The sequence below is a fragment of the Lithobates pipiens genome, unplaced genomic scaffold (genome assembly GCF_037356315.1).
Source record: "Lithobates pipiens isolate NorthernLeopardFrog02 unplaced genomic scaffold, aLitPip1_a1.2 Scaffold_1, whole genome shotgun sequence".
Taxonomy (NCBI): domain Eukaryota; kingdom Metazoa; phylum Chordata; class Amphibia; order Anura; family Ranidae; genus Lithobates; species Lithobates pipiens.
In genome coordinates this window covers 239,897,209-239,969,297 of record NW_027507685.1, presented here as the reverse complement: position 1 = coordinate 239,969,297, position 72,089 = coordinate 239,897,209, and the positions used below count along the sequence as shown (strand labels likewise).

The 72,089-nt window shown below is 44.0% G+C and overlaps 1 protein-coding gene across 1 annotated transcript; it reads left to right on the top strand.

The window, feature by feature from the left end:
• Nucleotides 1–25,268: 25,268 nt before the first annotated feature.
• On the top strand, nt 25,269–68,955 carry LOC143987837 (olfactory receptor 2AP1-like). The gene is made up of 4 exons (XM_077486927.1): nt 25,269–25,296; nt 37,626–37,712; nt 48,425–48,569; nt 68,142–68,955. Exons 1-4 carry the CDS (start codon nt 25,269–25,271, stop codon nt 68,953–68,955), a joined length of 1,074 nt encoding a protein of 357 aa, XP_077343053.1.
• The last annotated feature ends 3,134 nt before the right edge of the window (nt 68,956–72,089 follow it).

The window sequence follows — 72,089 nt, the reverse complement described above, 5'->3', positions numbered from 1 at the left end:
CCCCCCATGCCTGCACTGTTCCATATAGTTACCAGAAAACGTTCCAATGAAAGTACTGTACATACAGGAGGGGCGACAGTGGGCATCCTTGTCTTGTTCCTTTGAACATCTCAAAAGGTGATGACATTCTCCCAGTAACTTTAACCAACGCTGTGGGGTGATTGTATCGGTTTTTAATCCATTGGGTCATTTTTGGTCCTATTCGCAAGTTTTCTATCATTTCCATCATGAATCCTCAGTCTACCCTGTCAAAAGCCTTTTCCACATCTATTGATAGGATTAGTAGCAGGGATTTCCCACTTCTTTCCTTTTGTAACAATAACAATGTTCTTATCCCATTATCTTTCTCTTCCCAGTATAAACCCCATTTGTACCACATGGATCCACTCCGGCATTAACTTCTTTAATATTGTTGCTAGCACTTTAGCAAAAAGTTTAGTGTCAGAATTTAACAATGCTATTGGTCTATAGTTGGAACATAGTGTAGCATCTTTTCCCTCTTTGGGTATAACCATAACATATGCCCACAGGGACTTTCCCCTCACCTCCTCCCCCTCGGCCCAAGTCATTCAGATATTCACATAATTTTGGTAATTGTTGTTCCTTAAATTTTTTATATCTTATTGTAAATACATCAGACCCCAGGCTTTTACCTATTGCTTTATTATTTATTGCTGTTCTGATCTCCTCATATGTTATTTGATCTTCCAAGGCCTGTAGTTTTTCCATTGAAACTTTTGGTTGTTTTGCTTTTTTTAAATATTCCTGTATTTTTTGTCTCTTTTTGTTTCTACTTCTCGTGTCTCCTTCTCCCATATGAATAGAGAGCACTGTATTAACTTTGGAAAACTTTTCCAATTACTGATGTTTCTTATACCATTTCTCCTATACTGTATTTTATCTTTTCTATATAATTTTAATATTTTTAATATTTTATAGTTTTGGCAAGATATTTTCCTGGTTTATTCCCCCATTTATACCTGTCTTTCACCAGTTTATTAAAAACTTTTCTTGTTCCCTGCTCCAACAAGTCTCTTAGATGATCTCTTTTAGTTGTTAATTTTTGATGTATTTCAACATCTAGACTCTTTTTATGCGTCTGTTCCAGTTCATGTATTTCTTTTATTATAATTTCCATGTCTCTTGATCTTGCCTTCTTTTTCCTGGCTCCTATAGAAATCAGTAAACCCCTGATATATGCCTTATGCGCTTCCCATATTGTAGCCTTTGAGACCTCCAGGGACCCATTAAACAGAAAATATTGTTCTATTTATTTATTTTTATTTTTGTTTCCACATCTATATTGTGTCAGATCTTCAGTCAATCTCTATTTATTTATCCTATTCTGGGTCCCCTTGGGCCTCAACTCCACAATTACTGGGGCCTGATCTGAGAGTGTTGTTATTTCATTGGATGAATTAACTACTGTCTCCAAAAGTCTATGCTCCACCAGAATATAATCTAATCTTGAGTATGTATTATACACTGAGGAATGGAATGAATAGTTTCTTGCCCTTGGATGTTGGGCCCTCCATACATCCACCAACTGGCATTGATGTCATTTTTTCTTTATCATTCTTAGTTGGTAATTTCCAGTCCCCTATGCATTTGACGTACTGTCTATTTGAGGATCCAAACAAAAGTTAAAGTCTCCTGCCAAGACTATATTGCCTTTTATAAAGTCCATTATTTAAATTCAAGATCTCTTTCAAATAGCTTTTGTAGTAAACACTAGCCAGTGTACACTCCATCCCCTGTAAGTTTCCTTTCAAAAATAGTTAACGTCCTTCTGGATCTACTTTCCCATCTTCCAATACAAAGCTTACATCTTTTGCCATTCCTATTGCTACCTTTTCGCTCTTCTTGTAGGGGAGTCTCCATAGTCCGATATTGGATAGAATATTGAGTATAGTTTTACATTTGTATTTTGTGCTATATGAGTTTCTTGTAAAAATATAATGTTTGCAGAGTACCTTCCAATTTCATTTAGTACCTTGTACCCCTTTTCTGGAGTATTTAACCCTTGTCATAGGTTAAGCAGTTTAACAACATCATCCTAATTCTATCTCTTCATGCCCCCCTCTCCTGCCCTTCCCCCCTTCTTAGTAAAGAGAGTGGGTGTCAGGGCTGGCTGTCCTTCCTTCTCTGGGCTGGCTGCTCAGCTGTCGGCTAATTGCCAGCTCTCATCTCTCTCCACAGTTACCCAGCTGTTCCTGATCATGCTCATCTGATCTGTCTACTTAAAGCTGTCCAGCTCACTTCATCTCTGCCTTCGCCTTAGTCACATCACAAGAAACCATCTCCTGCCTTCCTGTTTAAAAACTGGCTTGCTGACATCCCTTCTGGCTCCTTATCCTGCTTGCTGTTCCTCTACTTGGATTCCTGACTTCTGGCCTGGCTGATTACCCGATCCAGTTACTGGACTCTGGCTATGCTTTGACTACGCTTACTCTATTTACCTTTTTAATTTTTATTAATAAACAAGTGTGATTTAATTGTACTTCTGTCTCGGTCTGGTTCATGGTTTCTCACAGTAGGCGAAGGCCATTAATTCAGAAGATACAGTTAATCCACTCGTCTGTAATATTTTTTCCAGATTGGATGAGCAAGATCACCGCATGGATCAGTTTGCCACAGCGTTACAAACACTCCTGAGTCGCATGGCTCACCTGGAATCCCCCCCTGCTCTGGTACAACCTGAGTTGCAGGCCATCCCTGCTACTGCGCCAATCTCTGTGCAGGCACCCGCTTAGAGTATTACCTCTATAAGAGGTATGACTGGTTCCACTCTGCTTCCCCAGCGGTTGGGGGGCGATCCAGTTCAATGCAGAGGCTTTCCCAACCAGGTTGAGATTTACTTTGAAATGCTGCCCCAGGCGTTTCCCACGGACAGAAGCAAAGTAGGTTTCGTGATATCTTTGCTTTTTGAGAGAGCCCTGGCCTGGGCAAACCCTCTATGGGAGATGAAAAAAACTGTTGTCTTGAGTTACCCTGACTTTGTGGCCTCCTTTACAGGAGTATTTGACATTCCTGCATGCTCCGCTTCTGCTGCCAAGTTCCTTATGTCCATCAAACAGAGTACGAGAACTGTTGCCAACTACACCATTGAATTCCATACTCTGGCAGCAGAGGTTGCTTGGAACAATGAGGCCCTCGTGGTTGCTTTTTTTTCATGGTCTCTCAGATTCCATCAAGGATGAGATAGCAGCCCGAGATCTACCCACTGACCTGGAGAGCTTGATTTTGTTTGCCATCCTCATTGACTCTAGTTTCAGAGAAAGACTTTCTTTGAAAGAGCCCTTTCAGAAGCCTTCTGTATGTTTGCCTCCGAGCTTTGCAGTCCCACCCGTGCCTCGCTCACCTCTGCGGATGAGAGGGCCTTTAGGAGGAGGGAGAGATTGTTCTTTTATTGTGGCCAGGCAGGTCACTTTTAGACCTACCCGTCCAAGAAACGCCCGAACCTTGAGGCCCTGTCATGGACAGACCTTAGGTGGTGTTTTTTTTATCGCCAGTTATTCAGAAGGATAAGGCCTTGGTTTCGGTCACACTTTCTTGGACTGAGTCGTCCATCAAAGATACAGGCTCTAATTGACTCTGGGGCTGCAGGCCTGTTCATTGATGCTGCCTTTGTATCGCAGCACTCGATTCCGCTGCAGCTGCGTGACACTCCACTTGCCATTGAGGCTCTTGATAGGAGACCTCTACAGCCTGCCCATGTGACTCATGAGACGTTTCCGTTGTCCATGGCCGTAGGGGCTCTTCACCCTGAGATAATCCAATTCCAAGTTATTTCCTCACCCAGGTTTCCGCTGGTTATTCGTTAGCCTTGGTTACAGAGGCACAACCCCTCTTTTGATTGGCTTTGTGCTGAGGTTCTCTCCTGGTCGCCACAATGCAGTGAGACATGATTCCTGAAGGTATCCAAGGTCCTGTGCACTTCTTCACTCACCTCCCTCCCGGAGGAGTACCACGATTTTAGAGATGGCTTTAACAAAGGCCAAGTCGGTAGTTTGCCTCCACACCGGTCTTATGATTGCGCAATTGACCTTCAACCTGGTGCCATACCCCCTCGTTGCCAGGTTTACCCTTTGTCGGTCTTGGAGATATGGCCATTGAGGAGTATGTTGCAGACGCACTTTCTCAAGGTTTCATCCGCAAATCCTCGTCTCCTGCTGGTGCTGGTTTCTTCTTTGTGAAGAAGAGCGGTGAACTGAGACCTTGTACTGATTATATGGGTCTCAATCGTGTCACGATTAAGAATGCCTATCCGATACCATTGATTACAGAGTTATTTGACCGCCTCAAGGGAGCAACGGTTTTCACAAAGCTAGATTTGAGAAGGGCATACTTGTGCGGATTAAGGAGGGCGATGAGTGGAAAACTGTGTTTAATTCCAGAACAAGCCATTATGAGTACCTGGTAATGCCTTTTGGCCTTTGTAATGCCCCGGCAGTTTTCCAGGAGTTTCCTGGGCTATGTCATTTCCACTGCTGGTTTTTCGATGAACCCAGAGAAACTTTTGACAGTTCTACAGTGGCCTCGACCCGTGGGTTTACATCCTCTGTAGCATTCCCTGGGCTTTGCCAACTATTATCGGAAGTTTATTTGTAACTTCTCGTCTTTGGTCAAGCCCCTGACTGATATGACCAGAAAGGACGTAACCCACAGAGTTGGTCCCCGGAGTCCATTAAGGCCTTTGAGACTCTCAAGGCTGCTCCTGTGTTGGCACATCCTGATCCCACATTGCCTTTTATCCTAGAAGTTGATGCTTCTGAGACTGGAGTTGGCACCCTTCTGTCTCAACGTCCTAACTCTGAGAGCGCTATGCATCTGTGTGGCTACTTTTCCAAGAAATTGTCACCTGCTGAGTGCAATTACGAGATTGGTGACAGAGAGCTATTGGCGATCCCAGTGGGCCTCCTACAACCCATACCCAATGGAGAGAAGCCCTGGAAAAATATTCAACATATGCCTATGCTGTGTGTGAAAAATATCTTACTAAAGTGAAAAAAAAGAAAATAATTTTCACTCTCTTTCCATATTATTTACAATCTTGTGGCAAAAAATGAAGTCTTTAAAAGACTCAGCATGTCTCTTAAAAAATGCCTTAGGGTATTTCTACTGTTCTGGTGCTCCAGGGCCTCCAAAAATGTGTAGTCAGGAAACTAGATAAATTATCCTAGGGGCATAAATTATGCCCCTAGGAAGCCTGAAGATGCTTATTGGATTTCGGACAAGGGCAGTGGAGGAGTGGTGTGTACATTTGCAAAGTTTTAACCTTTTTTTTTAAATTTAATTCTTTAGAAGATCTGGGAGTCCATTAAGACATCAATTTCCACAAAATACATACACAATCTCTTATAGTACCAATACATTTTAGGGTAGCTTAATATTCCACAACTATATACATAATATTCTAGCCTCAATAAAGCCCCTTCTTGTCGTCATATTTTTGAAAATAACTACTACTAATGCATCAGGATTTACCCTAATGGACTCTTCAATTCTCCTTTTCATATACGGTATATATTTTTTTAAACTAAGAAAAGAAAAAGAAACAAAACAAAACAGAACCAAAAAAAAACATAGAGAACATAATCAACAATTCTCAGAGGACATGGATTACCTGCGTGTATTGATGGGAACAAAGGCGGGGGGAACTAACTCCCCCAAATAACTCTTTAGTAACCTCTTCTCATCTTCTGAATATACAAACAGATCTCAAGATGACCACATTTTATTATATTGTTTTTGTCTGTCTTGAGCGGAAAGCACTAGGTCCTCCATGGGATTTATACTTCTGACCCTGTTCAGCCACATAGCAATATATATCTGTAGCAGAATTTGTGAAGAGTGAAGCAAGAAAAAAAGCAGGGTCTTCTAGTATTAGAAGGTCTGTGAATTTTTTAGAAATACCCTGTACCTCCGATCAATACTGTCTTATCTTTGGACAAGACCAGAAGATGTGAAATAAAGTCCCCTGTTCCTCTTTACATCGCCAACAGCCATCCGATGCCTTTGAAAAAAAATTTGCAAAGAATTGACGGGGTATAATACCAACGCGTCAATAATTTATAATCAAATTCCTGAATTTGCGTACAGATAGATGAGTTTAACGAGAGATGGATAATATTCTGATGCTAAGCTAGTTAGTGTAAAGATCTTATTGAGATCTCTTTCCCATTTACTAAGGCCAGGCATCACAAAGTCATCTGAGGGAGCAATTAACAAAGCATATATCTTGGAAATAATCAGAGAGAGAGGTTCCTTTTCATCACAATATGATTCAAATGTTGTTTGTTGACATTGATAATTTATCAGTGGTCCTAAAGATCCAAAAAAATGGCATAACTGCAACACCTGCCAGAAGTTTATTTCATACCATCCCCCAAGTTCCATCAATGAAGACACCGTGGACCAAGTCTCAGCAATAAATGTGAGGCCTGAAAACAGCTCTTCTCCAAGAGACTGTTAAACGCGCCGGTTCTATAACTGGAAGAAAACTAGGGTTCCCCAGAATGGGGAACGACTGTGATTCTATAGAAGAGAACTCTGGCAAATCCTAAAGCCAATTCGCAGCGTGGGGCCTATAATGGGATGTGTTTTAACCTCCCTGGTGGTAATCCCGAGTCTGGCTCGGGCTGCAATTTCAGTACCACGAGCGGTAACCCCGTGCCAGACTCGGGATCGCATCGCTGGATACAGGGAGAGTTACTTACCTTGTCCCCTGGATCCAGCGATGTCCCCCCGCTGTGTGTGCAAGCTGTTCTCCGCTCGATTCACACAGTGCCCGAGTGCCACCGAGCTCCGTTCCCTGTGACGTTACGACGCACAGGAGCGGAGATCGGCGCCAAATTCAAAAAAGTAAAAATACACAAAACACATACAGTACTGTAATCTTACAGATTACAGTACTGTATAAAAAAAAATACACATCCCTTTTTCCTTAGTGGTCTGTCCAGTCCCCTGCATGGACTTTTATATTATAAATACTGTTTTTTTCTGCCTGGAATTTGGAGATTGTCCATAGCAACCAAAAAGTGTCCCTTTATGTCAAAACTGATTTTAGATCAGCTAGAAAACAGCAATAATAAATTATAATCACTTGCAGAATTGAGCGATAGCGATTTGTGGGGAAATTCGTCATCAAACACTAAATCTAATGACAGCGACAATTCTGCAAATGAGCAAATTTCTGTGTTTTTGGATTTGATTACATTATTGAATTATTTTTATTATTATTTATTATCATTATTTATTATATTATAAACTTTATCATACCCGGGATGTCTACTAGATTTAAGTGAGTTATTCCTAAGCCCCTGTACACACGGTCGGAGATTTCGAAAACCAAATCCGTCGGATCTTGTCCGAAACTGTTGCATACACACGGTCGGACAAAGTTGTCGAAAAATCAGATCATTCAGAACGTGATGACGTAATTTCATTACGATGGGACTACGTTCAGGCTAGTAGCCAATAGCTTTGATGTAGGAATTTGATCTGAGCATGCGTTGCACTTTGTTCTCTATAATTCTCTACACATGATCGGAGTATGTCCTATCGGACCAGTTTGTCGGAAAGTATTTCCAACAAGTTGGAAAATTGGGTCCGACGGATATTTCGACGGAAACAGTCCGATGCATACCACACACAGTCGGATTATCCGACAAACCGGTCTGATAGGACACATTCCGTCGGAATCTCCGACCGTGTGTACAGGGGCTAAGAATTGCAGCCTACAATATAAAATGCCAAATTTCCATGCAAAATAATTGTACCGCTTTCAGCACCTAAAATCAGAAATAATCATACCGCCAGGGAGGTTAAGAGAGGCCAGTAGGGCTGCCTAACACCAAGACATTCTACGCAAGGGTATGGTACTAAACTGTTGTTCTATGTCTGTCCAGAGATTAAAATCTGTGTGTTTTCACCAATCAATCATTCTGCCAAGATGGGCAGCTTGATAATATTTGAATGCATCCGGGACAGCTACTCTGCCAAAGCACTTGGGTAACATAACGAGGCATCTACTAATCCTCGGTCGTTTATTCGTCCATATAAATTTAGTAAAAAGGGCATGGATTTGACAAAAAAGCTGCAGAAATTGAAATAGGTAGTGCCTGAAAAAAGTACAAACATGTTGGCAAAATAAATACATTTCAGTTTTAAACTTTTTAAAAACTGTTTTCTTTCTTCATAAATATCAGTCTTTTTTTCTTTATATAGTAAAAAGAAAAAAAAAACTGTGGTGATTAAATATCACCAAAATAAATCTCTTTCTGTCCCAAAATAAATTATATCAAATTTGTTTGGGTACAATGTTCCATAACTGAGTAATTGTCATTCATAGTGTGATAGCGCTGTAAACTGAAAAATGTCCTGGACTGGAAGGGGTTGTCCAGTCTCCTGAAAAATCATTGCCTGAATATTACTTAAAACCCTAAAACATTATATATTTTCTGAAAGCAGACACCCTAGAAAATAAAAAAGTTGTCGTTTTTTTTTTTTTTTTCTTGCATGATATTAGTGCAACGGTTTATGAAATGCAAATTATGAGGGTGCATGGAAGCAATCGGGCGGCTGCACACATTGCATTGTTTATATTTTCTACAGTACAAGATTTGTTTGCCTTTAGTTTTGCAAAACCAGGATTGCATTAAAACCTTCTGCAGTTTACTATTTCCAAGTGGATGCGCTGCTGAGTAAATTCTTTGATAACCATTCATGCTTTGATGGCCATCATTTACTTCTCCAGGTCATCTCAGTACATCATATAGTGTGTAATACTGTAACTATAGATGGTTTAGAGTCTGAAAAACAATTAGTATAGTTTGGGAATTACATAAATAATTGCTAGCAATCAAAGGTGGTCTTTGGAGAATACAGTCAATTAAGGACTTGTTTACGGGCTTTCAGGAGAATATAAAACGCTCACCTACAGCAAGAACCTATAAATAGGCAAAGCTGCCATCACTTAATAGCAGGGGTACATTTTGCAGACATTATAACCTAATATACTGTTTTTATTAGGCATGTATACGTGATAATAACACTCCTATTTGTGTCAATGTGAAGTGATCATACAGTTGCAAGGATTACTCTGTGGAATCTACCCTTATATACATTGTTGTGATAACACAATTGTGACAGTGGGAACTTGTCTGTATATGTTGCGCTGCCTTGATTAATGTTTTGTATCTGTTGTAAAGACCACAAAGAGTTTCATTTCTTGTATCCTGATATATTACTTTTTCTATGCACTAAAATACATTTAATTTGAAACATTGTGATGTCTTCATTATGAAAAAAACTGGATCTCAGTTTTCAGTCTACACCTGACCTGATACCGTATATTATTTTACAAAAGGCGTTCTGACGTTGCTGGTGTTTCTACCACAGGTGTGGGCTGTTAACTGGTAATCTAACTTTTTTTTACAGAATACATATTTAACAGTCCTGTTCTATGCCTTGCGTCTGGTACTAATAAAAAGAAGACACTACTGGGTTTTTCAGATTTTTTTTATTCATGAAATTGATCAATAAAGCTATGTGCTTTTCTAACTAATGGTGAATTTCCTGCAGTAAAACTTGTCATTGTCTGGACCAACCTTGACCTGCTATTATAATCTGATGCTATCTCATAAAAATTAAGGCAAACATTTTTTTTTCCAAAATAGATGTAGCGGGGTCTCTTTAAGGACTATAAAACTACTGTTCCCAGAACCCCGCTGGTTCCCAGGATGTTTTGAGTTATGCCTCAAAGACTCATGGGGGAGGATATATAAGGAGGGGGAGAGGCCTAGTTCTTCCTCTTTGGACACCCCCCTCTCTTCAAGCAAGAGGAAATCTGTGCTGGACTGCTGAAAGCACAGGGCCTGAAGCCTGGGCCTTGTGCTCTTTTCCAAAGAGCTCTCTGCCAGCTTAGTTGCACCTGAGAGACATTTTCTCATCCTTGCTGCAGTACACCAGAAGGATTCAAGACTGGGAGGTTGGTGGATTCCTGTTCCTAGACGAAAAGGCAGAGAAACCGGACTTGGACTTGTCCGAGTGGTGAGAGCTGTTTAAAGACAGATGCTTTATCTTTATTATACGTTTGGATTACAAAGCTGTTCTTCAAGTGCACCACCGAAAGATTGCTAGCGAATATTGTTTTACTGGACTTCCATTTAGATCAGTCAGGCCTGACTGTATAGGTAGATAATGCTGGGTGTTAGTTTACCCATGTGGGGAAGTAGCTGAAAAAGGGCAGCGTTAGAGTTGCATAGCAATACTTTATTATGCTGATTACTCTGTTTATCTTTATTACTGGTTACTGCAGGGACCTGCTTATGTGTTGCAATCCAAATGTTTGATTCATGTTATTCCTTTTATAAAAACCACAAGTAAAGTCAGTTATATACTTTCAAGGATTGTCTATGAGCTTGAGTTATCCACCCACGCACATATTTAGAGTATAAGTGATTTAATGTGTATTGCTAGATACTAACTGTGCCAAAGTGGGTAGTGCAGATTGCCGGGGGGGTTGGCGGAGCTGTGCTCAGGACCCAAACCAAACTTGCGGCCCTCTTAAGTGAGGGTATCGCTATATAGATATACTGCCAGACATAATTTGGTACAAATTCTAGTCATTAGATTTGTTCCCTTCGTGCCTATTAAGTAAAACATGATTACAAAAAATGAGACAATGGTGAAATATTTCATTCTTAAAGGAATTTCGGATGTCCCTATACTTCAGGTTCTGACCTTCTATCTGGTTTTCTTCATTTACAACATCACTCTTGGTGGCAATTGGATCATTCTTCTGCTAGTTTGCCTGGATTCTCATCTTCACACTCCCATGTACTTTTTCCTATGTAATCTGTCCATTCTCAATATTTCTTCTGCAACAGTGACACTACATAAGATCTTAAGTAGCTTTGTAATAAAAAACAATGTGGTGCCTTTTAATGACTGTATAGCACAGGTATGTATGTTCTCATGGTTATCAGGCAATGAGTTTATATTGCTTACATCCATGAGCTACGACCGCTATGTTGCCATCTGCAAGCCATTGCATTATTCAGCTGTCATGAATGGTAGAGTTTGTGTTAGTTTGGCCATATTCTGCTGGTCATTTAGTCTTCTACAGATGCTTCCTGCTATGGTCATAGTATCTAGATTCTCCTGCTACTCTTCAAACACAATTGATCACTTCTTCTGTGATATGGTAGCCCTGATGAACCTTTCCTGCAGTGACACCTCCATTTTGAAACTGTTGATTTTCACAGAGGGGGTTTTACTTTCAACCTTCACCCCTTTTCTGCTCACCTTCGTCTCCTATTCATTTATCATTGCCACCATATTGAGAATGAAGTCTACTACAGGGAGATCTAAAGCTTTCTACACATGTTCCTCTCACATAACAGTTGTTGCTCTTCACTACACAACAATTGTGTGCCAATATTTCACACCAAGAGGCACTTTTATGTCAAGTAAACTTTTGTCTTTGCTCAACAGTGGTCCCCATGTTAAATCCTTTTATTTACAGTTTAAAAAATAAAGAGGTGAAGTCAGCTGTATGGCGACAACTCAAGTATTTTAAGTCCATTGTATGAAGAGAAGTTGGTCAGAATATAAGCAGGTTGAAGTTAAGTTAATTAGGTGCTGCCAGGGTGGGAGGGTGATGGTTAATATTTTTCCCGGTTCTTCTGCTTGACAGGTTTTCTTTGGGTCAGACTCACTGGTCCTGTGATATAAAATGGGGACAATGGTCAGAAGAGAGAGAGCTGTGGGCCCGGAGCTTTAGAATTGAGGAGCAGTTGTCTGTCTCTTTCTTTGCAACTGCCACGATGTAGGAGGCCATGGGGACCCATGGTTCTTCCCCACTGGAGAATGCCACTGATGGACCCTTTAATCAATGGACCCTTCAACAAACCTCCCCTACCCACCAACCCCTGCTTATTCGGAGAATATATGACAAAAAAAGAAGAAAAAAAAATAACAGTATCCAGTATATCCAGCATCAAACTTATTCATGGAGTTCCTTAGGGAGTATGTATGTTTTTCAAAGAGAATAATCCTATTGAGATCTACGATCCACTCAGATACAGTCAGTGAACGAGGAGAGGTCCACTTAAGGGCAACCTGTCTACGGACAACAAAAAGTGCATGCCTTATAGTGTTACCAATAGGGGAGGTAAATAGACGTATCACAATAACACAGTAGACATAAAACGGCTCAACCAGAATGTTAATATCCAATATCCCGTTCAAGATACCAATCACCTCCACCCAGTATCTTTTGAGTTTTGAACATCTCCACAAAAGATGCATTAGCGTACCTGTGTTACCACATCTAGCACAGGCTGGCTCAGATTTCAGTCCAATTGCACAGAGAAACTGTGGAGTTCTATATACTCTATGAAGAATAAAAATCTGTGTCAGTCTGTGTAATGGAGAAAGAGACACCGAAGACGGGGACTGAAGAAAATTGTCCCAGATCTCCTCAGAGATGTCTTTCTTCCAGCCAGTCTGAGAGAAGATGGGAAAGTTCAACAGGAACCCTTCCAACAATACCCTATAAGTAACCGAAGTAAGACCTTTTATTGACCCTGCCTGTACTATTTTTCTCTAAAACAGGGATAGAGGGAAAAAATACCTTAGCAGAAGAAAACTGAGCATGTAGAGCATGTCTTAGTTGAAGAAATTGGTAAAACCAATTGGTTTCTACAGAGCTATCCCCCCTCAAATCCTCAAAGGATTTAAGTATACCATTCTGATACAGCTGAGCTAAAGTTGTTATTCCTAATTTTCCCTATCTCTGAAAGCCTCTAAGAGCCAAAAGGAAGTCTATAATTTTCCCATATAGGAGTATATCTGGTAGGGTATGAAACACCCAGCATTCTTTTTTTTTTTACAAATTTTATTTATTTAGACAAAAGGAGAGGCCTAGGGACCCCCAATACAAAACATCAAACATAACAGGGTGTACAGAACGTTTATAAAACAATACAAGGAGAAAAGTAAACCAGCCATCTGTCCAGCTCCAGCAAAAGGTGCAATGAACAGTATGGAAGTCTCACATGGCCCTCCCCCTTCATTTTTAATAATATATCACACAAATATGAGAGTAACTAGAGCCAGCCACAGCCGTGGAGGCCCAGAAACCAAGAGAGAGAAGAAACAAAGAGAGGGGAGAAGTTACAGTCAGGAGAGTGAGATAGAGAGAGAGAAAGAGGGAAAGTATAAAGGAGAGAGGGGGGCAAATTTAGGGAGGGGGTAGGGGGGCTTTAGGGAGGGGGTGGGGAGAGGGGGGGTAGGAGAGGAGATCCCTAGGACCTAAGAGTTGTGTAACCGTCGGGTCACTCAGAGGGTGTGCTGCCGAATAGGGCTCGACCCTCCTCAGAGTATACAAACATGTTCCAGAGAGACCACATCTTGGAGTATCTTTCTTGTTGGTGTCAGGCTGTTAGAATCAGGTATTCAAATGTATTAATTTATTGTACCTTCTGAAGCCACATCCCGATAGACGGGGGTTGTTTGGATTTCCACTTCAGTGGGATGCATGTTTTGGCCGCATCCAGACGGTGTCTGATGATTGATTTTTGGTAATATTTAATTGGGGCAGCTGAGTTGTGGATGAGGAAGAACGCCAGGTCATCCGGAATTTGCCGCTCAGAGAATTTCTGGGCAATATCCTTGACCTCTGACCAAAATTGTGTTAAAATTGGACATGACCAAAAAACATGTAGGAGTGTGCCCCTTTCCTCCTGTGATCTCCAGCATCTGTCCGATGTTCCATGGAAAATTCTACTAAGCCTTGCAGGAGTCCTATACCACCCAGTTAACCCAGCATTCTTTTAACTGTATCCCATACTTTACAGATTAACATACAAGTAGGCATATCAGCAAGCGAGACACCCCCTCTTGCACCATCAAGGACATCGAGTAGAAACCGACCCTTAAATGTAAAAGAGAATAATCGTTGGGCGGGAAGGGATTTCTGTTCAGACTCCCATCCAGCAAGATATTGTAGCTGGGAAGCAAAAAAATATAGCCTTGGACTAGGAACTGCCAGCCCACCGGGATTTTAAGATGTTGTAAAGTCTCCAATTTGAAACAAGGGTTTTTGTTCCACCTGTTGTGCTTATTAAGGAAAGTTTTCCTGCACAGTATTTATGATTAAGTAATTTTTAAAGATGATATTTTTAAGATACAGATTCAATCCATTATGACCACAGTCTAAAAATCTGAAGTTTATTCACCAGACATGTAATCATACAAAATAGTTCTATATATTGGTTGACATAAACAAATGTCACATACAATTAAAATACCAAATGCGTTACATAAAATCTTGAATGTTAATTGAAACACTTGCTAAATTGGGGTGTAGTACCTTTGATGTGGTACAACAGTGATAAACTCCCCTATAGAATCAATAACCTTGTAAAATGACAATTAGACAGAACGTCTATATTTCACAAATACAACCGTCACTATATTGCACGTAAGTAAGTGGTTAACAGCATGAAATAAAATTAGACGTTTGTTATGTCATAAAATGGAAACTATACAAAATGAAAATTATATATAAAATTGAATCTTTAGAGAAAAATTTACAAGGCAGTTATTGATTTGGGAGAAAAAATATCAATTGTAATATACTCAATAAGTCAATATTTAAGATAACACAAATGACTATAAGATAAAATCAAGACAACGTAATTACCCGTTCCAAAACAGCTATTGGTCTGATTGATGGTAATCAGGTGTTTCTGAATGTTCTTGAGTCTGCCTTCATGGCATCTTTCTTCTTTTAAATACTATCTCAGACAATAAGATCATCAAATTATAATAGGCTTAGCCCAAAAGGTATGACTTCTTATCTATTGGTTTAAGAAAAATCTAAGGCCGCGTACACACGGGCGGACTGTTCGCCCAACCTTGTCCGCCGAAGAGTGTTTCAGCGGACAGTCCGCTCGTGTGTGGGGCTTCAGCGGACAGTTTCAGCGGACAGTTGGACGGACAAGGTTTTTCGGAAATTCCGAAAAACTGTCCGCTGAAACTTGGTTTGAGCGGACAGTCCGCCCGTGTGTAGGCTTGTTCGCTCAACTTTTGAAATGGGCGTACTTTTCCCGCACGGAGAAAAGTCCGCCCATTTCGAGCGCGTGTACAGGTAGGCGGGGCCCGCGAAGGATACGTCGCGGGCACCGCTGCCTGGTATGGACTTAAAGGGACACCCAACGCCGAAAAAAATCGGCGTGGGGGTTCCCCCAAAGTCCACAACAGACCCTTGTCCGAGCACGCTACCCGGCCGGCCAGGAAAGGGGGGCGAGCGAGCGCGCCCCCCCTGAGCCGTACCAGGCCGCGTGCCCTCAACATGGGGGGTGCCTTGGGGAAGGGGGGGCCGCGTGGCCCCCCCACCCCAAAGCACCTTGTCCCCATGTTGATGAGGACAAGGGCCTCTTCCCGACAACCCTGGCCGTTGGTTGTCGGGGTCTGCGGGCGGGGGGCTTATCGGAATCCGGGGCCCCCGGATACCGGCCCCCCACCCTATGTGAATGAGTATGGGGTACAATGTACCCCTACCCATTCACCTGTGAAAAAAAGTACCCAAAAAAAAACACAACACACGAGATAAAATATTTTATTGCACAGCTCCGGGGGTCTTCCGTCTTCGGGGGTCTTCTCCGGACTCCTCCGCTACCTTCTTGTAGCTCTTTTGCTAGCGGAGGAGTCCGGCTTTCTTCCTCCCCGCCGCCGGCCTCTTCTTCCGACTTCGGGGGTCTTGTCCCCCTCTTCGGTTCTTCTGCCGGGCCACCGCGCCTTCTTATAGCTCTTTTAGAGGTGGTGGCCCGGTCTTCTGTCGCCGCCGCCGCCGCCTTCCGTTCTTCTTCTTCTTCTTCTTCTTCTTCTCCAGGAGATGTTGACACGTCGCTCCCTCCGGCTGGAATGCCAGAGCCGCCCTCTGCTGCCACTTATATAGTGCCAATGGGGCGGTGTCACATGGTATATGTCACATGGGTTGGTCACATGGGTTAATGTCACATGGTGACCCCGCCCCCTTACGATGTCATAGTCCCCATGTGACATCAACCCATGTGACCAACCCATGTGACATATACCATGTGACACCGCCCCATTGGCACTATATAAGTGACCGCACAGCGCGGCTCTGGCATTCCGGCCGGAGGGAGCGACGTGTCAACATCTCCTGGAGAAGAAGAAGAAGAAGAAGAAGAAGAAGAAGAAGAACGGAAGGCGGCGGCGGCAGTGACAGAAGACCGGGCCACCGCCTCTAAAAGAGCTATAAGAAGGCGCGGTGGCCCGGCAGAAGAACCGAAGAGGGGGACAAGACCCCCGAAGTCGGGAGAAGAGGCCGGCGGCGGGGAGGAAGAAAGCCAGACTCCTCCGCTAGCAAAAGAGCTACAAGAAGGTAGCGGAGGAGTCCGGAGAAGACCCCCGAAGACGGAAGACCCCCGGAGCTGTGCAATAAAATATTTTATCTCGTGTGCTGTGTTTTTTTTTGGGTACTTTTTTTCACAGGTGAATGGGTAGGGGTACATTGTACCCCATACTCATTCACATAGGGTGGGGGGCCGGTATCCGGGGGCCCCCTTCTTAAATGGGGCTCCCGGATTCCGATAAGCCCCCCGCCCGCAGACCCCGACAACCAACGGCCAGGGTTGTCGGGAAGAGGCCCTTGTCCTCATCAACATGGGGACAAGGTGCTTTGGGGTGGGGGGGCCGCGCGGCCCCCCTTCCCCAAGGCACCCCCCATGTTGAGGGCACGCGGCCTGGTACGGCTCAGGGGGGGCGCGCTCGCTCGCTCGCCCCCCCTTTCCTGGCCGGCCGGGTAGCGTGCTCGGACAAGGGTCTGTTGTGGACTTTGGGGGAACCCCCACGCCGATTTTTTTCGGCGTTGGGTGTCCCTTTAAGTCCATTCCAGGCGGCGGTGCCCGCGACGTCTCCTTCGCGGGCCCCGCCTACCTGTACACGCGCTCGAAATGGGCGGACTTGCCTCCGCCTTATGTGGGCGAGTCCGTTCATTTCTAAAGTTGAGCGAACTGTTTGGCAAACAGTCCGCTCAAACTGTCCGCTCAAAAAGCGTCGTGTGTGGGCAAGTCCGCTCAAGCTAATTTTGAGCGGACTGTCCGCCCAAACTGTTTGACGGACAAGGTTGGGCGAACAGTCCCCGCGTGTGTACGCGGCCTGATGATTCCCTTTTTAGTGAGTTTCAGGTAATATCACCCACTAGGCATGTCTGAGAGCAGAAAAATGTGTTCTGAACTATCTTTTAAATAAGACATTCAATTTTCATAATGTGTATTTTTTTGTATTTTGGGTGAGAAGAATATATATCTTTAAGTATTCTGGTAACTGGACTAATATAAAATACGCTCAGTATAATTTTGATTAATTACTATCACATAAAATGGTTCTTAATCCTGGCTTTACTCTGATTTTTTAATCTAATAACTAATGGCAGTATATTGCTCACTTTTGTTGCCATTGGTTTAGACATTAATGGATGTGTGTTGAGTTATTTTGAGGGGACAGGAAATTTACACTGTTATACAAGCTGTACACTCACTACATTGTACCAAAGTGTCATTTCTCCAGTGTTGTCACATGAAAAGATAGAATCAAATAGTTACAAAAATGTGAGGGGTGTACTTACTTTTGTGAGAATATGAGAAACTGTATATATATATAAACTCTATAACTCATAACTAGACACTATACAGCTATGCAATAGGTTATGTCTGTCATCCCCCCATGTAGGACAGAATGTTGGGTATGAAGCCTTTGATGTGGCTTAATAACACAATTTCAATAATAATTGATATACTTATTTGTGGATTGTCTCAACTTTTTAGGCACAGCACTATCACAAAGTGTGGGTGTGCGTGCAGAAGCTAGGAGTCTCTTGGATGCACGCTCTGTATCCTCCATCTTGCTGAGAATCAGATGAATGTGCAGGTAGATCCTCCATAACAGTGGTAAGGGGAAGGGATGATCTCCTGATGATTACCCCAAATTTCCCCCAGGACCCCCACCTTGCAGTCTCTCCATCTGTATATAGGCAAAGTTTGCCAGGGCTGGAGTGTTCTTATGACGCATGTCTGGGTTTGTTATGGTCATGCTTGGTTCCAACATTGGGAGAACAATTTGGATAGGATGTGGGTCTGTCCCTGGAGGTGTGCATCATGTGTGGGATTCACCATTCACTAATGGCTGGGGTCCAGGGAATGGGCATCAAGCCCTGACCCCTTCAACCTTGGCAAACAGATGTCACTAGAAGTCTGAAAAAACATAGTCGTGCTCATGAGCGCCTGTGGCGCAAGACCAAGTCTCAGAGAGATTTCAACCAATATAAATCTGCCCTCCAAAAATACAATTCTAGCCTCCTCTCTGCCAAGCAGAACTATTTTATCACTCTCATCAGCAGCCTATCATCCCGTCCCCGTCAACTCTTCTTTACTTTCAACTCTCTACTTCATTCTCCACCGCCTCCACCCGCCAACTCACTCACTGCCCAGGAGATTGCTAATCACTTCAAACAGAAGATTGATACAATTCGCGCGGAGATCTCTACTGTTCCGATACCCTCCACGCTTTACACATCATGCCCACAGGCACAATCATTAATTTCCTCTTTCAACCCCACCACTATAGACGAATTTGCTAAACTACTTGGTAATGTCCACCTTACCACCTGCCCTCTGGATCCTGTTTCCTCGCAAATGCTGCGTTCAGCCTCTGGCTCTATGCTACACTCTCTAACTCATATCTTCAATCTCTCCCTCTCTTCTGGCATCTTCCCCAACTCTCTAAAACATGCACTTGTCAAACCCATACTTAAAAAACCCTCACTGGACCCATCCAATCCTAACAACCTATGCCCGATCTCCTTGCTCCCCTTTTTATCCAAACTACTCGAATGCCTGGTCTACAACCGACTGAGTGTCCACCTCGCTGATAATAGTCTTCTTGATCCCTTTCAGTCTGGATTTCGTCCTCAACACTCCACAGAAACGGCTCTCCTAAAACTAACAAACGATCTACTAACGGCCAAAACCAATCGTCATTATTCTGTACTCCTCCTCCTGGACCTCTCTGCTGCCTTTGATACAGTTGACCACCCCCTCCTTCTCAAAAAACTCCACACCTTTGGTCTCTGTGACCGTACTCTACGATGGTTCTCTTCCTACTTATCCAACCGCACCTTTAGTGTTTCTTACAACTCTACTTCCTCCTCTCCTCTTCCTTTCTCTGTTGTGGTCCCCCAAGGTTCTGTTCTTGGACCTCTCCTATTTTCAATCTATGCCTCCTCCCTGGGTCAACTGATAGCCTCCCACGACTTACAATACCACCTCTATGCTGACGACACCCAAATCTATTTCTCTACCCCTCAGCTCACTCCCTCTGTCTCCTCACGTATCACTAATTTACTATCAGATATATCAGTCTGGATGTCACATCACTTCCTCAAAATCAATCTATCCAAAACCGAACTTAGAATTTTTCCTCCCCCATATGCCCCTTCCCCTGATCTCACTGTCAAAATTGATGGCACAACCATAAGCCCATCCCCTCACGCCAAGGTTCTAGGTGTAGTCCTGGACTCTGAACTCTCCTTCAAGCAACACATCCAATCACTGTCCAAATCCTGCCGCCTCAACCTCCGCAACCTCTCCAAAATACTCCCCTTTCTAACCAATGACACAACAAAGCTCTTAATTCACTCGCTGGTCATCTCCCGCCTCGACTACTGCAACTCCCTTCTCATTGGCTTACCTCTACATAGTCTATCACCTCTTCAATCCATCATGAATGCCGCTGCCAGACTCATCCACCTTACCAATCGCCCGGTGTCTGCTACTCCTCTATGTCAATCCCTCCACTGGCTTCCGCTCAGCCAAAGAATTAAATTCAAAATACTAACAACTACAAACAAAGCCATCCACAACTCTGCTCCCAGCTACATCACTAGCTTAGTCTCTAAATACCAACCTACTCGTTCTCTTCGTTCCTCTCAAGACCTCCTGCTCTGTAGCTCCCTCATTACCTCCTCCCATACTCACCTCCAGGACTTTTCCAAAGCCTCTCCAATCCTATGGAATGCCCTACCCCAATCTGTCCGCCTATCTCCTACTTTATTAGTATAGCGATACCCTCACTTAAGAGGGCCGCAAGTTTGGTTTGGGTCCTGAGCACAGCTCCACCAACCCCCCAGCAATCTGCACTACCCACTTTGGCACAGTTAGTATCTAGCAATACACATTAAATCACTTATACTCTAAATATGTGTGTGTGCGTGGGTGGATAACTCAAGCTCATAGACAATCCTTGAAAGCATATAACTGACTTTACTTATTGTTTTTATAAAAGGAATAACATGAATCAAACATTTGGATTGCAGCACATAAACAGGTCCCTGCAGTAACCAGTGATAAAGATAAACAGAGTAATCAGCATAATAAAGTATTGCTATGCAACTCTAACGCTGCCCTTTTTCAGCTACTTCCCTGCATGGGTAAACTAACATCCAGCATTTTCTACCTGTGCAGTCAGGTCTGACTGATCTAGATGGAAGTCCAGTAAAACAATATTCGCTAGCAATCTTTCGGTGGTGCACTTGAAGAACAACTTTGTAATCCAAACGAATAATAATAAAGATAAAGCATCTGTCTTTAGACAGCTCTCACCACCCAGACAAGTCCAAATCTGGTTTCTCTGCCTTTTCGTCTAGGAACAGGAATCCACCGACCTCCCAGTCTTCAATCCTTCTGGTGTACTGCAGCAAAGATGAGAAGATGTCTCTCAGGTGCAGCTAGGCTGGCAGAAAGCTCTTTGGAAAATAGAGGCCCAGGCTTCAGGCTTCAGGCCCTGTCTCAGCAGTTCAGCACAGATCTCCTCTTGCTTGAAGAGAGGGGGTGTCCAAAGAGAGAGAACTAGGCCTCTCCCCCTCCTTATATTTCCTCCCCCCATAAGTCTTTGAGGCATAACTCAACATCCTGGGAACCAGCGGGGTTCTGGGAACAGTAGTTTTATAGTCCTTAAAGAGACCCCGCTACACACTCCCCCCACTTAAAGTCTTTGGTCCCCAAAGATAAACTTTTAACACATATCCTGTACCAATTTTGAAAGTGCTGAGTATGATGTTGGTACAGGGAATTTCCACCAGAACTCAGAGGCGGGATTCCCTGTCCAACAGGTCACACTGACATGAGTGGCCTGCCTAACTGTGCCAGAGAGTGAGCTGGGGTTGCCCTCCACCAAATGGTCAGTGGAAGGATTAGAGCGTTCAGCACTTCTTCTAGCAGTCACAACAGAGTCCTCAGAGCTCTCCCCCATTTGAGAGTAGGTTAGCTTCTTGGGGGGTCTCACAACTCGGCGAGCTCTCTGTTCTCTTGGGACTTCAGGCTCTGGTGCCACAGGCTCTACTTCAGGAACACATTCTGACAGCATCACTGGTTCTGGAACATCGGTTCCTTCCTCTTCTGAGTAAATGCTAGGGATATCTTCCCAGCCTTCAGGCACACCACTAGATGGAATGAACTCTGTAGCTTCTAGGTTCAGTGTCCCATCCTGTGTATCCTCAGTATGTGGGAGATCTATGGCAGAATTTCCTGGAGTTGATGAAGGCCACAGCCACTCAAGCTCTCCTCTTCCACCTTCACTTCGTTGGGAATTTTGTCCGTCTCTAACCCGGGAGGTCTGAGACCGAGTGCTAGGTCCCGGGGTATCCAGAATGGAAACAGATTCTGGTGGATTTCTCACTGGAGGTATTCTGACTGCTTCAGTAAGCGGGAGCAAATGATTCCTGTGCCAAGTCTTCAAGGGCCCCACTTTCCCCTCTGGTTTTAGCTTATACACAGGCAATCCAGGTAGCTTTCTGCAAATGACATAGGGCTCCGATCTCCATCTATCAGCAAGCTTGTGCTTCCCAGGGATCCCCAGATTGCGTAGCAGTACACGGTCCCCAGGCTGCAGGTCTTGCACTCGAACCTTCAGATAGAAGTTCCTCTTGTTGCGGGCTCCCCTTTGGTCCGAGGCCGCCTGAGCTCGTTCATGGGCCACTTTCAAATTGTGTCTAAGTAGGTCCACATATCCCTTGTGGGAGGTAGCAGAGGCATGGTCTAGGGAAATGCCAAAGGCCAGATCCACCGGCAATCTTGCTTCTCTCCCAAACATGAGCCGGTAGGGGGAGTAACCCGTCACATCACTTGTGGTGCAGTTGTAAGCGTGCACCAGAGCTGATATGTGTTGGCTCCAGTGTTGCTTCTTCTCTGTCTCTAGAGTTCCAAGCATGTTTAGTAAGGTCCGATTAAACCTCTCAGGTTGGGCATCTCCTTGTGGATGATAAGGTGTAGTCCTGGTCTTCTCTACTCCCAATGAGTCCAGTAGGTTCCGGATCAGACGACTCTCAAAGTCCCTTCCTTGGTCTGAGTGGATTCTCTGTGGTAATCCATAGTGGACAAAGTATTTTTCCATGAGCACCTTGGCCACAGTGGAGGCCTTTTGGTCTTTGGTGGGGAAAGCCTGGGCATAACGGGTGAAATGATCGGTTACCACCAGAACATTTCCCAATCCACTCAAATCGGGTTCGAGGCAGAGAAAATCAATGCACACCAGATACATTGGACCCTGACTCTGTAGGTGGCCCATTGGGGCAGCTTGATGGGGTAGAGTCTTCCTCTGGATGCATCGTGCACAAGAACGGCAATATTCCTCCACTTCTGCCCTCATACAGGGCCAATAGAACCGGCTTCTGACAAGCTGGAAAGTTCTCTCCGCCCCTAGATGGCCATGCTGGTCATGTAAGGCAATTAGTACCGTCTCTCGGTGCTTCTCTGGGAGAAACAACTGCCACTTATCTTCTGAGTTATCAGAGGGGCCCCTTCGGTAGACCACTCCCTGATGTACATGTAGCTTATCCAACTCTTTCCTCAGCAGGCGAGCCTCCTTGGAAGGGTGATGTCGAAGTCCCTCTGGATTCTCGTTCTCCAAAGCTTCAAGGATCAATCTCCCCATGGGGTCTTCCAATTGGTCATAGCTCAGCTCCTTTCTGGACAGCTTTGGCAGGAGTTCCTCTGCTAGTTGAATTACCCCACAGTAGGGTTGAGGGACTCCCACTGCGGTGACTCCTATCTCCTCTGCTCTGGAGCCCCCTCTTGCTTGAAACTCAGCACCCTGACAGAGTGCTCGCACTCCTTCTGGTGCTACCTGAGTCCAGTCTTCCCAGTCATCAACCATGACATGAGATCTTCGGGACAGGGCATCTGCATCCCTATTTCCAGCCCCGGGTCTGTACTTTAGACTGAAGTTGAATCCGGATAATGCAGCCAACCATCTGTGTCCGGTTGCATCTAACTTTGCAGTAGTGAAGAGGTAGGTCAGAGGATTGTTATCTGTCTTTACGGTAAACTCCGCCCCATAGAGATAGTCCTTCAGTTTGTCTACTACTGCCCATTTGAGGGCCAAGAACTCCAATTTATGAGTGGGGTAGTTCTTCTCCGAGGGAGTCAGGCTCCGGCTCACATAGGCCACTGGTCGCAGCTGCCCTTCATACTCTTGATAGAGCACTCCGCCTAGGCCCTCATGACTGGCATCGACATGTAGCTCATATGGTCTGGTGAGGTCGGCATAGGCCAGGACTGGGGCCGTGGTAAGGTTCCTCTTCAAGGTTCGGAAAGCCTCTTCACACCTTGGGTTCCACTGATCTTGAACCGACTCACCGGCCCTCCTAGGTCCCAAGCCATCCTCTTCTCCTTCAGTCTTGAGCAATTCGTTTAGTGGCTTGGCAATCCGGGCAAACCCATCCACAAATCTTCTATAATAGGAGCAGAACCCCAAGAAAGATCTGAGCTCTGTGACTGTTGTCGGTCTTGGCCAAGAGGTAACTTCCTCCAACTTCTCAGGGTCTGTAGCCACTCCCTTTTCAGACACTATGTGTCCCAGATAGTTCACAGAGGATTGGTAAAACCGGCACTTCTCGGGAGAAAGCTTGAGTCCCTCTTCGCTGAGTCTTCTCAACACCTTCTCCAACCTGGCCTCATGTTCTTCCAAAGTTTTCCCGAAGACAATGACATCGTCCAAGTACACAAGGACTTCTATGAGGTTTATGTCTCCAACGGTCTTCTCCATGAGGCGTTGAAAGGTAGCAGGGGCTCCAGACAGGCCCTGAGGCATTCTGTTGAATTCGAAGAATCCCACTGGGGTTATGAAGGCTGTCTTCTCTCGGTCTTCCTGGTGCACGGGGATTTGGTAGTACCCACTCTTGAGGTCCATTACACTGAACCACTTGGCACCAGCCAAACTCTGTAGGGAATCCTCTATTCTCGGTGTGGTATACTGGTCAGGGATGGTCCTCCTGTTGAGAGTCCTGTAGTCAATACAAAGCCTCAACGACCCATTCTTCTTTCTGACCACCACTATGGGGGAGGTGTAGGGACTTCTAGACTCCCGAATCACACCAGTCTTCTTCAACTCCGCAAGCTGCTCCCTCAGATCCTCCAGGTCAGCTAGAGGGACCCGCCTAACCCTTTCCCTGAAGGGTTTGTCTTCTTGGAGGCGGATTCGGTGGGTGGCACTCCTGGCACATCCCACATCAAACTCATCCTTTGAGAAAATCCTCTCCCATCTAGTCAGCTGGGCCTTGGCTCTCTCCTTCCAGGCTCCAGGTAGGTCCGGGTTCTCCATGGAAAGTTTTTCCCAAACATCTCCTCCTGCACCCGTTCCTTTTACTTCTGACCAGCTGACTGGGGCCGCAGGACTCACCTGACCCAACAGCATTCTGGCTGGGATCTCTATGGGTCTCTCCGTAGGGTTTCTCACACTCACTGGGACTCTTCCTCGAGCCTTCTTCAGGGCCTTGATTGAAATCACTTCCGGTATCACTTCCAGGCTGGAGTGATCCTCCCTTGGATCGGATTCCAGCATGACAAAGGGGCCAGGCTGCTCCCAGGTAAGCTTCACCGTGGCCCTGAGGCAGGCTACCTCTCCGGGCTGCAGCACCACTCCCTCTCTCCCAAGTCTCCACACCTTCCCTATCCCCTCTCCTGGGGTCTTCTGCTCTAGGACCAACCGTTGGTAGGCTGTCTTCAGCATGGGATGGATATTGGGATCTTGATGGTTACTCGTCTTCACTAGAGGGGTCAGAAGTCTTCGCACCAGATCCGTATTGGTCCCTATGATGAGGGACATCTTGCTGGCCCCGGGCGGTCTAGGACACACAACTGCCAGGGTGTCAAACACCTCCGTTTTCCCTGCCACAGATGGATCGAAGGTCAGCTTTATGGGAAGGTAACCATCATAGGGGAAACTCTGAGTTCCCAGGTCCCATATCTCCAGCTCTTCTATCTTCTGTATAGGCAAATGGCTCAAGTGCCTATCATAGAAGTCTCTGTACAACAAAGTCACTTGAGCTCCAGTGTCCAGGAGGGCCTTCGTGTAGACTCCTTCCACCTGGATGGAGACAGTGGGGGACGGGCCCACCAATTCTTCTGGGTAGGGCTGGGTTGAGGCCACCCTCTTCTGGGGACCCGTCTTCATCCAGTTGGTTTTAGACTTTATTCTTTTTCGAACCTGGTATGCATTGACCCTCCCCACAGTAATGGGAGTACAAACCCGCTGAGGGATGTTATTGTCTCTTATTTGTAGGCATTCCTTCTGAGGGGTCTGCTTTTCTCTCTCTCTCTTCCTTCTATTCAGTCTGGAGTTCACTGAAAGACATGGGCACCCGGTTGACTCCCTCACCGGGGCCCTCTGAAGTTTCCCGCCGGCTGGCGGTTATCTATCTTCTTCTTCTTGGGACTGGAACATCTACTGGCGAAGTGGCCACTGCCCCCACAGTTGTAGCATAGCATCTCTTCTCGGTCTCGAGTGGGGCTTGGTGTTGGTGTATCTGGAAACAACTCCTTTCTAGGACTTGGTTTCTCGGCTCCCCCTTGACCTTTCGCCATCATAGCAGTCAACATCTCCATCACCTGGGACATCTGTAACTTCAAAGTGTCCAGCTCCTTATCTCTAGCGGGAGTCATGGCCGGTGTAACTATTGCTACCGGTTGGTTGACGGGCTCGGTGAGATCTTCTTCCCTTTTCTCTTCTAGTAGGGCCTCTTCCTCTCTGATCATTCGGATGAGGTCAGTGTACTCCAGACTATTCCCATCCTGTCGGGCACGCAGTGTCCATGCAATAGGATCCATGGGTTGAGCTCCCCTCAGTACCTGTTGAGTACGGGCCTCATCTACTTTTCCTGGGCTGATCCCCTTCTTTAGGATCATCTTATGCAAGATTTTATCTAAACGTCCCATGTAGTCTGATAGTTTTTCACCTTTCTTCTGGTAGCAATGCTCTAACTGATAAGCAAGCTCAGAGATTTTCTCTGTCCCACCAAACACAGTCTGTAGTACATCTAGGTACTCCTGCGCATTACAGTCTGTCCTGCTCATCTTCAGGTTGCGTATGGCCTCTAGAGCAGGCCCCTTTAGACTTTCCACAATCCTCTGCTTCTTTCTGCGCTCTGGAACTTCCCATTCCTCTAGTGCCTGAGTTGCGCTATCTAACCAATCTTCAAATCCCTCTTCTTCTGAAGGTACAGGTTTCCTCCCTGAAAACATTCAGAGTTTTCTGTACCCCGACATCGGGTAATCTGTGGGATCCTTCTTGCACTGGGCCACAATCTCCCCCAGGACAGCACACAGTTCTGCGCTAAGGGTGGCCGGTGCTGATCTGAGACTCTCGGGTGAGGTACGGGCCGCAGCCTGCGGTGATCCCGTTGGCGATGGCTCCTCCTTTGTTGCATGAGCCAACCTATAGGATCTGTTGTCTTGTGTCCGTACACGGTTGCGCTTGCAAGCCTCCGGCATCCCATCCCAGTATTCCACTAGCGCATACTGATATGAGATGTCTGGGTCTGATTTTATCTCCATCACGCATGGTTCATGGTCTGGGGACACTGACTTCATTAACTCCTCTACGGTCTCTGTCGACCATTTCTCCCCTGGGAGGCTAATGACCACTGACTGACTTGGGTCGGCCTTAGCCGCTTCACACCACGCTCTAACTCCCTGTGGGTCCATGCCGGTACCTCTGGCGTGTTCACCGCTGTCTCAGAAATCCCGGATTTACGAGCCCCCACGTATAGCGATACCCTCACTTAAGAGGGCCGCAAGTTTGGTTTGGGTCCTGAGCACAGCTCCGCCAACCCCCCGGCAATCTGCACTACCCACTTTGGCACAGTTAGTATCTAGCAATACACATTAAATCACTTATACTCTAAATATGTGTGTGTGCGTGGGTGGATAACTCAAGCTCATAGACAATCCTTGAAAGCATATAACTGACTTTACTTATTGTTTTTATAAAAGGAATAACATGAATCAAACATTTGGATTGCAGCACATAAACAGGTCCCTGCAGTAACCAGTGATAAAGATAAACAGAGTAATCAGCATAATAAAGTATTGCTATGCAACTCTAACGCTGCCCTTTTTCAGCTACTTCCCTGCATGGGTAAACTAACATCCAGCATTTTCTACCTGTACAGTCAGGCCTGACTGATCTAGATGGAAGTCCAGTAAAACAATATTCGCTAGCAATCTTTCGGTGGTGCACTTGAAGAACAACTTTGTAATCCAAACGAATAATAATAAAGATAAAGCATCTGTCTTTAGACAGCTCTCACCACCCGGACAAGTCCAAATCTGGTTTCTCTGCCTTTTCGTCTAGGAACAGGAATCCACCGACCTCCCAGTCTTCTATCCTTCTGGTGTACTGCAGCAAAGATGAGAAGATGTCTCTCGGGGGCAGCTAGGCTGGCAGAAAGCTCTTTGGAAAATAGAGGCCCAGGCTTCAGGCTTCAGGCCCTGTCTCAGCAGTTCAGCACAGATCTCCTCTTGCTTGAAGAGAGGGGGGTGTCCAAAGAGAGAGAACTAGGCCTCTCCCCCTCCTTATATTTCCTCCCCCCATAAGTCTTTGAGGCATAACTCAACATCCTGGGAACCAGCGGGGTTCTGGGAACAGTAGTTTTATAGTCCTTAAAGAGACCCCGCTACATTAGCTTTTAGACGATCCCTGAAAACACTTCTCTTCAGAGAAGCCTACCCCTCCCACACCTAACTGTATTTTCATGTTCTCCATCAGCTCACCCCCCCCCCCCCCACAGTTATTACCTTTTGTTTCAACTTGACCCTCCCTTCTAGATTGTAAGCTCTAACGAGCAGGGCCCTCTGATCCTTCCTATATTGATTTGTATTGTAAGTGTACTGTCTGCCCTCATATTGTAAAGCGCTGCGCAAACTGTTGGCGCTATATAAATCCTGAATAATAATAATAATAATACACTCCATTTTAGCAAGTGTTTCAATTAACATTCAAGGTTTTATGTTATGCAACCGGCATTTTAAGTTCATGAAAATTTATATTTTTGTCAACCAATATATATAATTATTTTGTATGATTACATGTCTGATGAATCCATTTCATATTTGTAGACTGTTGTCATAAAGATTGATTTTGTATTTTAAAAGTGCCATCGATAAAAATGACTTAAATCATAAGTACTGTGCAGGAAAACGTTCCTTAACCACGTGCCTACCAGGCACGAACACCCCCTTGCTGCCCAAGCCATTTTTCAGCTTTCAGCACTGTTGCATTTTGAATAACAATTGCGCAGTCATGCAACGCTGTACCCAAATAACATTTTTATCATTTTTTCCCCACAAATAGAGCTTTTTTTGGTGGTATTTGATCACCTCTGCGGTTTTTATTTCTTGTGCTATAAACAAAAGAAGAGGGACAAGTTTGAAAAAACACAATATTTTTTACTTTTTGCTATAATAAATATCCAATTTTTTTTTCTTTTAAATTTTTCTCACTTTAGGCCGATACGTATAAGCGATTATTGATTGGTTTGCACAAAAGTTATAGCATCTACAAAATAGTGGATAGATTTATAGCATTTTTATTATTATTATTTTTTTTTTACTTGTAATGGTGGTGATCAGTGATTTTTATCATGACTGCGATATTACGGCGGACAGATCGGACAGTGGACAGTGTCAGTCCTTTTTTTATGTTTAATAATATATTTTTTTACACATTTAAATTTTTTTTAATTCTTTTTTCACAATGGTTTTTGGGGAGAGGGGGTTGGGGCAGTGGACAGTGTTGGTAGGAGAGGGGAGAGTGGTGTCAGTTTTTTATTAAATTTTTTTTTGCACTTTTCATTTTTTAGAATTTCTTAGAATAATTTCTTATATATTTCTTGAGTGGCTTTGGTGAGAGGTCAGGGGTCTAAACAGAGACAGACAAAGGGACTGAGGACACAGATTCCCCAGTCCCTTTCTCAGCACTAAAGATGAATGAACAGGAGACAGAGGCTTCTGTTCATTCATAAACTGTGCAGAGTAAACACAGTTTACTCTGCTCAGATATCACAGGAGCGATCTCGCTCACTGTGTCCAATTCCTGACAATTCCCCCTGCAACCAGCAGGGGATGAGAGGAGGGAAGCCCCCTTAACATAGCTTGCCCCTATTTTATGTTAGGGGGCCCTCTTAAGGTCGTATTTTGTTAAGGGGCAATCTGATGGGTACATTTATGATAAGGGACATTTTTTTGTGCCCATTAGAGTGACCCTTAACATAAAATGTGCCCATCAGAGTGTCCCTTAACATAAAATTGGGGCAAGCTGATGGACACGTTATGTTAAGTTAAGGGGGGACTCTGATGGGGATACCTGATGTAAGGGGACACGCTGATGGGCACATTTTATGTTAAGGGGCACTCTGCTGAGCATAGTCTGATGGGCACAACAAAAGGTGCCCATCAGTGTACCCCTTGCAAAATATGGGCATCAGTGTGCCCATTTCAAAATATGGTCATCAGTGTGCCCATTACAAAATATTGCCATCAGTGTGCCCATTACCAGATATTGCTATCAGTGTGCCCATTACAAAATATTGCCATCTTAATAAATAATGTGTCCCCACATACCTTTAGGGCAGGCACATGTGGCAAGCTGCAGGGTGCAGAAGCTGCAAGGTATACCTCGCAAGGAGCAAGAGGTGGTGTCCTGTCGAGAAATGCCTGGCTGAAATTGCGCATGTGCAGTACGAGCTGCCAAAAAACACCGAACATCTGAATTTACGATCAGCTGTAGACGGCGCCTGCGCACAATAGCCAACATCGTGCCACACACTCCCGATACTCGTGCAAGTCTGCAAGGGGTGGATTTGTTCATGATGGGGGGCACGTGTGAGGGGCGGATGCCTACATGAATGGGGCATATTTTGTAATGATGGGCAGTACTGCTAAGATGGGGCGGAATTTTTCATGAAACTCAAACACATCTCCTAAACAAATATATCTCTGCTATTCTTCCTACACGTGTTTGCGGGCGTGTTTATCCAACTGAAGGGTGTTTTTTTCAGTGTTAGCAGAGATAGATTTTTTAGGAGATGTGTTTGAGTTTCGTGAAAAATTCCACCCCACCTTAGCATCACTGCCTATCATTACAAAATACGCCCCCTTCATGTCGGCTATTGTGCGCAGGCACCGTCTACAGCTGATCGTAAATTGAGATGTTCAGCAGTTTTCGGCAAATCCATATGCCGCACATGCGCACTTCCGGTTCGGAATTTCTATTACTCGATAGGGAGCATTTCTTGACAGAACACCGGCCAGGAGTAAGAGCCAGCAGTGAGAGTCGTGGTTAGCAGCAGCGGGGGGGGCACAAACGTAATGGTGTCTAACCAACCAGGACGGGGAGCGTGTGTGACAGTGTCCAGGCAACCACAGGTGGGGGCGCATACATGACGTCAACATCCCAGGTAAATTAGAAAAATGGGGTTCCCTCACGCTATCAAAGTGAAAAATATGTGTATACCATGCACTTGAACAAAAATAAATAAGAAAGTGATCAGAGCAAACTATATATGACCTGTGACGTAATGCATAGGGAAGTTACTGTATTAAGGAACAACCGGAAGTGACGCATAGAGACGTTTGGAAGACCGCACATTGTTTGATCTGCCTGTTCGTTTTCAGAATTGTTGTAAGTAGCCATTTTTTAAACATAAATAAACCTTATTTGAGACATATTATGCTATGGGATCTTCCTGCTTATTCCCCGCTTTCATTTGCCGTGGATGAACAGGTGAACTAACCAACTGGGAGCCATTATTGCAATACAGCACTCTTAAAGAGGAAGTAAACCCTGGTGGGTTTACTTTCTCTTTCATTCCCTGCAAAGGCAAAGCATAATGGACTACTATGCATCGCATAGTAGTCCATTATGTGTCACTTACCTGACACAGGAGCCAGCGAAGTCACTGCTGTCCCCTGTAGTCCGGCGCATCCATCTTCTCGGTGGGGTCTCGCAGCTCCCCCGCTGTCATTCGGCGAAGCCGCGATGACATCACTCCCGCACATGCGCACGGGAACGGACACACGCGGCATCTCCGTTGTTGAAGTTGCCACGCTCAGTGCGCCTGCGCGCCGCTGTCTATGGCGCATGCGCGTAGACAGCGGTGCCTGTCTTCGGGCAAATATCTCCTAAACCGTATAGGTTTAGGAGATATTTCTTGGATCTACAGGTAAGCCTTAATCTAGGCTTACCTGTAGGTCAAAGTGTGTTGTAAGGGTTTACAACCACTTTCAGGACATCATCCCTGGTTACCACACTCAGGAGGACTCATCATTAGAAATATCTGAGTGGCATTTCTTACCCATTTAGAGGTAAGCGCATAGAGAGCACTGAGTGCAGCACACGAAGAGTACACAGTGGATGTCACCTGAAGAGTAGTGATGGACGAACTTCCGACGGGACGTTTCGCGGACGCGAAGCGCGAACGGACCCAAACGTTCGCGAAACCGAACGTTCGCGGCGGGCCCCATTGACTTCAATGGGAGGCGAACTTTGCAAATCTTTAGGTCAAATTTGCAGCCACAAAATAATTATTAGCTTGGCAAACATAGTCCCACCACCTGGCCAATGACATAATACATGTATGAGGTGAATTTGGGATTGATAACTACAAGCATTCTTTTTTTATTTGGGAAATTGTTCTGACAATTCAGGACTGTGGAGCGCATGAAGGCAATGGAGGAGAGGGAAGGTCAGGGACCAGGGTAGGCAAAGAAGAGGGTGCAGGAGATGATCACCAGCAGCGTGACATACAGCAATGACACCTGCACCGTGATAGAGTCATCTGACAGCAGCACTGTGATACAGAGCACTGACATCAGCAGCGTGACATAAAGCATTAACACCAGCACCGTGACATACAGCATTGACAGCAACACCGTGATAAAGAGTACTGACATCAGAAGCGTGACATTAAGCACTGACATCAGCATCGTGATATACAGCATTGACAGCAACACCGTAATAGAGAGCGCTGACATCAGCACCGTGATATACAGCACTGACAGCAGCACCGTGACATACAGCACTGACAGAAGCACCGTGACATACAGCACTGACATCAGAAGCGTGACATACAGCACTGACATCAGCACCGTGATATACAGCACTGACAGCAGCACCGTGATAGAGGGCACTGACATCAGAAGCGTGACATACAGCACTGACATCAGCACCGTGATATACAGCACTGACAGCAGCACCGTGATAGAGGGCACTGACATCAGAAGTGTGACATTAAGCACTGACATCAGCACCGTGATAGAGAGTACTGACATCAGAAGCATGACATTAAGCACTGACATCAGCACCGTGATATACAGCACTGACAGCAGCACCGTAAGCAGCCCCAGTAGGAAGTCAGCACAGCACAGGGATGGTGTGATCCCCTCATAATAAGAACCCCCAGGAGGAAGTCAGCACAGCACAGGGATAGTGTGATCCCCTCATAATAAGAACCCTCAGGAGGAAGTCAGCACAGCACAGGGATATCATAAGCAGCCCCAGTAGAAATATGACACCGCTCAACCTCTTCAAAGAGGAGGGTAGGGGCATATAGTACGGTGTGCTTTTTTGGGACAAGGAAGTGAGCCAAATGAAGAAAGAAGGTCTGTGTGCTTGATTAAAAAAATAGTTTATAGACATATAAATGGTCTACTGGTCACATGTGGTGAATTCCTCCGAGATCCATGCCTCATTCATTTTTAGAAATGGGAGGTAGTTAACACTGTCGTGAGCTAGGCGAGTATGCTTATCGGTCACGATCCCCCCTGCTGCGCTGAATGTCCTTTCGGACAGGACACTGGATGAGGGGCAAGCCAACAGTTCGATTGCAAATTGGGCAAGCTCTGGCCAGAGGTCAAGCCTGCCCACCCAGTAGTCCAGGGGTTCATCACTCCTCAGAGCGTCCACATCGGCCGTTAACCCCATGTAGTCGGACACCTGACGGTCTAGGTGTTCCGTGATGCTGGATCGGGATGACACCTGTCAATGGGTCGGCTGAAAGAATGACCTCATATCCGAAGTCACCAACACATCTTCAAACCGGCCTCTTCTTGCAGGCGCTGTTGGATTGGTACCTGCAAATCCTTCTCTGGGAGTGGGAATTGCTCCTCTGCCAGCGCACGCAAAAGCAGAATGCAGCATTTCTCGAAGCAAGGCCTGGAAGTGCTGCATTCTGACAGCCCTCTGCGACGGCGGTAACATTTCCGCCATTTTGTGTTTGTACCGGGGATCTAAGTACGTTGCCACCCAGTATTGGTCCTTGACCCTTATGCTTTTTATACGGGGGTCCCTATTAAAACACTGGAGCATGAAGACCCCCATTTGCACTAAAGTGGAAGCGGTGTGGTGGCCTGGCTCATGCTCATCATCCAGGATAATGTCGTCCTCTTCATTCTCCTCTCCCCATCCACGCACAACAGGGATCCCAGAAAGGTTTAAAGCATGCTCTTCTTGCTCCTGCTCATCCGCCCCGGCACCATCCTCCTCTGACTCCTCATCAGACTCCTGTTGTTGACTTGTCTCAGATAGAGTAGCCCCCCCTGGGAATTCATCCAGCATTGCGACTTCCTCATCTTCCCGCTCCTGCTCCTCCACAGCCTGATCAATGACACGACGCAATGCACGCTCCATAAAGAAGGCATAAGGTACCATGTCACTGATGGCACCATGGCTGTGACTGACCAGTTTGGTGATCTCCTCAAATGGGCGCAGAAGTCTGCATGAGTCGCGCATGAGCAGCCACTGGCGCGGTGAAAAAAAACCCAGCTCCCCAGAACCGTTTCTTTCGCAGAGTTCATACAGGTAGACGTTAACTGCACGTTTCTGCTGGAGCAGCCTATCAAGCATATAGAAGGTTGAGTTCCATCGCGTCAGGCAATCGCAAATAAGACGTCTGACCGGCAGATGGTGTCGCCGCTGAATGTCAGCAAGGCGAGCCATGGCCGTGTAAGATCTTCTGAAATGGGCCGAGATTACCCTTGCCTGCCTCAAGATGTCCTGGACCCCAGGGTATTTGACAAGGAATCGCTGCATGACCAAGTTTAAGACGTGTGCCATGCACGGCATGTGCATGATTTTGCCCTGTTTCAATGCGCTAAGCAGATTGGCACCATTGTCACACACCACTTTACCAACTGTCAAATTGAGCGGTGTTAGCCACTCATCTGCCTGTGAACGCAAAGCTGAAAGGAGTGCCGGGCCAGTGTGGCTTTTGGCTTCCAGGCACAACAGACGCAGCACGGCATGGCAACGTCTCACCTAGCATGTGGAATAGGTTCTGGGGAGCTTGGGCGGTGCAGCGGAAGAGACGCTAGCAGCGGAAAAGGAGGAGGCAGCTGAGGAGCAGAGGGAGGAGGATGGAGTAGGAGGAGGAGGACAAGAAGAGTCAGGCCTGCATGCAATCCGTGGCGGTAAAACCAAATCTACACGGGTGCCACAGGTTACATGCTTGACGGCCGTCAGAAGGTTCACCCAGTGGGCAGTAAAACTGATATACCTTCCCTGCCCGTGTTTGCTAGACCACGTGTCTGTGGTCAGATGTATCTTGGCACTGACACTGTATGCCAGAGATACATTCACTTGCCGCTGAACATGGCCATATAGCTCTGGGATGCCCTTCTCTGAGAAATACTTCCTTCCTGGGACCTTCCATTGTGGTGTTCCAATGGCCACAAATTTGCGAAAGGCCTCCGAGTCCACCAGTTTATATGGCAGTAGTTGGCGGGCTATCAGTTCTGACAAGCCAGCCGTCAACCGTTGGGCAAGAGGGTTATCCGGCGTCATCATTTTTTTACGCTCGAACATTAGGCCCATGGAAGCCTGCCTTTTTGCAGAAAAACGTGAGCTTGTCGTGATGGAAGGTGGAGTGGAGGACAATTGTGAGGAGAGAGGAGAAGGAGAAGTAGAAGACGAGGCTGGACGGTGAGAGCCTGCAGTGTGGCTTTGTGTGTTCCGTTGCTCCCACTGGGCTCGGTGATGGCTGCCCATGTGCCTTCTTAAGGCGGTCGTCCCTAGGTGAGTGTTGGGCTTACCGCGACTAACGCGTTGACTGCAAAGATTGCAGATGGCAACGCTATTGTCAGCAGCGGACACGTTAAAAAAAGCCCACACTGCGGAGCCATGTGCCGGTGTCCTGGGAGCGCCAGATGTGACCATACATGGTCGATGACTCGCTCCTGATACATTTGCAGTCTGCTTTGTCCCTGCTGTGCAATGTAAGTTATTGCTGCTTCTCCTCCCTATCTGCTGGTCCATATCTCCCTCTGAACTCCCCTCCTCTTCCTCTCTTGTGGGCACCCACGTGACATCACTAGACACGTCATCATCAACGTCACCTTCCCCACCGCTATAAGTAGAGATCTCGGAGTAGGCAGCAACACCGGGGACCAACCTCCTTCTTGGGCTGATCTGGGTACTGTCGTCAGACTGCTGAGTAGCGCTTGTTGCTACCTCCTCTTCCTGATCCAATACCAAGAGTGGCTGCGCATCAGAAATGTCCTCTTGATATGGATCGGAAAATAATTCCTGTGACTCAAGCGGAAGGTAAGTGGTGGTGGTGGTGGTGGTGGTGTTGTTGGTGGTAGTGTCTTTGGGGGTGCACATAGCAGAGAGTGAAGAAGAGGGTGCAGATCGAGAGGATGAGAAGGGTGCAGAAGAGTAAGGCTGAGTGAGCCACTCAACCAAGTCTGGTGCGTCCTTTAAAGTAATTGAACGCACCTTCTGCAACTTCTCACTTTGGCTCAAGGCTGTTGCTCCTGCCCTACCCCTACCACCCCTGCGGAAGGGGCTGCCTCTTCCTCTGCCTGTCATTTTTTAAATCACCCTGTGACAAAACTCTTAGTCCCTATACCGCTGAAGGACTGCTGCAGTATAGGGCAGCAGTCAGCAGTAGTGCACCTCAACCCTATCTATTGTGGTCCGATAGCGGTCCTTACAGTACAGCAGACTGTACCGCACTCAACCCTATGTACCGTAGCACCCTATACCAAGTTACCAGTCCTTATAAGAACTTTTGTGGACCAAGCAGGTTGTGTGTTAGTGTTTAGCAGACTGTACGTCAGTCCCTATACCAATGAAGGACTGCTGCAGTATAGGGCAGCAGTCAGCAGTAGTGCACCTCAACCCTATCTATTGTGGACCGATAGCGGTCCTTACAGAACAGCAGACTGTACCGCACTCAACCCTATGTACCGTAGCACCCTATACCAAGTTACCAGTCCTTATAAGAACTTTTGTGGACCAAGCAGGTTGTGTGTTAGTGTTTAGCAGACTGTACGTCAGTCCCTATACCAATGAAGGACTGCTGCAGTATAGGGCAGCAGTCAGCAGTAGTGCACCTCAGCCCTATCTATTGTGGACCGATAGCGGTCCTTACAGAACAGCAGACTGTACCGCACTCAACCCTATGTACCGTAGCACCCTAAACCAAGTTACCAGTCCTTATAAGAACTTTTGTGGACCAAGCAGGTTGTGTGTTAGTGTTTAGCAGACTGTACGTCAGTCCCTATACCAATGAAGGACTGCTGCAGTATAGGGCAGCAGTCAGCAGTAGTGCACCTCAACCCTATCTATTGTGGACCGATAGCGGTCCTTACAGAACAGCAGACTGTACCGCACTCAACCCTATGTACCGTAGCACCCTAAACCAAGTTACCAGTCCTTATAAGAACTTTTGTGGACCAAGCAGGTTGTGTGTTAGTGTTTAGCAGACTGTACGTCAGTCCCTATACCAATGACGGACTGCTGCAGTATAGGGCAGCAGTCAGCAGTAGTGCACCTCAACCCTATCTATTGTGGACCGATAGTGGTCCTTACAGAACAGCAGACTGTACCGCACTCAACCCTATGTACCGTAGCACCCTAAACCAAGTTACCAGTCCTTATAAGAACTTTTGTGGACCAAGCAGGTTGTGTGTTAGTGTTTAGCAGACTGTACGTCAGTCCCTATACCAATGAAGGACTGCTGCAGTATAGGGCAGCAGTCAGCAGTAGTGCACCTCAACCCTATCTATTGTGGACCGATAGCGGTCCTTACAGAACAGCAGACTGTACCGCACTCAACTCTATGTACTGTAGCACCCTAGACAGACCAAGTTACCAGTCCTGATAAAGAGCTTTGTGGAACAAGTGAGTTGTGAATGTTTAGCAGACTGCAGCAGAAGGGCAGCAGTCAAGTATAATATTCTTTCTATATTTGGAAGAAAGAATATTTTACGCGTACAAGCCTATTACCATACCACTGATACCAGTCCTGAAAAGAACCTTTGTGGAACTAATAGTAACAGCAAGTCTTTAAACTGACCCTCACTGCCTGACAACACTGCTTCCTTCCTGTCCCTATACAAAGTGGCAAAAAACAGTAGACTGGAACGATTAGTGGTTACTGGAACAGCTCTTTTGTGGACCTGATAGTAACAGCTAATGATGATGATGATGATGATGATGATGATGAAAGACTAATCTGGCTGTCCCTGTAGCATACACCGTCCTTTCCCTTTCTCTAAACTGATAAAAGACACTCAGGCTGCTGCAAGAATCAGTAGCACAGCAAACCTATATACACCTAACACCTATACCAGTCCTGAAAATAACTTTTGTGTACCAAATAGCTAGCGTTTTATCTGTCCCTACTCCACACAGCAACCTTTCCCTATAGTAACAGAAGAAAGAATGTAAAATGGCCACCGGATCGGGTGTATTTATAGGTTAGGGGGAATGTCCAAGTGTCCATGTGCTGTCATGTCTCAATTGGCTGTCCTGTACCCCATGATAGACGTGTCATCAAAGGTAAAAGTTCTTTTACACATTAAACACGTAAGTCCGCCGGGGCGAACGATGGGAAAAGGCGAGCGAACGAGCGGACCGCGAACGACCGAAATTCGCCGCAAAACGACCGCCGGGCGAACCGTTCGGCCATCACTACTGAAGAGTTTGCCTGTCACATTGCTGCACACCAGCACTTTTTGCACTAATTTGCACGTTTACTCTTTATGGATGGACTTTTATGGGTATTATTACTCAATATAAATAGGACTGTATTGGTACACCGACACACTTAGGCCTTGAACACACGGTCGGAGATTCCGACAACCAAATCCGTCTGATTTTGTCTGACGGATCTTGTCTAAAACTGTTGCATACACATGGTCGGACAAAGTTTTTGGAAAATCCGATCTTTCAGAACGTGATGACGTAATTTCGTTACGATGGGACTACGTTCAGGCTAGTAGCCAATAGCTTTGATGTAGGAATTTGATCTGAGCATGCGTGGCACATCGGAATTCTCTACACATGATCGGAGTATGTCCGATCGGAGCATTTTGTCGGAAAATATTTCCGGCAAGTTGGAAAATTTGGTCCGACGTATATTCCGATGGAAACAGTCTGATGCAGACCACACACAGTCGGAATATCCGACAAAACGCTCCGATCGGACACATTCCATCGGAATCTCCGACCGCGTGTACAAGGGCCTAAAGGTGTACACAAAGGATCATGTGATACTCAGCACTTTATGATACTCTTGCACCATTATGCACTATTTAGTGTTCATTCAATTATTATTTAATATTTAGCACCTGATGATGATGATTTGCACAAGTTTGCACTATATTAATTGTTTGTCTTAATTATCTGCACAGCAGCAGCTATTTTATTCACTTTATGAATTTATGGCAATGTGTTGTGCATTTTTTGAAAATAATTTGTTTGTGTAGTTTGCACAGTAGCATTTTGCACAGCAGCTAAATAAACGCATGCACAGCAGCAATTTGCATTAGGATTCCCCATTAGTATTGATATAATTATTGATTGATTGCACTCTATCTATGAGGTAGAATACATATCAAACAAGGATTTTCCATCTCTGTAGTAATATTTGGTATATAGTTTGCGCTGATTTATCCCAGGTAAATTACTGCTGAAATGTAGCAATACATTGACGACCCCCGCCGCACCAATCCTTTCCAGGAGATCACAAGAAATGCAGGAGACTCCCACACCTTGCGGGAGACTTGAGATGTCTGCACTCTAATGTCCCCCCCACAGTCACACACTATTATTAGTATACATTTATATAGCTCCAACATATACCGCAGCGCAGTACAGAGAATACTGAACCAGTCACATTACCAGAGGAGCTTACAGTCTAATGCCCCCCCACAGTCACACATTATTATACATTTATATAGCGCTGAAATATACCGCAGTGCTGTACAGGGGACACTGAACCAGTCACATCAGTCTCTGTACCAGAGGAGCTTACGCTCTAATGTCCCCCCACAGTCACACATTATTATACATTTATATAGCGCTGAAATATACTGCAGTGCTGTACAGGGGACACTGAACCAGTCACATCAGTTTCTGTACCAGAGGAGCTTACACTCTAATGTTGACTCACACTGGCACACTATTGTGGTCCTTGGGTTAGGGAAGAATTGGGGTATCAATGCCCACTCCACATATCCAGCTGGGTGCTCTGAGCCCAGGGGCCACCTCTACATGACACGTTTTGGGGGCTTCTGATCTCCTCTATCACCCTCATCATAGATATAGCAAGGCCTCTGTAAGAATGATTAGTACAGTAATTGTTTATTTTTCTTATGGCAGCCATTTTTACTAAGGGCAGATGAATCCATCTACCTTTACTTCCTAGAATTCTGGGTCCACCTCCTGGAACACGAACATGTGACAGGAAGTTCCCAGAATGCATCTCTGAGGCCAAGAACAGGTACTGTGAGTAGAAGTAATCAATGTCCATATCATTATAGGGAGCTCTATGAGGGAAATCTAACTTAAAGCCAAACCAAAATCATCAATTGAACTTTTCCAGGGCATGCTGTGATTGGTAACTGTCATAGTTTTTTGTGCTCTCATCTGAACTGTCATGCCTTCAATTGGCCGGTGTCGTCACCATGGCACCTGCAGATCAAACAGAGGCTAAGATGACCCCTGACCTATACACTCTGCATCTTATATACTCCTGACCCCAGTGATCCAGAGATTGGCTTGCTTCATGGGTTCAATTACCTTTTGGAGTGATTGCAGTACCGGCCATCCACTGCTTGTTCCTCTTGGAAGTAGTTAGAATACGTCTCCACATTGCCAGCGTCTCCGTTGAAAGACCTGCTGAATCTGGCGGTCCAAACGCTCATTTAACTCACCGCTATATATTGTGTGTCCATCTTATGGGGTAAGCTTACCTTATCTGTTTATTACCTACATATGGATTATCATTGGTGACGTATGGATGTATACAGGCTTTATGGTGTAGCAGCAGTCTGAAGAGACAGTACTCCTTACTTATTTAATAGGACTACACCCCCCCGAGGGAGCAAGTTTATTCTTTATATATACATATATATATATATATATATATATATATATATATATATATATATATATATATATATATATATATTTCTTTAACACTTTGGAGAAGCAGTTTGCTATTACGGGCCTTCAATAGTTTAAGTTTTGCCTCTCCCCTCAGTTTGGAACTAGTTACATTGTGTCACCGCACATTTCCGCTGTTTATGGTGTTTCTTTTAAAGTGGTTTAAAATTATTGGGGATTATTTTAACACATATGACTGTGATATGGTTTTGGAGATCACTACATTTTTTTCACCATCGCTGCATTTTATTTATTTTTCTCTTTTTCTATACAATTTCAATAGATTGTTGATGCTAGCTGCTGAGTCATTCTGTCTATCACATTTTATTAGTAGCAAAACTTTTTTTCACTTACAGAGCTGAGAAGGGGCTGAACCCTGAGCTCTGTGCTTAGTGCAATCCTGAACCCTGAGCTCTGTGCGTAGTGCAATCCTGAACCCTGAGCTCTGTGTGTAGTGCAATACTGAACCCTGAGCTCTGTGCTTAGTGCAATCCTGAACCCTGAGCTCTGTATGTAGTGCAATCCTGAACCCTGAGCTCTGTGTGTAGTGCAATACTGAACCCTGAGCTCTGTGCTTAGTGCAATCCTGAACCCTGAGCTCTGTATGTAGTGCAATCCTGAACCCTGAGCTCTGTGCTTAGTGCAATCTTGAACCCTTGAACCCTGAGCTCTGTGCTTACTGGAATCCTGAACCCTGAGCTCTGTGTGTAGTGCAATCCGGAACCCTGAGCTCTGTGTGTAGTGCAATCCTGAGCTCTGTGCTTAGTGCAATCCTGAACCCTGAGCTCTGTGCTTACTGGAATCCTGAACCCTGAGCTTTGTGTGCAGTGCAATCTTGAACCCTGAGCTCTGTGCTTAGTGCAATCCTGAACCCTGAGCTCTGTGCGTAGTGCAATCCTGAACCCTGAGCTCTGTGCGTAGTGCAATCCTGAACCCTGAGCTCTGTGTGTAGTGCAATCCGGAACCCTGAGCTCTGTGTGTAGTGCAATCTTGAACCCTGAGCTCTGCACTTAGTGCAATCTTGAACCCCGAGCTCTGTGCGTAGTGCAATCTTGAACCCTGAGCTCTGTGCTTAGTGCAATCTTGAACCCCGAGCTCTGTGTGTAGTGCAATCCTGAACCCTGAGCTCTGTGCATAGTGCAATCCTGAAACCTGAGCTCTGTGCATAGTGCAATCCTGAACCCTGAGCTCTTTGCTTACTGGAATCCTGAACCCTGAGCTCTGTGTGTAGTGCAATCCTGAACCCTGAGCTCTGTGCTTAGTGCAATCCTGAACCCTGAGCTCTGCGCTTAGTGCAATCCTGAACCCTGAGCTCTGTGCTTAGTGCAATCCTGAACCCTGAGCTCTGTGCGTAGTGCAATCCTGAACCCTGAGGTCTGTGTGTAGTGCAATCCGGAACCTTGAGCTCTGTGTGTAGTGCAATCTTGAACCCTGAGCTCTGCGCTTAGTGCAATCTTGAACCCCGAGCTCTGTGCGTAGTGCAATCTTGAACCCTGAGCTCTGCGCTTAGTGCAATCTTGAACCCCGAGCTCTGTGTGTAGTGCAATCCTGAACCCTGAGCTCTGTGCATAGTGCAATCCTGAAACCTGAGCTCTGTGCATAGTGCAATCCTGAACCCTGAGCTCTTTGCTTACTGGAATCCTGAACCCTGAGCTCTGTGTGTAGTGCAATCCTGAACCCTGAGCTCTGCGCGTAGTGCAATCCTGAACCATGAGCTCTGTGTGTAGTGCAATCCGGAACCCTGAGCTCTGTGCGTAGTGCAATCCTGAACCATGAGCTCTGTGCGTAATGCAATCCTGAAATGGGAAAGGTGTAGGTAGACGTGGCACTATACCTCAAAAGGTGCAGAATATAAACCCAAACCAAAAAGCTATGTTTTATCCACTAATATTAAGGAAGAAAGAACCGTTGGGCCTTAAGATATATTTGTTGGTGACTTTATCCAAAATCTTGTAAGGCCAACTACATCAGAATCTGTGTAGTGCCTTGACCACCAGAAATGAATTTCATCCTAATTGGATAATAAACTATAAGAATTATATAAAAATATAGAAAGGGTGTTCGGTGAGATCGGTCCTTGGAATAAACAAAATGAAAGTAAAAAATTGGATAAAAATAGAAGTGAAAAATTGATTAAGTGTTAGAACCTCTGTGTAGTGTTGGGTCCACTAATCTGTGTTAGAAATTCAGTAAAGTCTTAATACAAAAAAACCATACATATATGTGTGTATATATATCTATAGACTTGCATATATGTGAGAAAAAAAAACAGAGAAGCAAAAGTGGCAGTGAATAAATAAGTAAATGGTTGTAACTCCAATATATGACTGGTGCCCAGCATTAAATATATAAAAAATGTAATATATAAAAAATTATATATATATATATATATATATATATATATATATATATATAAATATACCGTATTTATCGGCATATAACACGCACTTTTTTCCCCTTAAAATCAGGGGAAAGTCGTGGGTGCGTGTTATACACCGATCCCCTGAAATTCTGAGCCTCTGGGCGGCTTTCAGCCGCCTTCGGCTCTTCAAGGCGACTTTCACCCGCCTTCGGCCATTATCAGCGGCTTTCGGCCATTCTCGGCAACTTTCGGCCGCCGCCGGCCGCTCTCGGAAGCTTTCGGCCGCCTTCGGCTCTTCTCTGCAGTTTCCGGCCGCCTTCGGCTCTTCTCGGCGGCCAAAAGCTGCAGAAAATGGCCGAAGGCGGCCGAAAGCTGGCGAGAAGAGCCTGCCGAAGGCCCGCCGAGAACTACCGCACAGAGCCAGATGTGTATCTCGGCGGCGGCATTTTTAAAAAATAAAAAAACAAATAGTAAAATAAAATAGACAAGGCTGCAATGGGGGACAAGACTGCAATGGTGGATAAGACTGCATAAGGCTGCAATGGGGGACAAGGCTGCATAAGGCTGCAATGGTGGACAAGGCTGCAATGGTGGATAAGACTGCATAAGGCTGCAATGGGGGACAAGGCTGCATAAGGCTGCAACGGTGGACAAGGCTGCATAAGGCTGCAATGGTGGACAAGGCTGCAACGGTGGACAAGGCTGCATAAGGCTGCAATGGTGGACAAGGCTGCAATGGTGGACAAGGCTGCATAAGGCTGCAATGGTGGACAAGGCTGCAGATGTCACTGATGGGCATATAAATGTAAGTTTTTTTTCTTCCCCTTAAACTTCCCTCCTAAAAGTTTTTTCCTTAAAATCCCCCCCTAAACTTGGGGTGCGTGTTATACGCCGATAAATACAATATATGAAAAATATAAAAAAAATAATAATAATAAAAAAATATAATAGTCCAAAAACGTGATAAAGGTGACTTGTGCACAGTTGGTTAATTTCTTAATCCCTGCGTTTTTCATGCAAGTGATGGTTTGTACTCACCAGATCCCCTGCCCCTGCAGGGGTTAAAGCGTCGTCACAGTGTGAGCCCCTATGTCGCTTTATGATGCTTTTCCAGGTACTTTACTTTCCTCAACGTGAATGCGTTATTCAGATGGTAAATAAGAAAGAGGCGTATCCATAGTGTAGTATATTTAAAACATCCAATTTATTGAATTAAAAAACTACTCCCAATATTGATGTTTACAAATCGCAAAACACATGTGCCACCATTCGCTGTAACCCTGGGAGAGAGTATGTGTCCTGAACCCTGAGCTCTGTGCTTAGTGCAATCCTAAGCTGTCTGTCTGTCTATCAATTGGAGATCGGTCAGTGATTCCTCAGAAATGATGCCTTTTCAGACCCCAAAACCTTACGATGATTCAGAGGAAGGCAAAAACCCCCCTTGGTAAGATGGACTCCAAAGGGGGAAAAATTCCTTCCTGACCCCCTAAGGCGATCGGATTGTCCCTGAATCATCAGTTTGGGGTTTCTAAGGTTCACAAATCAAGACCGTAAATTAGATATTTTGTTTAGCATTTAGGCCACATTTACACAGGGTTAAGGATGAGCCGAACACCCCCCTGTTCGGTTCAAACCAGAACCTGTGAAAGGACCTAAACTTCATATGGCGTCCCCCTAGAGCTCTGTGTCACAGCCGTGACTTCCATGTGCATACGTGGGAGTGACATCATCGTGGCTAGGCCATTCAAATGGCCGAAGTCTGTGAACCCGAAGGAGCGGGTGAAGATGGAAGCCCTGTGGTGACAATGTGCCTCTGGAGGGCTTGGTTTTATAGTAAGTACTTCATAATGTGCCATGCGATGGATACTAGCACATTATAGCATCACCTTGCAGGTGGACATTTTTTTCCCTTTTGGGGAGATGGCGATAGTTTCTGCTTCAGATTATTATTGCAGATGTAGGAAAAGTTTTTGAAGTTCTCCTGTTCCGGCTTCTTTATCGCAATGTGTCGGTATTCACACGCCATAAATGTCTCCATATCCGTTTTTAAAATATTCCTGTTTGTTGAGAATCTGGAAAGAGAAAAAGACATTCATTAGTGTTTCTGATTGATACAGAAAATGGTGACAAAGCTTGGTGAACCCAACCCCAAATGTGCAGAAGATTACCCCAAGGGGAATCCTTCAACCGCTAGCTCCCTCTAATGGTCAGAAGAAGCACTGCATTAACACACCATTGATATATATCTAATCCCAATAACATCTATTCCAGATAATTCTTATGCCGCGTACAGGTCTTGAATAGAGTATGGAAGGGTTAAGGCCCTTGGCAATTTATTTCTGCTGTCTGTATGCTGTTGGGGAAACGTCCCTTCACTTCCTGTCCCAGAGACTCAAGAGGAAGTCAAATGACAATTCCCAAAGTGAAAATAATTCTTCTTTTACAGTTGTGTCACCATTGGAAGACTTTCCCTCTATTCCTGATCTGGGGACAGCTGTAACATTTCTCATTTCATTTCTTTTCTCTCTCACGAGCAACAGTCACCAGTACACATAAAGAGTGTGACTTCCTTAATGAGGACACCAATAAAAACCAGAGAGAGGGTCTAAATCTTCCCCATTCTACTCAAAAGTAAAAGAAGGCCATTTTGCCTTGAGGTACACTTTAATTGTTCATATTAAAGGGGATAGATAAAGGAATACGGACCCCAATAGCTCAATATTCACAAGCTCTCACCATGACATAGAGTAGGAGTTCAGCAGGTGAGCCTGAAACTTTTATCCCATTTGTATGTGTGAATCGGAGGGGACAGATCCCTCCATCTACACCCCGGCCTCAATGTCCTCCACAAAGAAGCTCCAACACTGCTACAACTCTCAGAATCCCCCCCCTTTTGTTGGATATAGTTCTGGCCTGGAGATCCACTGAAAGCAACTGGGGCCCCAATGGAGGAATTCTCCATTTAGTGAAAGGGGAACCCCTTCATGTCTTCTCTATATCCCATAATAAACAATAAAATTCAGTCTATCAGGAATCTTACCTCTGGGGCCATGTAAAGTCTTGTACTCGCATATGAATACAGATGACTTCACCAACCTCCAGCCTTGCAGGAAGCACTCTAGAGTTCTCCTCTTACCTATAATGCTTCCCCAACTACAGTCGGAGCCCATAGAAAAAGCTGGTGTGGGATACAAATGGGGCTCCCTTCTGCCTCTCACAATTTAACAGCCATTGGTCAAAGGACTAATTGATACACCCAAAGACTGTCATTGGGGGAAGGGAGAGGCTTATCCTCAAAGTTTTGACTGCCAAAAAGTTGTTATTCGCATAAAATTCATTTTAGAGGGTCTGGGTCAGTAGAGGGAGCAGTACAGGAATAGGATGAAAAGACTGGGAGATAAAAAGACTTACCTCTGTTTGGAATGTTCCAAACAGATGAGTTATATATGGATGGTTCCTTATTGATTCCAGTATGTAGCGCTCTGGAATATCGAAGCCTTGATATCTGTCTGGTTTAACCATCGTCACCGCCAACTTCTGTTGATAGGAGGGATGGGAGGCCAATAGCACCTTCCCATAGGACCCCTCTCCAAGTTAATCAAGGATTGTTAAATCTTCCATTGAAAATTTGCTGAGCTTCTCCTCCTCACTGGGCTTCTACTCATCGCTGGACATCTCATCATCGGACATCTCCTCCTCACTGGGCTTCTCCTCATCACTGGACATCTCATCATCGGACATCTCCTCCTCACTGGGCTTCTCCTCATCACTGGGCTTCTCCTCCTCGCTGGACATCTCATCACTGGATATCTCCTCATCGCTTGGCTTCTCCTCTATGCTGGATGGGACCGGTGATAAAGTTCCATGGAATATGTGCTCACTTTCAGTGGCGGTTGGGTAATTTTTTGCTTCTGGGGAGAAAAAAGAAAGCAATTATTTATATTTCTACTATTTACACATCATTTATTGATGTTACACAGAATCTGTGGGCATAAAATGATTGTGAACCTCAAACGATATTTAGAGTTTGTGGCCACCTAGAGATAGAATTCCTAATGTGATCTCTGACTGCGCTGAGATCTTGGTGATAAAGACCACCGATCTGCTACATTACATATGCAGGCTGTGCTTTCTGCTTAGTATGTTTGTGATTTACTCTTCCTTCCTCTCATTGCAATCCCATCATTCTGCTTATCATAAATAACAATCATTCCAGTATTCTATAATGGTTTTATCTCAGCAGTTGTACAAGTGTGCCACCTGAACTCTAGTGATGCTCTATATACAGAAATCTATATAGTGCACTTATTTAAATGATATAATAGAACAATACATAGTGGGGGGGGGGGGGGGCTCTACAGGAGCAGGGGAATGATTCCTGTGGGCAGTTATGTTCTGGACACTATATGTTAAAATAGAAGGAATCTTCTCCTGCATCCCCCATACAGAGCCCAGAACACATCTGTCCTCATGACTACTCCCAGTGGCAATGATGGGGATGATGGCAGCAGCTCTGTCAGTCTGTTATGTGCAATCCTTTAGTTTACAACTGGGTTGCCTGGCAGGTCTATGCATCTCCTTCATACCTGATACCTGTCGCCTCACACCGGACACCATCTGATTGGCTGCCCAACGGTCAACTGAAGAGTCACACAACTGACAAATTATGCTGTTAATTGCAAGCTATTGCTTATTGTAGTTCCTATACTGCTACAGGAAGGGTCCCAATGGAGAGATTCCCCTTTAATAATTTTCTGTTCTGTAAACACAGCAAGACTTAGGAAGAAATATCTGAGTCCCCTCCTAGACCATTGTCCCCATCAGAAGGTTTATTTCTGTCCTGGTGGATCTTCCATCACTTTCCATCCTGGTGGCATTGGTGATCAAATGGAGAGGGCGAATCTCCCTAATGGAAACCTGCCAGGGGTTCTAACACCTACTCACTCTATGTAGTTACACTTCTTGGTGTATATAGCAGTGACCCCAGTGTATATAGTATATATGTGAGTGTCTGTGTATATAGCAGTGACCCCAATGTAAATAGCATATATGTAGGTGACATACATTATATTGCCCTGCTGTGCTTGCCTTATAACTCTCTATTATAATACTTACCAATGACATCATCTTTTGTGGATTTTAGATGAGGAATGGGCTCCACATTTACATCGACTTCTTCGCTTGTCGTGGAATCCTCCAGGACCTCTTGGTTTACAGTGGCTCCTTTGCATATTATGCAAGAATCTTCGGCATCCTCCAGGTCTTCTGGGTTTACAGAGCCTTCTTCGCTTATCATTGAAGAACCTTCAGCATCCTCCAGGTCCTCTGAGTTTACAGAGCCTTCTTCGCTGATCAGGGAAGAATCTTCAGAATACTCATCTTCATGAGCCAAATATTCCTCTACCGTCATATTGAAATATTCAGGTTCCGTGAGAGTCTGGTAAGAGAAAAAAGACATTAGTCAGTGTTTGATTGATACAGAAAATGGTGACAAAGCTTGGTGAACCCAACCCCCAATGTGCAGAAGATTACCCCAAGAGGGATCCTTCAACCCTAGCTCCCTCTAGTGGTTAGAAGAAGCACTGCATTAACACAACCTTTATGTAAATATAAACCCAAGAACAAAAAGGTCATCTATTCCAGCAAGGTTCTTACATGTGGAGGCTGCATTTGGGTAAGTAAATTTTCAGCAGGTACAGAAAAATACCTATTAATCCTGTCAGAATTCCAGTGACCTTGTAAGTTCCTGTGGCCTGAGCTGAGATCTCGGTATTATGCACTTTCTCAGCTTCTGTCAGTGTACTACAAAGCAACACCCCTCTTTGTAATGGAGATAAGGAGAGGGGGAGAAGATTGCAATTTTAATCACAATAGGGTGCCAACATGTCTCCATAAATTCAGTGAGTCTGTGCTGTCACCAGTGATGTAACTAATGGAGTTAAAGTAAACGACATTACTTAACGCCATTACTTTAGAGGGTAACGAGTAATCTAACTGATTACTCTTCCCCTCATGGTAACGCCGATCCCACTACTTGGGCGGTGTTACCGCAATTACATCTACCGCCACTAGGGCGCCCCCGCCGCAATCCATGGAGCACTCCGCAGCCTCGGCCTAGGGAAGGCCATGGCTTTGGCCTATCTCGGGAGTGGCAGCCATCTTGGTGCAGCCTCCGGCCATTTACAATGTGATTGCTCCGTCAAATGATGGAGTGATCACTTGTAAACAAACTGGCGTCATGATGACACTGGTTCCTCTCTCCAGAGATCTGTGCAGTGGAGGGGAGAGATTGGATGGCAGTAGCACTGTGGGCTGCATCTGTAGTGCCCAAAGCGCTGCTCTGTGACAATTGTAGTCACAGTCATCCCTCCATACCCTGCCAATAATCTTCAATTCCCTGCCAATACTCTGCAATACCCTGCCAATACTCTGCCAATACTCTGCAATACCCTGCCGCCAATACCCTACCATACCCTGACAATACCCTGCAATACCCTGCCAATACCCTGTCAATACACTGCAATACCCTGACAATACCCTGCAATACTCTGACAATACTCTGCAATACCCTGCCATACTCCGCTATACTCTGCAATACTCGGTAATACCCTGCCATACTCTGCCATACTCTGCACTACTCGGTAATACCCTGCCATACTCGATGATAGCCAGCCGTACCCAGCCATGCTCAGCTGTACCCAGCCATACTCGGCCAATATTACAGTGGGGGAGATGACATGGATATTACAGTGGGGAGATGTATATTACAGTGGGGGAGATGTATATTACAGTGGGGGAGATGACATGGATATTACAGTGGGGGAGATGACATGGATATTACAGTGGGGGAGATGTATATGACAGTGGGGGAGATTGTGGATATTACAGTGGGGACTATATGGTGGTGGAATTTTTACAGGTTTTTGCAAATTGAATAATTATTTGCTGACACAAAAATTGATCCGATCCGTGACTCTGATCCGAGGAACGATCTGATCCATGAGTTTGGGGGGGACAGATGTACAGATATATGTGTATGGGGGGACAACAGATGTGTAGTGGGGTACAGAGGGGGAACAGATATATGTGTGGGGGGAACAGACGTGCAGGGGGGGTACAGAGGGGAAATAGACGTGCAGGGGGAACGTGCCCCTTGCTTACAGTAATACTAGACCCGCCCCTTAGAATATTCAAAAAAAGTCACAGTTACTTTGTTGAATAATTAATTACTTTTGCAATGTAGTAACTGAGTTACTAACACAATTACTTTTTGGGAAAAGTAATTTGTAACTTAACAAATTACTTTTTTAAAGTAAGATGACAACACTGGTTGTCACCTCATAACAGGAAGTGTGTTTCTGGTGTAATTTCCAGAATAAAGCAGGTCTAAGCTGTGCACCTGACACATACACAATAATTATTATCAATAATAAACGAAATTCCTTTAGACAAGTCCCCAGACAATGTGATTGTGCAAAAACCACAAAATGACAAATGGGAGAATTCTGTACAAAAATATTTCCTAGATGTTGCTGAAATTCTCCCCTCCCCCAATATATATGTACCCCTCCATTATTCATATACTTACCGGTTTTGGTTTAAATGCTGGGGGTGACAGTCTTTTCTCTACCTTAGACCAGTCCAAGTACTGGAAAAATGGGTGCCGTCTGATGTCACGTACCAGGTATGCCCGTGTATCCTGTTCTTTCCATAAGAGCTGTAAAGAAGAAAGAATTATAATAAGAAACATTGAGAGAACAATAACAATATGTGAACAAAAGAACCCCCCATTGTAATATATGATTCTGACAGTGACATATTTCAGCTTCCTTGATTTTGTTTGTAAACCCGCCACTATGGGATGATTGGATCGGGTCGGGACATGGTACTTTATTTGTGTCATGTTCTCTCATGAGAGGCTTTAAAGGAAAACTAAAAAACACAACTAAGGATATTTTGCAATGAATCGTTATGATGAATATATAAAACAATCTTTCTATCAAATCTGCCACTGCCATGATTGTTTTCTTCCTGATGACAACACCAGTAATGTACGGTTGTGTGTTCTGAACTCCTAACAAGGTCTGTATAACCTGGAAAGGGTTTTGTCTGTAAAGAGAAGGTAAAGCTCTGCTTATACTCACCATAGATATGAGTTCAAAGAGTTCTATGTCCATACATGTTTTGAACTGGGAAATGACTGTCATGAACAAACTTCCACTCTGGTTTTCCTTGATCTCTCTGAAGTCATCCGGGCTAACGGCCATCTCATACAATACCACTCCCAAGGAGTAATAGTCTGCTGTTTTGTTGTATGAGCCAATACCCATAGTACCCATGACCTGTAGAAACATAAGGAGATAAAAAAAGATGAGAACATTCCTAGACCGGGCAGAGGACACAGATGACTTCATGCTGACATGTGTGATGTATGAAGCCTCCCAAGAGTCCTAAAATTGAGCTCAAAATACATCAAACTAAGGCGGAGCTTGTGAATGTTATATATAGACAAAACTTTTGTTTTCTACGTTTTTGGATAGAGTACGGAAGGGTTGAGACCCCTGCCAGCTTATTTTTGCTGTCTATGTGCCATCGGGGGAATTTGCCTTCACTTCCTGTCCCCGAGATTCAAGAGGAAGTCAAAGGAATTCTCCCAAAAGTGAGAGAAACTCTACTCTTAGGATCTTGTCCCCAAACAGGTGTCACCCTTGGAAGACTTTCCCTATATTAATGTTCTGGGGACATCTGTAACATTTTGCATCCTGCTGCATTTTCTTTCTCACTCACAATGATCATCAATACGCATAAAGAGTGTGACTTCCCTAATGAGGACACCAATAAAAACCTGACAGAGGGTCTAACCCTATCCATTTAGGCTGCATGCACACATGGCCCTTTTGAGCTTCACATTGCCTGAAGCTTGCCCCCCCAAAAACAGTTCAGGAGCTTCTTTTAGGAAACATGCTTCATGCAATGCGGTTCACCCCGATTGCAGCACAGTTGATCATGTGACAATCTCGGTAGAACCGCACTGCTTTTTTAGGCGCAATTCCAATGAATGCCAACTGAAATGTGCATTGTGCGATTTGTCCTTCACACCGGGGTATTTGTTAGACAAGATTCAAAACCCCCATGTGTGAATGTGGCCTTAATGAAAGGGGAGCCCCCTTATCTCTTCTCTATATCCGTAGTAAATATTACAATTCTGTCTAATATCAGGATATCGGGAATCTTACCTCTGGGGCCATGTAACCGTCTGTACCCACAGTTCCTGAAATCCTTGTGGTGTCTTTGATCCTACTCCGTGAGACGCTGAAGTCTGCAATCTTGACGTGACCCTCGCTGTCCAGCAGAATGTTCTCTGGTTTTAGATCTCTGTGAAGAAAGGAAGTGAACCAATAAATATTTATACAAAGAAGAATGAAGATTGATGGGTGGACATTGGCTTCTTTTATATCCGCCCACAGGAAGATCTTTGTTCCGAGGTTTCCAGCTCCGCCCACCTGTTATATTCATCATGATGTGGTCTCACTCCTCTTGCTGGATTTTGTATAAATTGTACATTAAGCAGAATATGGCATGAGCAGGGAGATTTCTGCAATGGATGGAAGGAGACAGCGCAACTGGGAACTCTGGTGGAAAGTCTTCCTGATTCAATAAAACATACCAGAAGCCAAGGGGTGATTGTTAGTCAGCAAATTCAATACTTACAAATGGGCGACGTCCTGAGCATGGATGTATTGCAGGCCACAAACAATCTCAGAAGTGATACGCCTGAAGGAGAAAGAAAAATATGGATTAGCATTTAAAATCATCACAGACCAATAAAAGGTAAAGATAAAGTGACTTCCCCCTATAGTACATAGGGGTGTGGATGGGCAGGGCTCAGTGGGAGGGGCCTGGTTGTGTCACGGACTGTTCTCCGTGGTCAGCCACCCCCGACTCCATCGCAACCCTGTCATTGGACTTACCTTATCATGTCGTAGCCAAATGGAGCTGAAGATTCTATAAGTTCCCTTAGATTGCCGCCACTCAGAAATTCCATAACGAGGAAGAGATCAGTCTGTGTGAAAATAAGAGATAAAGGTTACATTAGAGACAAGTAAGATTTCACTTTGTGGGGCAATATAGGAAGGCACACACACCGGCAGACTGTGCAATGTGGAATCTTCCTTCAAGAGAAGAGAAGATACACTGGCCACCATGGCTGGACTATCCTGATCACAGTACTAGTCTTTTCTGTCTGTTAGGGTGATCCAGTCACTTCATTACTTTGGTCACCATTCTGGAAGTCTCATGTAGATGAGGAGGCCTGACTTCTCCAGTCCCCCTAGCTGCAGGCTGGTTCTGGCTCAGTGGCTTCAATGTTTGAGCCCAAAGGCAGCCAGGCAACTAGCAATTTCAGAAGTAGGTTCACAGTGGCAGTCTCATTTCTATAAAGAAAACCTCTACTTTGTACAGATGACTTCACCAACCTCCAGCCTTGCAGGAAGCACTCTAGAGTTCTCCTCTTACCTATAATGCTTCCCCAACTACAGTCGGAGCCCATAGAAAAAGCTGGTGTGGGATACAAATGGGGCTCCCTTCTGCCTCTCACAATTTAACAGTCATTGGTCAAAGGACTAATTGATACACCCAAAGACTGTCATTGGGGGAAGGGAGAGGCTTATCCTCATGAAAGTTTTGACTGCCAAAAAGTTGTAATTCGCATAACATTCATTTTAGAGGGTCTGGGTCAGTAGAGGGAGCAGTACAGGAATAGGATGAAAAGACTGGGAGATAAAAAGACTTACCTCTGTTTGGAATGTTCCAAACAGATGAGTGATATATGGATGGTCCCTTACTGATTCCAGTATGTAGCGCTCTGGAATATAGAAGCCTTGATATCTGCTTGGTTTAACCATCTTCACCGCCACCTTCTGTTGAAAGGAGGGATGGGAGGCCAATAGCACCTTCCCATAGGACCCCTCTCCAAGCTCATCAAGGATTGTAAAATCTTCCATAGAAAATTCGCTGGGCTTCTCCTCATCGCTGGACATCTCCTCATCGCTGGACGTCTCCTCATCACTGGACGTCTCCTCATCACTGGACGTCTCCTCATTGTTGGGCTTCTCCTCCATGTTGGATGGGACTGGTGATAAAGTCCCATGGACTATGTGCTCACTTTCAGTGGCGGTTGGGTCATTTTTTGCTTCTGGGGAGAAAAAAGAAAGCAATTATTTATATTCATGCTATTTGCACATCATTTATTGATGTTACACAGAATCTGTGGACATACAATGATTGTGAACCTCGAACGATATTTTGAGTTTGTGGCCACCAAGAGATAGAAATCCTAATGTGATCTCTGACTGCGCTGAGATCTTGGTGATAAAGACCACCGATTTGCTACATTACATACGCAGGCTGTGCTTCCTGCTTAGTATGATTGTGATTTACTCTTCCTTCCTCTCATTCAGGGCCAGATTAAGATATCATGGGCCTGGTGCAGAGGATTTTGGTGGGGCCTTTTATAAATAATAAATAAATAAATAATAATGCAAACAATTTTTTGTTATGACAAATTAAATTAAAATGAGAGAGGGAGGATGAGAGAGAGAAAGAGAGAAAAAAGGGAAGAGTGAGGGGTGAGGGGTAAGGGAGGGAGGATGAGAGAGAAAGTAGGGATGGGAGAGAGAGGATGCACATGAGCATGTGTGGGAATAACATCAATGCAGCCTGGGCAAGGCAAGTGACCGAAGGTACAGAACCCAGAAGGAAGACCGGGTGGAGATGGGAGCACCCGGGCCCCGACGGATTGATCACAGCACTGGAGGGCTCAGTCTGACAATTTAAGTGTACTCTAATGTGCTAATATGCTGTGCATTCTTGTACATTGTGGCATAACCTACCTCAGGGCCTCTAAAAAGTAGCTGGTTTTACATAAGTCAATCAACCGACTTGAGTACAACCAGCCTGTCAAGTTTTTCCCAAAACAATCAGTGCTGTCAGCTATAGTTAGCAACAATGATCATTGTATTCACAGGCAGAACACAATAACACCGCAGGAGTGATTCCCCCATCCACAGGTCAGCAGGTGAGAGGTTGTGTGGGGACAGGCTGGGGAGAGATACTAGTCAGTCCCTGGGAAGGCACTGGTTAGTATCAGAGCCAGATACACACAGGCTACACATGCCACTATCATTAGAGCGAGAGCAATAATTCTAGCACTAGAACTCCTCTGTAACTCTAAACATGTAACCTGTAAAAAAATGTAAAGCATCGCTTAATATACAAAAAAAATCGTGCTAACTTTAGTTTTTTTTATGAATGAAACAGTTTCATTCCAAAAAAAACACGCTTAAAAATGCTGTGCAAATTCCGTGTAACATATAATGTTGCAAAGACCACCGTTTTATTCCATAGGGTGTCTGCTAAAACAATATATAATGTTTGAGGGTTCTGAGTATTTTCTAGAAAAAAAAAGATGATTTTTACATGTAGGAGAGAAGTCTCAGAATGGGCCTGGGTGACAAGGGGTTAATTACCATAAGTAATATACAAATAAATATTATAAGCCCTGTGAGCTCATCCTCTCAGTCTGCTGCAGAGGGTGTCAGTTTGTATGTAAACTGGCCGCTCTGTATGTAGCTTCTGACCGGCTGTGCAAGCAGCTCCGTATCTCCTCAACCATAGCTGATAGCAGCCCCACATTCTAAGCAGTGGTGGGGTAGATCTTTGGCTACCTACCCCCCAAATGTGGGGTCTCTGTGACCCCTGGTCGGCGAGGAGCTACAACCCTCAAAGTCGATCATTTTCTTTTTCTTGGGGGGGGATGGGCCTTGATGGGTCTTCAGAAAGGGGCCTGGAGCCGCAGCTCCAATAGCCCCTATGTTAATCCGGTCCTGCTCTCATTGCAATCACATCATTCTGCTTATCCTAATTAATAATCAGTACAATAATCTATATTGGTTTTATCTCAGCAGTTGTACAACAAGGGGGCCACCTGAACTCTAGTGATGCTCTATAGACAGAAATCTATATAGTGATCTCATTAAAATGTTATAATTGAACAATACAGAGTGGGGGGGGGTCTGCAGGAGCGGGGGAGGGGGGAGTCCTGTGGGCAGTTATGTTCTGGACACTATATGATGAAATAGAAGGAATCTTCTCCTGCAGCCCCCATACAGAGCCCAGAACACGTCTGACCACATGACTGACACCCGCCTGCCATCCCATCCAACAAGATCCGCTCAAAACAGATGGATGGTGATACCTTCGATCTCCGTCCAGCGGATTCGATTGAATGGGATTGGATCAGAACAGACAGGCTGTCCATTTTCATCCGATCTCCCCATAGAGAACAGCGGGGCTCTGACAGGTCCGTCTCTGCACAGCGAGTGAAGATCCACCTGCTCAGCGGGGATCAATGGAGCCACCCCCCACTGAGCTAGCGGAGTCCATCCAGCGGATCTGCCCCGTGTGATAGGGCTCATAGGCTCCAATCACATCTATGCATGTGGCTTTTCACCGTTTCTGCAGTGCTTTTTGCTCTAATTTCTATGTTTTTTACCAAGATTTTGACGTGATTTGCATTTTGCGTTTTATATGCTTTTATGCTTTTTTTTGTGGAGGGGAAATGTGTTGAACAGATTTAAAAACACAAATCGCGGCAATATCGCAGCAAAATTGAGGTAAAAATGCACGATTGGTGTGCTATTACTTTGTGGAACGTTTTGCCGAATGGTTCACGAAATATCGTCATTTTTGCAGCAAACTTTGTCCCATAGGAATGAATGGCGAAATGTTCAAAACTAGAGTGGGAGGTGACAAAAGCTGACAACCCCATGACCAGCCAAAACATTATGACCCCCCCATGATCAGCCAAAACATTATGACCCCCCCATGATCAGCCAAAACATTATGTCCACAACATGATCAGCCAAAACAGTATGTCCACAACATGATCAGCCAAAACCGTATGTCCACCCCATTATCAGCCAAATAATTTATGACCACCCCATGAAAAAATACATTTTTTGGGAAAAAAAATGAATTTTGGGAAAAAATTTAAAAATTCAAAAAATTTGGAAAAAAAAAACATTTTTTAAAAAAAATAAATCGTTTTTGGAAAAAACATTTTTTTTAAAAAATAATTATTTTGTAAAAAAAAAAAAATTTAAAGTTCTTTTTTTTTTTAAAAATCGTTATTGAGAAAAAAATTTTTTTGAAAAAAAAATCATTAAAAAAAAAAAAAAACTCTATGTAGTGACCCCTCTTGGTGTATATTGCAGTAACCCCAGTGTATATAGTATATATGTGAGTGTCTGTGTACTATTTTATATGTAGGTGATATACATTATAATTTCCTGTAGTACTTGGATTATAATTCTCTATTATAATACTTACCAATGACCTCATTGTCTGTGGATTCTGGTTGAGGAATGGACTGCAGTCTGGGTGCAGCTTCCTCGTCCCCCCGCCCAGTTACCCTCTCCTCACCCCTTGGAGGGGCGGTGTCCTCAGGCTGGCGGTCCTCTGTTATGGGGTTTACACTGAGAAGTACAACGTTGTCCTCTTTGTTGGTGATCAGAGGATTCTTCACATTGTATCTTCCCTTCCACTTCTTCAGTAGTTGTCTAATAGCCCAAAACCCACCCTTCTGGGGGGTGGGCATTATGGGCTGGGTGGTAAGTGGGTGATCCTCTATTAAAGGTCCCACTTTCATTAATAAAACAGATTCCTCTGTGATGGTATTCAGGGAATCTCGCATCTCATACAGTTTATTTCTCCCAAAAAGTCGCATCATTATCAAATGATTAACAACCAGAGAAAATACTGAAAAAACACAGAGAAAACAGAATAGCTCCTTTCACTCCAACCTCCAAATTCTGTCTGAGCTGAAACTGCTGGGAGATCCCTTTATATAGGGCCGTCTCAAGGCAGTTGGCGTTGCCATGACAACATACACCTCTGCCATAGCAGTATGAGCTGAGCTATTTTTAGCTCTCTGGCAGTTGGAATTCAAATCCTCTGGCTGTGTGCCAAAAAAATAACTGACATTTTTAATCCTTTCATGCCTAAGCCTTTCTCTGACATCTGTTATTTACAAGATAAAATCCATATTTTTTGCTAGAAAATGACTTAGAACCCCCAAACATTTTATATATATATATATTTATATATATATTTTTTTAATAGTGACCCTAGAGAATAAAATGGCAATATTTTATGTCACACGGTATTTGCACAGTGGCCTTTCAAACACAGAAAATGTAAAAATGTCTACAGGTTACCAGTTTAGAGTTACAGAGGAGGGCCTGCGCTAGAATTATTGCTCTCACTTTAGCGATTGCGGGGATATCTTATATGTGTGGTTTGAACACTGTTTACATTTGCGGGCGTGACTTACATATGCATTCGCTTCTACGCTCGAGCACGGAGGGACGAGGAGCTTTACATTTTTATTTTTTCTTCTTTATTTCTTTTTTTTTTTTTTTTTACACCGTCTCTTAAAAAAAAAAAATCTGATCATTTTTATTGCTGTCACAAGGAATGTAAACAGTAATATTCAGTGACAGGTACTCTTTATGGAGGGATCTGGGGACGCCATTGTCATGACATTGTTTCCGGGTTACTAGATCGGAGAACCAATCAAAGCCGATTTCAGCTTTTTTTTGGGTCTTTGACCAGCCGGCGGACGTATCGGCTGATTGATTGGGCATCCCGGTGGGACGGGAGAGCCGCGGTAGATGGCGGAGGGGCGTCCCCTTCAGCTCCTTAGGATAACAGAAAGCAGCTTTGAGCCGCATCGGTTGTTATCACTAGAAAGCCAACTGCTGGCTCTAAAAAGCGGTACTGGGGTGATGCCTGCAGCTGCATATCACCCCGGTATAACCCCTTCAAGCCGAGAAAGCATATTTCCATAGATCTGCATGAAGGGGTTAAATTTCACAAACACATATCAGTTATTTAGGGGGAGGGGGTCCTATTTCTGGTCATATAGTAAATGTCCAGTACCAGTCTGTAATCCTCCTCCATTACCAAGCCATTCCTCACCATACAGGGATCTGATAGTTGGATTGACAATCACTCCACCATACAATGAATATTATATCATCGTATACAGACAGATGGGCCTTTCTTATGTTGGGGTGTCATAGGCACTGATATGTTTATTTTACAAAAGAAATGTAAAAAGCTTTTTCCGTATTCCAGATTGTAATCTGACCCTTTGTGCAATGTTGTAGAGACAACTGCTTCTAACCACTCGACCTCCGGAAGATTTACCCCCCTCCTTCCTGACCAGGCCAATTGTTTGCTATATGGCACTGTTACTTTAACTGACAATTGTGTGGCCATGTGGCGCTGTACCCAAAAAAAAAAAAATATTTTTTTTCCCACAAATAGAGCTTTGTGGAAAAGTAAACGAAACAGGAGGCCCAAGCGACCAGCCAGAATCTGCTTTGATTGGATATAGTAACCCAGAAGGATGCTTGCCATTCAAGCAAACGGGTTCAAATACTTTCATAAGACCAGAGAATTTTGTTTCTGATGGTCTGAGAGTCCTTCAGGTGCCTTTTGGCAAATTCGAGGTGGGCTGTCATGTGCCCTTTACTGAGGAGTGGCTTCCGTTTGGTGACTCTACCATGCAGGCCTGATTGGTGGAGAGCTGCAGACAGGGCCGTCTTTAAGGCAGGGCAAAAGGGGCAGCTGCCCTGGGCCCTGTCATTGTTGTGGGGCCCAAAGCAGCTGCCTCATACTTGCCAACTATCCCAGTTTAAATTCCCTTGTCCCTTAAAGTTTTAGTCCTGTACTGTGTCCTGATATCTCAGTGTGAAGTGCTGGTACTAATTCTGCCTAGCTCTGCCCTATTGTTGTGTACAGATGACTCACCTGCAGGCCCTGTGTTTACATCTAAATAACCGGCATTCATATGTAAATAGCGGCAGCATTACTAATAGCTGCGGCCGGTGGCATTGATATGTAAATAAAGGTGGCATTCATATGTGTATCATGCTCCCCTGCAGTGAGGAGATGATGTACTGTAAACTCTAGCAACCATTCAGTGAGCAGTATTACTATATAGTAATTTCTAGCAACCAATTAACAAGCAGAAATCATTTGCTGTAACCTCTAGCAACTAATCAGTGAGCTATAATGTGTGCTGCAACCTCTAGCAACCAGTCATTGAGCAGTAATGATGCTGTAACCACTGGCAACCAATTGCACTTGCTGCCTGATCTGATACAGTAAACGGATTTTAAGTCTAGCTGCTATTGTATGTCTCAGAGCAGGTAGACATTGCATGGGGGGGCCCCAAGAATTTTTTTTCCCAGGGTCCAATCAATATTAAAGACGGCCCGGGCTGCAGAGATGGTTGTTCTTCTGGAAGGTTCTCCTCTCTCCACAGAGAAATGCTGGAGCTTTGTTAGAGTGACCATCGGGTTCCTGGTCATCTCCCGGACTAAGGCCCTTCTCCCCGATCGATCAGCTGTGCCGGGCAGCCTGCTCTAGGATTGGATTGGGCTCTGACATGCACTGTTAACTGTGGGACCTTCTATAGACAGGTGTGTGCCTTTCCAAATCATGTCCAATCAACTGAATTTACCAAAGGTGAACTCCAATCAAGTAGTAGAAAGATGTCAAGTATGATCAGTGGAAACAGGACGCACCTGAGCTCAATTTTGAGTGTCAAGGCAAAGGCTGTGAATACTTATACACGTATGTGGGATTTTTTTTGTTTTTTTTATTTTTAATACATTTGCAAATATTTCAAACAAACTTCTTTCACAATGTCATTATGGGGTGGTGTTTGTAGAATTTTGAGGAAAATAATAAATTTAATCCATATTGGAATAAGGCTGTAACATATCAAAATATGGAAAAAGTGAAGCGCTGTGAATACTTTATGAATGCGCTGTATTCTGCTACATATTTTTTATTATTTATTTATTTTTACTAGTAATGGCGGCAATCAGCGATACTGCGATATTTTGCGGTGGACATTCTAACACTGACACTTTTGATACTTTTTTGGTAAGCAGTGACACTAATACAGTGATCAGTGCTAAAAAATATGCCCTGCCACTGTACTAATGACATTGGCTGGGAAGGGGTTAACAACAGGGGTGATCAAATGGTTAATTGTGTGCCTAGCCAGTGTTTTTGTGTACTGTGTGAGGTGCTTTTACTAGGCGAAGAGATGGAATTTATTCCTTGCTTTGCAGGGACACAAATTCCATCCCTCTTGTCAGAACAGCGATCTGCCTTGTTTACATATCCTCTGACTCCTCAGAGGTGGGGCCTTTTCAAACCCCTACATCTTCCGATAGTCAGTTGGTCTCCAAAGGGGAAAAATTCCTTCCTGATCCCCTAAGGTGTTTGGATTGTCTCTGAATCATCAGTCTGACATGGATGGATGGAGATATGGAGGGATGGAGGGATGGATGAATGGCAACATGGATGGATGGAGACACACAAATAGAGCTTTCTTTTGGTTGTATTTAATCACTGCTGTGTTTTTAATTTTTTACTAAAAAGACTGAAAATTAAGAAGAAGAAAAAAGTGTTTCTTAGTTTCTGTCAGTATATTTCATAAATATGTAATTTTTCTCCTTCAGTGATGTGCGTCGATGAGGCGGCTGCACTAATGGTCACTGAGGAGGTGGCACTGAAGGAAACTGACTAATATGCAGCACTGATGAGCACTGATAGACGGCAGTGATAAGTGGCACTGGTAGGCACTGATAGATGGTACAAACATGTGGTTACTGCCCCTACCTGTAACTGGTCACTGCAGGATGCTGCCATAGTGCTATTGCTGGGTGTTCAGTGTGCCCCTGTGCCTTCAAGGAGGGGTGGGCTCCCTCCAGATTTATCTGTCCTATACCTGTCCATCTAAATGCCTGTGATTCCATTATTGGAGACTCACAGAAATTAGAGTTTGGGTCCACAGAAAATGGGTTGCCTTGCCGGGGCTCTGTAGCTTATCGTATTTGCAAATGTGGGCAACTAAACCCTGTTTTTAAGGCATACTGATGGACAGGTCAATTTGGTTGGTCGCAGGCTGTTCGATAAGTTGAGCTTGGAATTTTCTGTTTTCTTTTTATTTGCACTGATAGGTGGCATGGATGGGCGAAACTGATAGGCACAGATGGGCAGCACTGGTAGGCAGCACTGATGGGTACTGATCGGCAGCACTGGTAGGCAGCACTGATGGGTACTGATGGGCAGCACTGATAGGCAGCACTGACTGGCATCACTGATGGGCACTAATTGTTGTTAATGATGGGCACGGATTACTGTCACTGATGGGCACTGATGAGGCTTTACTGAAATCAGGGCATTGATGATCAGTGACCTGATTACCTTTCCTGGTCTCCCCTGCAAAGAGATTCTGCTGATCGTCTCTCCTCACCACACACTCTGTCAGTGTGAGGCAAGGAGAGCCAATAAACTGCATTTTCGCATTTACATGTGACTGGCTGTGATTGGACACAGCCGATCACATGGTCACTACCGCCACCCATAAAAGTGATCCCGTGGTGAACCTGCAGACAGGACCACTTTTAGCTGAAAAAGCCCGCTGTGTAAAAATATACCGGAGGTTATGGTAGCTGTCCGCTGCCATAACCACGGTATATAATGTCAAAGTCATGACGTACTGCATTACTGCCAAAAATGAGAATATTTCATTTCTTATGGGGAAGAGGTGATTGGCACACAAGTGGTGTGAAGAACTCCGCAGATTTTGAGGACTTTTTATTTTGACATTTAGTTCTATGGACTTGTGTTATATTATATTTTTAAATTTTTTTTCACTTTTTATGTTTATCATCACTTCGTAATTTAATTTATTCACTTTATGCTTGCGTCACTTTTACTGCATATTTATCTTTATTATAAGTGTTAGCCCTTGTACAGACGGTCGGAGATTCCGACGGAATGTGTCCTATCGGACCGTTTTGTCGGATATCCCGACTGTGTGTGGTCTTCATCGGACTGTTTCCGTCGGAGTATCCGACGGACCAAGTTTTCCAACTTGTTGTTAAAATTTTCCGACAAAATGCTCTGATCGGACATACTCCGATCATGTGTAGAGAATTCCGATCGGACAAAGTGCCACGCATGCTCAGATCAAATTCCTACATCAAAGCTATTGGCTACTAGCCTGAACGTAGTCTCATCGTAACAAAATAATGTCATCACGTTCTGAACGATCGGATTTTCTGACAACTTTGTCCGACCGTGTGTATGCAACAATTTCGGACTAAATCCGTCGGACAAAATACGACGGATTTGGTTGTCGGAATGTCCGACCGTGTGTACAAGGGCTTTCTGTGTATAGCATGCATTGACTTTTTTTGTGTATTTGATTTATGCACATCTCTGTTATATGGCCAAGAGGGCTGAAGTGTAAAGCCTGAAAGGCAGTACTGCTGAAGAGAGCCAGGTGGCTTGGTATTTTTCTGCTATTACATTGTTGCTGTGGAAAGCTGAAACCCCTGTGTGGGCAACCCTCCTGTTATTGGACTTGGCTTTTACTTTTAATAAAAGTGGGCCAACAAGCCCTTAAATGGCATGACTGGCGTGGACTCTGCTCACTGGTGTGCTCTACACAGAGGCTAAATAACCCCCAAATATAAAAAAATATATATATATATTATAATTTTACTATTTACATGTCTGTGTGCTTGTCAGTCACTGGGAAGGTTAGCCATGTAATTAGCAATCATAGAAAATTGGGAGAAAAGAAAGACAGAGCTAATGAGAAATGTGGATGTGTGACTTAAAATGAAATACTCCTTTCATCAGAGTTCATGCATCCTGTTCATTCTAACTTTGGCTTTCCTAAAGAGCATTTGAAAAAAATGCTACATATGACTTAAAACAGTTTTCAGTTTACAATGGGTGTTGTATGTTCTCCATATTTTTTTGTCAGGAAAAAAATACAAAGTGAGATTTTTATATTTGGTCATAGGGATCAACTTGTGCGCTACTATGTGTAGTTTAAAATTAAAAATAAACCATCAAACTACAGTGAATATGGTGGAATAGAGTCAAAGTGGACTAAAAAAAAACAAAAGTATAATGAATGTGAATAACTGCAACCACTTAGTAGTATACTCAAAAACACTGCGTAAACAAATGCAAAAAGAAGAGGGAGTGGTGTGCTTATTCAATATAGTGTGCTGTTAACATAAAACCATAAAACCCAAAAATAAACTGAACTAAAATAAAGTGCAAAAAAATCCAAGTAAAGCTCAATGGTGGGAATCAGTTTTATATAGATGATATCTCATAAATGGTAGCTTCATAGAAGGAAAACAAAGCATCGATCCAACATTGATTGTAAAATTTATAGCTTGGCCGCTCACCTCCAACAATGACCAAAAGGTCAAACAACGCTCATTAGATGGTGAATGGGAAATCTTGCTGGTAGATTTGTGCAGACATTCAGGACCCAAGCAAAGACAAAATTCTGCATGGAATCTTAGCACCAACACATCCTGGGCTCACCACTGGGTGGTTCCATACATAGAGAAAAACTCACTCCAAAACACAAATACTACTTGTGTAGATGGCTCTCAAAGAAAACAAAAAACAACCATAGTGCAATATTGTTAGGTAAATGAAAACATGTTTAATAAAAAACAAAAAACAAAAAAAAAAACTGCTTACATCAGGTAAGATCAAAATCTGCTGTATAAAATGGGAGTAGTGGCACTATACTGGATTGAGGCTTATATACATCATATATGCTATCATATTTGAAGAGATGAAGGTTGTGTGTTAGCGCCTTACTTTTTGCCTATTTTTCTGTTCCCAAAAGACTAGTTGTTAGGGTGCCGGCGAGTGTCAGCTCCCTGACAACCAGGAGGAAGCTGCCACATTTAGCAGTGGTTATTTATAGCATTGCTTAATGTTTTGCATCACATTGCATGGCACTGGAACCTTCATGGATGTACACATTGCAGAGGTCTCCATCATGGCATGGCTGAGTATGGCTGAGTATGAATGAGGATGGCTGATTATGGATGGCATGGCTGAGGATGGCCGAGTATGAATGGGTTTGGATGGCATGGTTGAATATGAATGGATGAGTCCCTGAATTGTCATAGAGCAGTGCTGTGGGCACTACAGATCCAGCCCATAGCGCTGCTACATCTGATCTCTCCCTTTTCCCTCGCACTGTACCAATCAGTACGGAGAGGGGAGAGAGGAACCGGACATGATGCCAGGTTATTTACAAATGATTGCTCTGACATTTGAGAGAGTGTTCACGTGGTAAATGGTCGCTGTCAACAGCCATTTACCAATACCCAAAATAGGCCCGGATCCGGCAGTCACGGATATTCATGTGTGTGTGCCCCAGGGGGCGCGCAAGAGCAGATCCTGGGACAACGTTATAGTACACCCTCCTAGAGTTATCCAACCGCCCTGTAGCTGTGTTTTTTGGCTATGGGCGGTTGGCAAGTGGTTAAATTCTTTTCAATTTACTTATATACTCAGAGCACCATTGTGTATAAAGGACTCAGTTATGACAAGAAAAATGTTATCAAGTATATGTATATATTATTATTATAATACTTAAATTGGGGAAACAATTAGGATTTCATAATAGATGCATCGAAGTTTAATGAAAAATGATGTGATAATTATGCAGATATCCTTTGAAGATTAATAATTACAACATCAAAATTGATCTCTGGATAACTCATGAATATATAGAAAATGTCCCATGATTAAAATGAAGGTACAATAAAGATGGAGATAGCAAGTGGTATTATTTCCCTGGGAACCTCATTCACACTATGCTGAGAATAATACCTCTAAATTTAACACGCGTAAAAAAAATATAATGTCCCAGGTAGGGCTAATTTAAGTATATTAAATTTTATATTCAGGACACCTGCTTTTACCGACTCCTGGTCATACAGCTAAACAAGCTCTTAGGGACTATTTACACTACTGTTTTGCAGTATTGCGCATGTTCCGACAATGCATGTTAAATGTGTTGCAGTGCCATTCATTTTGAAGAAAAACTAATTTTGAAAAGTTGAGGATCATAAACTCGGCTAAAAATTACTTTGATACAGCAAGACATATTCTGATCCAATGTCATGGGATAACAATACGGAGGGATCAATCAATTTTATGGGGGATTTCCTAAGGAAAATACACTAGTTTATCAGGTGAGCCCCATTGTTTTATTATTACATAGGACTTAGGTTTAGCATTCTGACTCTAGATAGTAAGAAATACTTTGCTAATAATATTCCCATTATGCATTGTAAACAGCGCTACTGTTCTATCCTACACTGAGGATATACAGATCGCCAAATGACCACTGAGATTTTAGGAAATAATGTTGCAAATAATTACTAGCAATCAACAGCTGGCCTTCAGAGAGTCCAGTCCACGGAGAACTACTGGGTTTGCCAGATTATAAAACACTCATTCAAAGAACCTGTAAATATGCAGAGCTGCAATCACACTGTGGCAGGGGATTTTATTCTATATTATAAAGCATGAACAATTCAATAGAAACCAATGTTATAGTATCATTACTGCAAGTGATCATTAAAAACATGAAGTGTTTAAGGAACTCTGGTTCCTTGTATAGCATAGTTCCCTTTTTCGAGACATTCCATCAAATTGTCTTAAAATATTCTCTTTCACTTTGTCACTAGACCTCCAAGAAAGCCAATTACCCTTTGTACTCTAGAATGTTGTGCTTTAAAAACTGCATTGCATTTTTATTTAATATGATCCTTTTTGTGCCTTTGCTAGAAAATATTAATGTTCAGACTTTAGAAATAACAATGTCAAAGAACCATGGAGAACATATTACTAACAAATCAAAAGTATTTTTTCAATCAAATGCGTCTTTATTGAAAGTTTAACTGGGAAGAAACCACCAGTTTTCAACCGTGAAAAAGCAACCCCTCCACCCAATGATTGCCCAAACAATGGCTACAACAATGGACATTCAAATATAAACATAAACTAATAGGAATTAATATAAATAATTGGAGTAGTGGGTGTACATATCTTATATAAATTATATCCACAATACAAAGAAGATACATTCTTATGAGAGGTGGATCACATAATATGCACCTGCCATGAATAATATGATATCTGGGTAATCAATCATTAGAAGATATATTGAAAAGCTCTTCCCATGGGTTTATGGTGGTGTGCCCTAAAGCAGACAGGCTAGATATTTAGCATTAACCTCTTAAATCTTCTTATTTCACCAAAACAGTGAAAAGCCCAAACACTACATTAAGTCTGCATAGTGCTAAGGCAATCGTTAAGATGGGAAAACACTGCGCTTGGAGATAGTAAAAATGGAATCTGCCTGCCGGCACTAGGAGTCTAGATACTAAAAAACTCAAATCAAATAGTATAAATATAGTGCAGCGCTAACAAGTGCTAAGACAGTGTTTGCTAAAATGGTGTACGGGGTGAGTAAAATTTCTCTTCATTGAGAATGTTGGGTAGTCAAATGCCAGTCAACGTTCTGTTGTGGGCGACAACATTTTTAATTACCAAAATGTTCTATTACATTAAATAAGGATCCAGAGATCAAATATTAGTCTTCTTTGAGGTTTAACTAGATATTAATTTGACAGGGCTAATGGGAAAAAATAGTAACAGGGTTGGATTGAGTAAATGAGGAGAGGATTAATTATTCTTAAGCCCCTAGTCTGCAAGTGTGTTTAACAATCTAACCTATGGACAGATGGACAGACTGTCAGTAGGAGGTTGGCAAAAGTGTTGTGTTTCCTGTGTGCGGTTGGGCATTAGTATAGTAAAGGTAATATTACTGTTTAGCTAAATTCTTAAAGTTAAACATGAATGAGACAATGGTGACCTTCTTCATTCTTAATGGGCTTTCCGATATCCCCCAATTACAGGTTCCTATATTTTTTCTGGTTCTTCTCATTTATCTTATATCTCTTGGTAGCAACATGTCCATTCTTTTATTGGTGTGCCTGGATTCTCAGCTTCAGACTCCAATGTATTTCTTCCTGTGTAATCTGTCAATTGTCAACATGACTTCCACCACTGTAACACTATATAGGATCCTTGTTATCTTTGTAACAGGGAATAATGTAGTATCTTTCAATGACTGTATGGCACAGATCTACTTCTTTGGATGGTTATGCGGTAATGAGTTAATCCTACTTACTATCATGAGCTATGATCGTTATGTTGCCATCTGCAAGCCATTGCATTATTCAGCTGTCATGAATAGTAAAGTCTATGTTGGCTTGGCCCTATTCTGCTGGTCATTTAGTCTTCTACAAATTCTACCTGCAATGGGTATATTGTCAAGATTCTCTTGTTATACTTCCATTAAAATTAACCACTACTTCTGTGATATTATAGGACTGATGTACCTATCCTGCGATGACACCTCTATTTTGGAGCTGTTAATATTCACACAGGGGGGTCTACTTTCTGTCTTAACCCCATTTCTCCTCACCTTCATCTCCTACTCATTCATTATTGTCACCATAATGAGAATCAGATCTAGTACCGGGCGATCTAAAGCTTTCTACACATGCTCCTCACACCTAACTGTTGTCACTCTTCACTATGCAAGTCTTGTTTGTCAATATTTCACCCCAATTGGCACCATTAAGTCCAGTAAATTTTTGTCTCTGCTTAACACAGCTGTGATTCCCATGCTAAATCCTTTCATTTACAGCCTGAAAAATAAGGATGTGAAGTCAGCTCTACAGCGGAAGCTAAAGTATTTTATGATCAATTTTTAAGGGGATTGACTACTGACTATTAAAGGATATAAATGTATTTAATAAGAACGATCATGCAGTTCACATGACACAGCCTTACGACCTAAAAAAAAAAATAAGTGTTTGTGAAAACATAATGGAAAAACTGTCTTTGATAAACTCATTGACAAGTACTTTTTGTGATAATGAGGTCTGATGAACCCTGAGGAAGTCCTACTGAACATCAAGCCACCCTCATTTCAGCAGAATTTGCAAGTCAGTGATGGAAATGGTCTGACTGAAATATTATATCTGGGGTGGACAGCCAGAAACACTGAAGACACTTCACACAAATGCTAACCCCACTAGAACACAACTCGGCCTGAGACATCTCTAACAAGAGCAGAGGCATCATAAATCCTTCTAGAAAACATTCCAGCTGCCTTTAGTGTCACCAAGAGACACTGGTCTTCATGAAGCCTTAACACAGATCCCTACATTGACTGCCCAAGCCTTGAAGGGGGTGGCTCTGCCGCCCACCCCCTCCTCTCAAATGTGTTAGCTGTACCCGATGTTCTTAACCATTAAATGTTTCAAAAAGTGAGATGAACTTTTGTACCAGGCACTGCCCTTTACACATCAAAGAATTTACCCTCTGGCGAGCGCTTCCTTCATTGCTATCAAAGAGATGGCAGCCTAGGACCAGAACAGGATCCACCCATACTGTACTTCAAACACAAGTCTGTGAAGGTAGATAAATTGGAACCAATTTTTATTTCTATTGATCCAGCACTATCATACACACATCAGGCATTAAAACACTGTAGTTAACGTACCTTTGGTAAGACTCAAGTAGCTAAGAGAATGCAGCAGTCTTATTAAACTTCATTAGCAGAATGGTAAAAAAAAACTCCATTAAATCAAAGTCTACTAATGGAGCCCTTGTACACACGGTCGGACATTCTGACAACCCAATCCGTTGGATTTTGTCGGACGGATTTTGTCCAAAACTGTTGCATACACACGGTCGGACAAATTTGTCAGAAAATCCGATTGTACATAACGTGATGATGTTATTTCGTTACGACGGGACTATGTTCAGGCTAGTGGCCAATAGCTTTGGTCAAGGAATTTGATCTGAGCATGCGTGGCACTTTGTCCGTCGGAGTAGGCTACACATGATCGGAGTATGTCCGATCGGACCATTTTGTCGGAAAATTTTACCGGCAAGTTGGAAAAGTTGATCCGTCGTATATTCCGACAGAAACAGTCCAATGGAGACCACACACAGTCGGAATATCCAACAAAATGGTCCGATAGGATACATTCCGTCGGAATCTCCGACCGTGTGTACAAGGGCTAAAATATACACATGCGATGTTTGGTTTCATACAATTTTTATAATCCTTGGTATGATGGAATTGGATTTATAGAAAGTGGTTAATGTTAAGTAAATAAAAACTAAGAATAATGGTGTGCTTGTTCAATAATACATTTAATAATAATAATATTGAAATACCAAAGTGAAAAAAAATTGTAAAAAAATCAAATACATTTCAGTTGTGAATAAGGTGACTAGTAAGTCTATATCTTGATAGAAGAAAACCAAACCTCAATCCAATACCGAAAAAGATCAAGGAAAATATTGATAGATTGGCTGCTCACCTCCAGGGATTACCAAAAGGTCAAATAAGGCTCAGACAGATAACAAATGGGAAATCCGGCTGATACATCTGTGAAGATCCCCTACAGTACCAAGCCGTTACTCCAGATATGATCCTGGGAGCAGAACATCATGCCCTCACCACTGAATATTCCCCCAGGTTTAGGCAGGCTCACTCCGTAAGATTGCTGCTTGTATAAGCGTCAAGGATTTCACATAAGAAATAGTCCAGTTCCCAGTTGATGAGATTCACCAGTTCCTTCACCCAAATGAGGAAAAAACGAATCGCTGACAGTCTTCATGTCCTGTACTTGTTTTGTCTTTTGCTGCTGTAGGTCTGCTGGCACCTGTGTTCCACAAGCTTGTGCTCTGCTCTTGCTGCCCTGACTTGCAGAGTGGTTGCTTTTCGCTTTAGCTGAGATGTTGCAATAACTTTGCAATGTTGCCTTGTGGCAAAGGTATATGAACGACATACTTGTATTATGGACGGGACCACGGAAGTTATTGATGGAGGTTGACGAACATTTGAATACTTATGAATGGGATCTTAAATTTACACTCAACGCTGACATTGTGTCCCTACCATTCTTTGGACCTCACAATTAACAAAGATTCGTATGGTGTAATCTCTACCAACCTCTTCAGAAAACCCACTGCTGGAAATTCGCAATTGCATGTGGATAGCACGCATCCTAAACATGTAATTAAAGGAAAGGATGAACCTATATCGGTGAGATAAGACTTGTAAATTAGCCTTTACTTTCTGTTGCCCTTTGTTGGATCTTCCTCTTGTGCATGTGAAGATAATACACCCAGGTGTGGGTTGATGCATGCTTTTGCTTCCTTCATAGTGTGGAACTGTGTCCCATTTGATTATCACTGGCTGCAAGCAGGACTATGCCATATTGCCTTTCTTTCTGTTACGCACATGTGGTGTGGCCCATCAAGGCTTTTGAGTTCAACTATTGCCAAACATCAATCAACTCAATACTTTGACTGACGCCATTTCTAAGCGTTTATAGGACATGGGCAAAGCTCCGTGGCATTTAGGACTTGCAGATGTTGATGCATAATCTATGCAATATTTATTGTCTACACAAACATGCCCAATCGAACATTGCTTCCACATCTGAGCCTCTCTAGTCTACAGTATAACATGATCCGAATCAGTGTGCTGTGGTATTGGTTTTTAATTATTGGTGTGCACTGTGCACTATCAGGAGCAATGAGTCTCTCTTTTTTATTGATCTACTATTTTCAATAAACACAAGTGATTTACTACCCATTTACTACCCAAAAGCCGAGTCTGTCTAATTAACCGATTGGATGCCCATGTTGGGAGCTCTTTTCACACAGTGCACCCCTTCCCCTTTTTGTAGTATTTGTTTGGTTAGAGGGCTGACCACTTAACGGTGTTATAGGCATTGGAGTAGTAATTCTTCTATTTCAATATACCCCCTACCTTTCCTCTTTTTTTTTAGTATTTGTATTCAGCCCCCTTTACTCAAATACC

Bases quoted from the DNA above. Each gene is read 5' to 3' on its own strand.
- LOC143987837 (XM_077486927.1), top strand. From the start codon at position 25,269: ATGGATCGAAGGTCAGCTTTATGGGAAG. The intron at 25,297-37,625 runs GTAACCATCATA...TATATTTGGAAG, and splicing joins AAGGTCAGCTTTATGGGAAG to AAAGAATATTTTACGCGTAC. The intron at 37,713-48,424 runs GTCTTTAAACTG...ATATTATGCAAG, and splicing joins GGAACTAATAGTAACAGCAA to AATCTTCGGCATCCTCCAGG.